This window comes from Phyllobates terribilis, unplaced genomic scaffold (genome assembly GCF_046119375.1).
Source record: "Phyllobates terribilis strain yellow unplaced genomic scaffold, ASM4611937v1 Scaffold_4__5_contigs__length_816908805, whole genome shotgun sequence".
NCBI lineage: Eukaryota > Metazoa > Chordata > Amphibia > Anura > Dendrobatidae > Phyllobates > Phyllobates terribilis.
In genome coordinates, this window is record NW_027362764.1 from 187,741,445 (window position 1) to 187,813,533 (window position 72,089).

The following is a 72,089-nucleotide window of genomic DNA, read 5'->3' on the forward strand; positions in this document are numbered from 1 at the left end:
CAACTAATTGTACCCTGGCATACTTGATGAGAGCGAGACCAGGAAAATTGCCAGTGGACTTTGAAATGGGCTTTGTAGTTCCTGAGGAAGACCCCTCAAGTGCAGATTGGGATACTAGAAGAACAGAACAATACAAGAAAACACAGGAGTGTGTTGAGAAAAGTCTAGCAAAATCCAGAGAAAGACAAGAAACCAATTTCAATAAAACCGCACAAGGAATCCCGTTAACCCCCGGAGAATTGGTTTTGAAAAGGAAAAAGAGACTTCATAAGCTAGATAATCAATGGGAAGAAGAACCATACACTGTATTACCAACCAATTTTGACAACCAGAAAACCTGTCTAATCAGCAAGGATAACGGAAAAACAACAGCAACAGTGTCCCGAGACCACTTAAAGAAGTGTCCTCAAGCCTTGGAGCATACTTAATTCCCATGTTGACATTCCCACAACCAGTAGAAGGATCAAGAGCAGAAGAACCACCTGCTGCAGCCGAGCTAGGGAATCCTGCAATCGGTGTACCTGCCATTCCCACTAGGGGAGTGGGAAGACACTCTGGCATACCTGTGCTACGTAGACCAACACATGAGTCAGTAAGTAGTGTTCGCTCCACACCAGGCTTACGCACCAGTGGGATACCAGTTTTACGGAGGTCATCACGTATTAATTTTGGACACCTACCACTCAGATACAGGGAGTAAACCATAACAAAAGGGAAATGTAAATAGGTTCAAAAATGTAAATATGTAGTTAAAGTCAGTATATAGAAGGGTGACGAGTAGACCAAAACAGGTTACACCAGGTACACAACATAAAAAAAAAAGGGGTGAGTAGAGTTGGCGTAAGAAGCTGTCTAGGGAGAGCAAAATCTTGGCCAATAGCTGACCCCAGGCCAAAGGGCCTACAGTGCTTATGACCGGGAGAGGCCCCTGCAGTACCTAGGACCCTTGCGCCGAGGCACACGTAGTAAATGTTTTGTTGTGTATTGTGAATTATTAAGTCTATTTGAATCTTTAAGCCTAAAGAGACTTTACCTGTTTGGACGTCTGAAACTTTTTGAAAATTTTTAAGAATGGACCGAAGCCACAGGACTGGTGGTGGCAAAAAGACTTTCCCTTTAACAGCTTGCAGCAGATCGACTAGCGTTGTATGGACTGGTTATCCGTTTTTCCCATTTTCCCTGGTTATTGTAAATTTTATTTTTGAGACTCTGTTCAAATTACAAATATAAATGTTAAAGTTATGTTATCTTTGTTAAAAAAAAAAAAATGTTTCAGTCCCGGAGGACTGAAGTTAACTAGGGGGGAATGTGGCACCCCTGCGGGGGATTACCACAGGATCCATAGGTGCAGGGAGAGATTTACACTTGGGTACACACAACACCTTCCACCCCAGGTCTGAGGGGAGGAGTCAGTTTCCAGGGAGACAGCAAAGCGGCAGTTAGTCTGGTGAGGGATGAAGAAGGAGGAGAGACACAGAGAGCTGTTGGCCGGGGACCAGTTAAGCCCTGAACTAGGAAACAGGACTTCGTTGTGAAGCACCCTAGAGAGAGGGACGGAGGCTAGAAGGAGAAAGAAAGAGATAAAACTATTATCCCTTTAGCTCATCCGGACACCGGAGTCCGAGATTGCTATTAATTCAGGAATAGCATAGAAAACCCGGACAGATCAGGAGGATCTACTCCCCCTGAAGAAGAAGGGGAAAGAGTTGTCAAACTTGACCAAGTATAGGACCAGGGGCCCAGAAAGAGAATTGGTAGCCCCAAGGAAAGGTCCTCATTGTCAGTTGTGGAGGAGGACCCCAAAGAAAGTGAAGGTGGCAGGTTCAGCTTAAGACAGGACTGACCCCAAACAACGCACACAGTGTTAGAGGAGGCCTCACAAATCTCCAGAGTGAATATCTGTACCTGCACCGAAAACCTGGTTACCCTCCTGAACTGTACCTGTTACCGGACATCAGTAAAAGAAAGGTACTGAAACAAAGACTTAATGTGTGTGTGTGCCTACGTTGACATTACTGCCTATAGCGTTCGTACAAGCCGTATGCCGATCACCTCAGCAACCATACACAGCGCTGGTAACCGACTTTACCAGTTACCGCAGGAGGCGTCAGGACACAATACTCCCATCATCCTCACCCCCATTCCTTTACTGACGGTCCAGGGCATGGAACCGGGAAACGGCCAACTGTGATCCCCACAGAAGTAATGCATCCATCCCGGTATCCGAGTACCCCTACCCCTGTCGACCGACTCATATTTGCCCCCCTTTATCCCATACAAATCTGACTGTGGTGTATATGATGGGATATTTATGGGCTTTGGAATACATATGGGCCCCCCACTACTTTAGCATATATAGATCTGACTGTGGTGTATATTATGGGATATGTATAGGTGATCAGGATAAATATTTGCCCCCCTTTATCCCATACAAATCTGACTGTGGCGTATATGATGGGATATTTATGGGCTTCGGGATAAATATGTGCCCCCTGCCCCCTTTATCCCATACAGATGTGACTGGTGTATATTCTGGTATTTCCAGCAGACCCCCTTGCAGTTGCCCCCGTGGCTCCCGGCTCCCCCCGCATTGTGCCGGTGTCTCCTCCGCACTGGCCGCCGCTATTAGCACATTGTGGTGTTTGGGGTGGGGGAGGATATTACATCTGGTCGCCCTCCTCCTCCTCCTCCTCGCTGCAGGCTGCTGTGTGTGATCTCGCTATGTCGGATGACGATTCCAGGGCCAGCACCAGCTCCTCTTCCTCCAGCGCCTCCAGCCAGCACATAGACCGGGAGCCGGGCAGACAGCACCACAGCGCCAGGAAGAAGGACAGCAAAGTCAGCATGAGCAAGAACTCCAAACTCCTGTCCACCAGCGCCAAGAGGTAAGGCTGCGGCAGCCTCCGTGCTCAGGCAGGATGGCAGCGGGTGATGGTGCCAGGCCGCACTGGTGAGCCTCCTGTAACAAAGGCACAGCGCTGCCCGGCCACACGGCTGCGGGCTCACAGGGACAATGGCCCGGATCTACTGCTCGCTGTTATCACAGGAGGAAAAAGTGCGGCCCCTTTAAGTCTCGCTTTATCGTCAACAATCCTCGTTAACCCTTTCTCCCCCTCACCGGCAAGGAAGGGGTGGCGAGGCTCATTTCCATTCCAGGGTGCCACCCACGACGCCTCATTTGCATGTTAGCTTTTTGGGGTGACTGTGTAACTCTGAGCGATCCCTTATAGGGGGTCTCCGCACTGGGGGGGTCCCAAAAGCCATGCAGCTTTGGTGGGGTCGGGGCAGGAAAGGAGCGTGTTATCGAGGAGGGGAGGGCAAGAGCTGCGGCGTCCATGATGTGGCCCCCTGGTGGATGAGGGGGGACGTGGGCTGTGCTGTGCTGTGCCCCCTGAGGGGTGACGTGGGCTGTACTGTGCCCCCTGGGGAGTGAGGGGGGACATGGGCTGTGCTGTGCCCCCTGAGGGGTGACGTGGGTTGTACTGTGCCCCCTGGAGGGTGAGGGGGGGACGGGGACGTGGGTTGTACTGTGCCCCCTGGAGGAGGGGGGGGGCGTGGGCTGTACTGTGCCCCCTGGAGGGTGAGGGGGGGGTATGTGGGCTGTACTGTGCCCCCTGGAGGGTGAGGGGGGGACGTGGGCTGTACTGTGCCCCCTGAGCGGTGAGGGGGCGGACGTGGGCTGTGCTGTGCCCCCTGAGGGGTGACGTGGGCTGTACTGTGCCCCCTGAGGGGTGAGGGGGGAACGTGGGCTGTACTGTGCCCCCTGAGGGGTGAGGGGGGAACGTGGGCTGTACTGTGCCCCCTGAGGGGTGAGGGGGGGGACGTGGGCTGTACTGTGCCCCCTGGTGCGCGAGGGGGGACGTGGGCTGTACTGTGCCCCCTGGAGGGCGAGGGGGGACGTGGGCTGTACTGTGCCCCCTGGAGGGCGAGGGGGGACGTGGGCTGTACTGTGCCCCCTGGAGGGCGAGGGGGGACGTGGGCTGTACTGTGCCCCCTGGAGAGCGAGGGGGGACGTGGGCTGTACTGTGCCCCCTGGAGGGCGAGGGGGGACGGGGGCTGTACTGTGCCCCCTGAGGGGCGAGGGGGGACGGGGGCTGTACTGTGCCTCCTGAGGGGCGAGGGGGGATGTGGGCTGTACTGTGCCCCCTGAAGGGCAAGGGGGGACGTGAGCTGTACTGTGCCCCCTGGAGGGCGAGGGGGGACGGGGGCTGTACTGTGCCCCCTGAGGGGCGAGGGGGGGACGAGGGCTGTACTGTGCCCCCTGGACGGCGAGGGGGGACGTGGGCTGTACTGTGCCCCTGGTGGGCGAGGGGGGACGTGGGCTGTACTGTGCCCCCTGAGAGGTGAGGGGGGACGTGGGCTGTGCTGTGCCCCCTGAGAGGTGAGGGGGGACGTGGGCTGTACTGTGCCCCATGTGCCAGGTCCTCTACACCAGTGTGCAGGGGGCTGAGAGGCGGGGGGTCTATTATCCGGGCAGTCAATGCATCTGCCGGCCACATTGGTGGCAATAATCGTCTGTGGGAGGGTGGGAAGTACTGAGGGAATAGTGAAAGGACTGTGATATAATGGGGTGATAATCATGTAATGGTGGGGTAATAATGATGGGTGTAGTAAAGGGCACTCCTGTCTGCCGTCACACCGGGCACACCCAGCGGACAATTATAGCACAGATTTCTATCTGCTGTACCCGGAGATTGGCCACAATCTGTCTTTTGGGCACGTGGTGATTATTGGAGGTGGCAGATGCTTCCATGTAATGGCTCAGTCCTGATTGCAGACTCGGCTCATCTTTTAGGTGCCATGTTGGTAGCGGAGGCCGCTCTTATCATCAGAGACATTTTCCATCATCTTCTATTCCCGGTCTCCCCTCGTATGGATTTGCTAGAGGGGCTCCAGCATTATAACCACACGGGGGATGTAATGTCCTTGTGATCAGCGGTCAGTGACATAACCGCAAACCAAGCAGGGCACGAATGCCCTGAGCTAGCAGACACACTCATGGCTGCTTTACTTTACACTAAGAATCTGACGCACGCCACAAATAAATGTAACACAGTGTGAAGCATTATTCCCATCTTTAGATGTTTCTCCTCCTGTTAGGGGGTAATTGCTGATCGCTGGGGGTCCAAACGCTGGGCCCTGAAGTGCCCCCTCTGAATGGAGTGGTGACCGGACGTGCACACAACTGCTCCAGTCATTGGCTATGAGACTGTCAGAAAAAGCTGAACGCTGCGCTCCGCTATTATATTCCTGTTTTAGGTCAATTAGGATTACCATAATGTTTAATATTTGCCAAATGCCAGAATAATGAGAGAGAGAAAATGTTTTAAGGCATTTTTATTACTTACTGCAAAGTCAAAAGTTTACATACATTTCATTAGTATTTGGTACCATTGTCCTTAAACTGAATGACTTGGGTCAAATATTTGGGATATCCTTCCACAAGCTTCTCACAATAGTTGGTCGGAATTTGGGCCCACTCCTCCTAACAAAACTGGTGTAACTGATCCAGGTTTGTAGGTCGCCTTGCTCGCACCTAACTTTTCAGTTTTGCCCATAAATTTTCAATAGGATTGAGATCAGGGCTTTGTGATGGCCACTCCAAAACATTGACTTTGTTATCCTTAAGCCACTTTGGTACCATTTTGGCAGTATGCTTTGGGTCATTGTCCATTTGGAAGACCCATTTCCACCCAAGCTTTAACTTCGTGGCTGATGTCTTGAGATGTTGCTTCAGTATTGCCACATAATCTTCTTTTCTCATGATGCCATTTATTTTGTGAAGCGCACCAGTCCTTCCTGCAGCAAAACAACCCCACAACATGATGCTGCCACCCCCGTGTTTCACAGTTGGGATGGTGTTCTTAGGCTTCCAAACGTAACGATGGTCATTATGCCCAAAAAGTTCAATTTAAGTTTCATCAGACCACAGGACATGTCTACAAAGATGATGGTCTTTGCTCTTGTGTGCATTTGCAAAATTTAATCTGGCTTTTTTATGTTTCTTTTGGAGTAATGGCTTCTTCCTGGCAGAGTGGCCTCTCAGCCCATGTTGATACAGTACTCGTTTCACTGTGGATATTCACACAATCTTACCAGCTTCCGCCATCATCTCCACAAGGTCTTTTGCTTTTGTCTTTGGGTTGATATGCACATGTCGGACCAAAGCACGTTCATCTCTGGGACACAGAACCCGTCTCCTTCCTGAGCAGTATGATGGCTGGAGATTCCCATCTTGTTTGTACTTGCATATAATTGTTTGTACAGATGAACGAGGCACCTTCAGGTATCTTGAAATTGTACCCAAAGATGAGCCAGACTTGTGCAAGTCCACAATTCTCTTCCTGATATCTTGGCTGATTTCTTTAGACTTTCCCATGATGCTACACAAAGAAGCAGTGTGTTTCAGGTGTGCATTAAAATACATTCACAGGTGTATCTCTAATTAACTCAGATTTTGCGAAAAAAAACTATCCGAAGCTTCCAAACACATGACATCATCATATGGGCAGTCCAGAATTGTTTAAAGGAATAGTAATTGTAGTGTATGTAAACTTTTGACTTTGCAGTAAGTAATAAAAATTCCTTAAAACATTCTATCTCATTATTCTGCCATTTGGGAAATATTAAAAATTATGGTAATTCTAATTGACCTAAAACGGGAAAGGTTTATTCTGATTTCATTTCAGACATTGAGAAAAACATACATATGTGTCTTTTTATATAGTGTATGTAAACTTCGGGTTTCAACTGTATATAATATATATTATACACGTGCAGCTCTGTGTGGACGGGATACTTAGGCTGGTCTAATGACCATGGTTGCTGTCTGCTCTCCCTACATAGACTAATCTAAAGCCCCTCATACACGATAGATCACAGTTGTTATCCAATAGCTATGTCTCCCGAGCCCCCCATTATTAGGCATGCTTTGCTAGCGTGAGTGTTCTGTGTGCTTTATGAGACCACCACTACCAGAACTGTGTGACAGCGGCATATCCCTTGGAGAACAAAAGGATCGACTGTCTGAGATTGGACTTGCTGGACTCTTCTCTCTCCTAACATCATCTGTTGGAGACCCACATACACATTAGGCTGTTGGCCTATCGCACTGATATCTGCAGGTTCACCGCCGTTCATCTAATGTGTATGGGGCCTTAACGATAGGATATGCAATGCTGGATATACAGTATTGTGTGTCCATTCAGACTATGTGGTGTATCCAGCCAGGGTCCATTTCTCATCTCTTTTAGTGATATTGTCCATGTGATCAGGACCGTGAACATCCTACAAGAAGATCCTAAGCCAGGGCCGGACCAGTCTCAGGACGTACTGGCTCACAAATCCATTGCTCCTTTTAGACGTTCTCATTTTCGATCCAATTATAAAATCAAACTGGCTCTAGTAAGAGGCAAACTGGTCCGAGGGTCACTTGTCTGTCTCTGCTCTGTGCACTGAGAGATTTTGCATTATACAGGTGAAGAATCTTTTGATTAAAATAATTGCCGCTGATCCTCCCCTGATTACTCCTGTATGGGGGCTGTGACCTCAGTCTGGAAGTGTGACCCCCACTGTAAGAGGAGCTGAAGACTTTACATAATTGTATATAGAAAATGAGGATAATTCTAGATTAATGAGCTGTAAACAACCACTGAGCGATATTATCATGGAAATGACAAAACAAGGGGAGCTCACCGTGCGCTGTGCAGCCCCTACTGCATCCTTTGTTTTCTAAATAAATCTATGGTACAGAAGAAGGTTAAAACCAGTGCAAATCTTTCATAAATGTGACACCTGTCATTTGCATCATTATTCCAACGTGCATCACTCCACTTTTCTGGCAAAGTTCATTTGATAGATGTGCTCGTTATTAGATTAAAAAATGAAAAGCACTGTTCTCTACAGACACTTCCTTCTTATAGATTGGGGGCACTGTCGCCTAAAGGGGTTGTCCAGGCTTCTGATAAAAGTATACAATCTACACGACTGCAGAAATCTGTATCCTAGCAGTGTGCATTGTGCGCGCTGCCAGGATTCACTGGTATTGCTGGTGAGAGCGGGTGACATGACCGCAAGTAGTCAATTTGCTTATATGAGATCATATGACAACTAGACTTGTTCAGCTTCTCTTATGTCACTTGTACTAAGAGAAGCTGAGCACGTCTAGTCAGAATGTGGCTGTAAGTATGCAAAGTCACTCTAATCAGCCACACCAATGAATCTTGACAGTGTGCACACCACACGCTGTCAGGATTAAAGACTGCAGTTACAAAAGAGTTTAGACTTTTATCAGAAGACCAAACCACCTCTTTAAAGAGAAGGGTCACTTTCTCAAAAAAAAATGAGTTACTGTACATGCCTTGAAAAAATTCCTGAGCTTTCCAGATTCTGCCGCTCTTTTTCATTTTCTGCTGCATCGCTCCATTGCAGAGTCATTCTCATTTGTAGCTTTTGGAAAGCTATATGTGAAGTCTCTGCTTGCAGGCCAATGGGGCTTGTCTTCAGAGCTGACTCTGGGGACAGACACCTTCACACTCGCATTCATAGCTCAGCAGCATCTGGGCGTGCCCTGGACTGCACTAATTACCCTGTGAGCCGCCCCCCCCCTAGAAAAGAAGATAAAATTAGTGCTAGATATAAAAGCCCATATCCCTGCAGCCTTATGGAGGATTGATAAAAAATGCTAAACACTCCGGAGCAGCAGGAATTAAAATGAGAGCAAAAACTGGTCAGTTTTCACTAGATACAGGTCCCTTTTAAAGAGGTTTTCTTGGCTCTCCAGATGTGTGTTTTAGTAAACATACACTGCTCAAAAAAATAAAGGGAACACTTAAACCACAGAATATAACTCCAAGTAAATCAAACTTCTGTGAAATCAAACTGTCCACTTAGGAAGCAACACTGATTGACAATCAATTTCACATGCTGTTGTGCTAATGGAATAGACAATAGATGGAAATTATTGGCAATTATCAAGACCCACTCAATAAAGGAGTGGTTCTGCAGGTGGGGACCACAGTCCACATCTCAGTACCAATGCTTTCTGGCTGATGTTTTGGTCACTTTTGAATGTTGGTTGTGCTTTAACGGACTCTACAACCCACAGAAGTTGCTCAGGTAGTGCAGCTCATTCAGGATGGCATATCAATGCCAGCTGTGGCAAGAAGGTTTGCTGTGCCTGTCAGCGTAGTGTCCAGAGGCTGGAGGCGCTACCAGGAGACAGGCCAGTACACCCGGAGACGTGGAGGGGGCCGTAGGAGGGCAACAGCCCAACAGAAGGACCGCTACCTCCGCCTTTGTGCAAGGAGGAACAGGAGGAGCACTGCCAGAGCCCTGCAAAATGACCTCCAGCAGGCCACAAATGTGCATGTGTCTTTACAAACGGTTAGAAACCGACTCCATGAGGGTGGTATGAGGGCCCGACATCCATAGATGGGGGTTGTGCTCACAGCCCAACACCGTGCAGGACACTTTGAATTTGCCACAGAACACCAGGATTGGCAAAGTCGCCACTGGTTCCCTGTGCTCTTCACAGATGAAAGCAGGTTCACACTGAGCACATGTGACAGACGTGACAGAGTTTGGAGACACTGTGAAGAGCGATCTGCTGCCTGCAACATCCTTCAGCATGACCGGTTTGGCAGTGGGTCAGTAATGTTGTGGGGTGGCATTTCTTTGGAGGGCCTCACAGCCCTCCATGTGCTCGCCAGAGGTAGCCTGACTGCCATTAGGTACCGAGATGAGATCCTCAGACCCCTTCTGAGATCATATGCTGGTGCGGTTGGCCCTGGGTTCCTCCTAATGCAGGACAATGCCAGACCTCATGTGGCTGGAGTGTGTCAGCAGTTCCTGCAAGATGAAGGCATTGAAGCTATGGACTGGCCCGCCCGTTCCCCAGACCTGAATCCGATTGAGCACATCTGGGACATCATGTCTCGCTCCATCCACCAACGTCACGTTGCACCACAGACTGTCCAGGAGTTGGCGGATGCTTTAGTCCAGGTCTGGGAGGAGATCCCACAGGAGACCATCCGCAACCTCATCAGGAGCATGCCCAGGCATTGTAGGGAGGTCATACAGGCACGTGGAGGCCACACACAATACTGAGCCTCATTTTGACTTGTTTTAAGGACATTACGTCAAAGTTGGATCAGCCTGTAGTATGTTTTTCCACTTTAATTTTGGGGGTGACTCCAAATCCAGGCCTACATTGGTTAATAAATTTGATTTCCATTGATGATTTTTGTGTGATTTTGTTGTCTGCACATTCAACTTTGTACAGAACAAAGTATTCAATGAGAATATTTCATTCATTCAGATCTAGGATGTGTTATTTGAGTGTTCCTTTTATTTTTTTGAGCAGTGTATATTCGTTCTAAAGCACAGCAATGCTTCATTCCTCTGTTATTCTTCCTGGAAATGTCTGAATAAATTGACAAACTGGTGTTAGCATTGAGCTGTGAACGGGACGTGTCTCAACAGTCTGACATTTTCAGCACTGATTGGACAATGTCAGACTGCAGGGACTCACAACAATTAGTTAAAGGGACTCTGTCAGCACAGGATGACTGATCACACCATGTGCAGGCGCTAGGTGCATCATGGCGGCCAATCATTTAGTACATCTCCCACCTGCTTGTTTTCCCTCTTATCTCCTCCCTTCTCTGGATCTATGAAGCCAGAGCTGTCAATCAAAGAAGGGGAGAAGATAGAAACAGTCATCAATATATTCACACATTTCCAGTGGGAATAACAGAGGAATGGCACATTTCAGATCTGGGGAAAAAATTATATATATTTTTTATGGGGAATGCAAGTATTTATTTTATTATACCGTACATTAAAACAGACTTGTCACCAGGAGAAAAGTGTGCAGTAGTACGCTGATTTTTCTTTAATACCCGCGAAACGGTTCCACAGATGTGGACGTTTTAATATAGTTAGTTTTTATTGTCTTTTACAAGGGGGTGTGGCTTACAGCTTTCTCTGGCGGCGTGTCCTTAGGCTGCGCTGCATTATTACTCTGTGAGCCTTTCCCCCTTGTAAAGACCAAATTGGCACTAAATAAAAAAGATCTATTTTTCTGGAACTTTATGGCGGATTAAAAAAAACAATAGATTCCTAAGAGGAGCAGTGGGCATAAAATAAGAGCATAAACTGGCCACTCCTGACCTGGTGATAGGTCCTCTTTGTCTGGGCACAACATATTGATTACCTATCCATATGATATCGGTAGGGGTGTAACACCCAGAACCCCCACAAATTCTCCCCCCACACACGCTCCCCAGGCAGCTGATTTGCTATGGTGGCTGCTCCATTCAGTGTGCTGGGTGCTGCAGCTCAGTTCCCATTCTTCGGCCACAACACATTATACGATCTGCGCTTTGCATCTTTATTCTAAGGGCCCGATTCATCATTTGTGATTAATTGAAGTCCTTTTTTCTTTTTTTTTCTTGTTGTGTTCGCTAAGGTTTTTGTGCCAAATCCCTCACACTGGACCGCACAATTTATGAATTTACAGCAAAATAAAAAATGCTCTTTATTTTTGTCGTTAACTGTTTTTTTGTAACTGTTCAGTTCTGAAAGTAAGAAACCTTACTCCAGTGAGGGACCGGAGTGAGATGTTAACAAAAAAAAAAGTTTCATTTGGAGAAAGTCTCTTTTCATAGATCTGTCTAAATTATCTGGATAAGTAAAGTTGTTGAGGGAAAGAAAAACAACATCATCAAAAGTGGCACAAAACAAAAAAATAGAGGATAAGGCGCAAATACTAAAAACTCTGAAAGGAAGGACATTACTCCAGAAAAGTGGCCCTCGGGGCAAATAATAGCTGATTGGCGGTGGGGGTGTTGGACGCTCACTTATCTGATATTGATGACCTTTGCTGTGGATGGATCATCAGAATGTTGTGCCCGGACAATCCCTTTAAGCTCTCACGCAAAGCATATAAAAAGAGCTGTTAAGGAGTCGCTCACATTTTGCAAATATTTGTCAGACTTTTAGGAAATGTAGCCATGTTATTTGGTGATGTTTGGCAGACACTTTGCTGGACTTCATGTCAGTCATCCAAATGAAGAACATTGAAGTCAGTCTTTGACCCTTAAGGCGGTGTCCAAGACTAACCCCTTTTATTTGCATAGGAGTTGATCTGCAGTACCTGGGTGCAGCCACTACACACTGTACATTGCTGTGCTCTTGGACATCCCTTTAAATTAAACCATATATTTTAGATTGTCTGTTGTCTCTGCTCCAGCTCCTCACTCAGCACTGGAGAGAAGGATAAGCGGCTGACAGTCACTTTCCACTTTGAACCCTTTAGCACTCATTAGATTGTCGGGAGTTCTTCTCCAATGATCTGATGTGTATGGCACCACTGGCCCGATCCCAGGAGCTAGGTAGACGATGATCCTAGGGATTGGTTCTGGGCACCTTACTGCCAGCATGGCCCAGTCTAGAGCTCCTTTACTTCCCAGATTTCTCCATATATAATCATTTTTATTTCTATGGCGCAGGCATATTCCTCAGCACTTTACAATACATCTACTTTCTATGCGTCCTTACAACTTTCTCCCCTGAGGATCAATGATTGGAGTAGGTGCCAAATGATTTGTGCCCTGTGTGGATACGTGAGAAGGGACCTTTGGAAACCTCGATAAACCCTCATTACAGTTCATTGCAGTATTTCTTAAACTTTCCCACGACTTGTGTTTAATTTGACGGCATAAACCGGCTCCTGAATCATTTCTAAAGTTTGACCATACAAGCTGCAAAACTAAAACCATTATCTGGCAATTGGCCCAGAATTGTAGCGGAAATATGCTTGATGTGACTCCCACATTAGATAATAGTCCCTTTAACAAGTTACGTTATTGGAAACATTTCAGGCAGCAGCCTTTACTGGGCAGGCATGTGATCCAGAGGAGGAATACTGCTTGTACCGCAGCTCGGGGGGCATGTATGGGATGATGGGGTCCGCTCATTGTCTAATTCCAGTACAAGAGTTAAAAAAAAATCCACAATGAAATCCACAAATGTGGATTTTGCTAGTGATTATGAAGCCTAATTTAGCATATCCGTCCCTGTATAGCAATGAATGAAATCTGCCATTTCCACAACAGACCCTGTGGATTTTAAAATTTATCCTGTCCTTTTATTGTGGAAATTCCAGGTATGTTTTATTTGAACTCATGATAAGGCTGCGTTCTCACTATGAGTATTTGCTGAGTTTTTGATGTTGCAGATTTTCTAAACCAATAAAATGGAACCTGTCGCCAGATTTGTCCCATATGAGGTAAGACCACCACCTTTTAGTCCTCATATACAGCATTCTATAATACTGTATATATGCCCCAACCCGGCCTGCAAGACAAGAAAAAGAGCTTTTATTATACTAACCTGGGCGGCGGTCCGAGAGATGTCGCTCGTCCTGGTCCCTCACCTCCCTTCTTCTTGCGATGCCATCCTCCTTCTTGCTTCGTGTAGATGCCGCGTCCGTATGTCATCCACTCAGACTCCCCAGCAAGGCGCTCCGGCATAGGCATACAGCTTTGCCCTTTTCAGGGCAGAGAAGTTTGCCTGCGCAGGAGCGCCTTGCCGGGGAGACTGTGTGGATGACATACGGACGCGGCATCCACACGAAGCAAGAAGGAGGATAGCATCGCAAGAAGAAGGGAGGTGAGGGACCAGGACGAGCGACATCTCTCGGACCGCCGCCCAGGTTAGTATAATAAAAGCTCTTTTTCTTGTCTTGCAGGGCAGGTTGGGAGCATATATACAGCATTTAAGAATGCTGTATATCAGGGCTGAAAGGTTCTGGCCTGATGACAAAAGATTTTTCTTTTATGTTGATATAATTAATATTCTAAGAACATCGAGGTACATTCAGCAAATGCATATGATTGTGTGACCCCATTGTTTTTTTAATTTGTGTTTTTTTTTTGTATATTATCAGGAGTCCGCCTCTGTTAATCCTTAATGGGATTGTTGAGGACTAACTCCTTTTAATAGGAGTTGATCTGCAGTACCCACGTGTGAATAATAATAATTTTATTTCTATAGCACCAACATATTTCGCAGCACTTTACATTGCAGAGGGGACTTGTACAGACAATGTCAGACATTACAGATTACACATAATTCATCAGATACCGAGAGGAGTGAGGGCCCTGATTGCAAGCTTACAATCTGAGGAAATAGGGGGGACACAAAAGGTAAATAGTAAAAAGTGCTTGTAATATACGGTCTATCCATCAGTATAATAAATGGGGTACTCAAATAATGCTGCATGAACTGGTCACCAGCCAGTATGTGTACAAGTACAGACATGGAGGGTGTAATGCACACGCCCGGGCTGAGCAGCGTGTGATTGTAGTGATTCCACTGTACCGTACCGGAGAGTGCCTGGAGGGGCGTAACTAAGTGTCTGCCCGATCCGACCAAGATCGCACGACGGCATACGACGCCAGTGCACCAGGGAGGAACCGAGCAGAGGTACCAGGGTCTACTCCAGGTCAGACTCCGGAGACGGCTGTTGGCCCACACCGGGGAATACAGGAACTGGAAGGTTTAGGCTGGCACACTGGTATGCAGACGGGGAGGTACTGGCAGATACAACAGGTTGGAGCACAGAGAGGATAGAACCCAGTACAGACTGGGACTTCTGGAACAGGACCGCAGAAGCGGTATACAAACACAGCAGGTTGAGAGCAAGACGAGGCCGCCAGGAGCGGAGCAAAGAGTCAGAGCAGAACGAGACTGCCGGAGCAGTGAGAAAGAAGGAGCAGAGCGAGACTGCCGGAGCAGTGAGAAAGAAGGAGCAGAGCGAGACTGCTGGAGCAGTGAGAAAGAAGGAACAGAGCGAGACTGCTGGAGCAGTGAGAAAGAAGGAGAGAGCAGAACGAGACTGCCGGAGCAGTGAGAAAGAGGGAGCTGAGTGAGACTGCCGGAGCAGTGAGGTAAAGGGAGAGAGCAGAACGAGACTGCCGGAACAGTGAGAAAGAGCAGAGCAGGACGAGACTGCCTGGAGCGGTGAGCAAGAGCAGAGCAGGACGAGACCGCCTGGAGCGGTGAGCAAGAGCAGAGCAGGACGAGACCGCCTGGAGCGGTGAGCAAGAGCAGAGCAGGACGAGACCGCCTGGAGCGGTGAGCAAGAGCAGAGCAGGACGAGACCGCCTGGAGCGGTGAGCAAGAGCAGAGCAGGACGAGACCGCCTGGAGCGGTGAGCAAGAGCAGAGCAGGACGAGACCGCCTGGAGCGGTGAGCAAGAGCAGAGCAGGACGAGGCCGCCTGGAGCGGAGAGCAAGGCAGAGCAGGGGGGACAGGGCTCTGTTCACACGGAACAGACAGGAAGGGAAAGGCAGAGCCAGATACCCACAGGGTACTTGCAGAGAAGTAGCGAGTGGACCACAAACTCACAAACGGGAGTACAGAGACAACAAGCAGGAGTTAGGTACGAGTTCAGACTCTGCAGAAAAAGGAAAGGAACGGACAGAGAAAAAACAGGTAAAAGATAGGAGAGAGTTCAGACTGGAACTGAGTGTACGGAGGAGACCGACGCTGCAGCGGAATACAGGAGCGGGTCTGGGAATGCGGCCCCTAGAAGGCGGGAGGAACAGGCTAGGAGCTTGTTCAGACAGGCCTGGAAATACAGCCTCCAGGATAGGCAGACAAGAGGCAAGGAACGTGTACAGACTGCAGGTTAGGGTACACAGATAGGACACAGTACAGACATGGGACCAGATACTGCAAGACAGGTAACATAGACAGGACCTGGCATGTCAGAGACAAAAGCCAACTGACAGGGCAAGATGCTCAGGCAGGGATTGATTGGAGCAGCTGGGTTAAATACCAGGTGACAGACAGCAATAGGTTGAGGACGCACAAGGGGTGTGACCCACAGCAGGTACAAAAAGCAGGAAGTGATCGGGCGCCGCCCTTAAGCAGCAGAAACAGACACAAACAGACAGCATGGAGGGAAGCCAGAGAGACATTCTCAAGTGCGCGCTCTTGCACAGTGGGAGATGGACCACTATGCAAAGACGCCGCCAGGTATGTTACAGAGGGTGTGTAACCAGATGTTACGAGGGACCAGATACTGAGGAAAATTTAGGAAGGGCAAAATGGGAATAGTTAGGTAAGTGAGGCGATAGGCTTGTCTAAAGAAATACGTTTTTTAGGGAACACTTAAACTTGTGGATACTGGGAATTAATCAAATTGTCTGGGGTAGTGCATTCCAGAGAACTGGCGCAGCATGAGAAGTCTTGGAGACGGGAGTGGGAGGTTGAGCTTATTGTTAGTCTTAGGTCATTAGCAGAACAAGGGTGATAGAGATGAGAGAGGAGATTTAGGGCAGTACAGAACTGTGGAGAGCTTTGCAGGTGAGAGTGATAAGTTTATATTGTATTCTGTAGCGGATGGGCAACCAGTACAATGGCTGGCACAGGGTAGAGGCATTGGTTTAGCAGTTGGACAGGAACATTCAGGACGGATTGGAGAGGAGAGAGTTTAAAAAGAGAGAGACCGATCAGTATAGTTTTACAATAGTCCAGGTGAGAATGAATAAGAATTTTTGCAGAGTCAGAGGTAAGAAAACGTAGAATTCTAGAGATGGCTTTTGAGGTGCTGGTGACATAAGCGCACAAGATATAGGGAATAAAGGAAAGATCCGGGGCCAATACACAGACTACAGAGCTGTGCTGTTGGACTGCCCCTTTAAGTAAGCCATACATTTTAGATTGCCCGTTGAGCTAAGGATTTTAATATAAATCAGTTTAGTATTGCCATGGTGATGGAGGTGGGACTAAGGAGGAAGAAGGTATGGCCCATCCATGTCCCATATGTAGCACTGTGTATGAGAGTGTACTAATCTATGACTTGATAGAGGCCCATATGTGGCCAAAACATTCTGTCTTGTGCCTTGGATATTTCATGCTGGACTTATAGGGAATGCAGGTGATTGTTGGAGTTTCTCCAAGAAAACCCGGATTTGGAAGAACGGGTGCATAGAAACGGTATACAGTGAATGGCTATTTAGTGGAGTGGTTCCTGTGCAGAGATCCATGGCTGCCACCATTAGACGGTGGCTCCCGAGTACACGATGTGGTTCTGTGTGCACTGGTGGCTCCAATCTGTGAGACCTTGTCTGCAGTATGTAAATGACTAGTGCGTCCCCTCACACACAGGCGGATGGCTGTCAGGGCAGCAATTCTAACTGTTGCTTTCTTATTTTTGTTGCAGGATTCAGAAGGAACTGGCAGATATCACCCTGGACCCTCCCCCCAACTGCAGGTTAGTGGCTGTGACCATTCCTCTTCCCCCTCTAAATAACATTGTCCTGGCTGACATTGCTGACTTGCAGAGCTGCTCCTGGTAAGACAAGAGAACACTGCTGCTCCTGAAGGTGATGGATTGTTCCTCTTCCTTCTACCATGAGTGGACTGGGAAGAAATCATTTACACCTGCAGCTGCTCGGGTGCATTCAATTATTGTGACAAGCTATAATAATAGTATTAGTGTGTGTATTTATATATAGCAATATACAGGGTGTGTGTATATCATACGTATGTGTGTGTATATACATATATATATATATATATATATACAGTACAGACCAAAAGTTTGGACACACCTTCTCATTTAAAGATTTTTCTGTATTTTCATGACTATGAAAATTGTACATTCACTCTGAAGGCATCAAAACTATGAATTAACACATGTGCAATTATATACTTAACAAAAAAGTGTGAAACAACTGAAAATATGTCTTATATTCTAGGTTCTTCAAAGTAGCCACCTTTTGCTTTGATGACTGCTTTGCACACTCTTGGCATTCTCTTGATGAGCTTCAAGAGGTTGTCATCGGAAATGGTTTTCACTTCACAGGTGTGCCCTGTCAGGTTTAATAAGTGGGATTTCTTGCCTTATAAATGGGGTTGGGACCATCAGTTGTGTTGTGCAGAAGTCAGGTGGATACACAGGTGATAGTCCTACTGAATAGACTGTTAGAATTTGTATTATGGCAAGAAAAAAGCCTCTAAGTAAAGAAAAACGAGTGGCCATCATTACTTTAAGAAATGAAGGTCAGTCAGTCCGAAAAATTGGGCAAACTTTGAAAGTGTCCCCAAGTGCAGTTGCAAAAACCATCAAGCGCTACAAAGAAACTGGCTCACATGAGGACCGCCCCAGGAAAGGAAGACCAAGAGTCACCTCTGCTTCTGAGGATAAGTTTATCCAAGTCACCAGCCTCAGAAATCGCAGGTTAACAGCAGCTCAGATGAGAGACAAGGTCAATGCCACACAGAGTTCTAGCAGCAGACACATCTCTTCAACAACTGTTAAGAGGAGACTTTGTGCAGCAGGCCTTCATGGGAAAATAGCTGCTAGGAAACCACTGCTAAGGACAGGCAACAAGCAGAAGAGACTTGTTTGGGCTAAAGAACACAAGGAATGGACATTAGACCAGTGGAAATCTGTGCTTTGGTCTGATGAGTCCAAATTTGAGATCTTTGGTTCCAACCACCGTGTCTTTGTGCGACCCAGGAAAGGTGAACAGATGGACTCTACATGCCTGGTTCCCACCGTGAAGCATGGAGGAGGAGGTATGGGGGTGCTTTGCTGGTGACACTGTTAGGGATTTATTCAAAATTGAAGGCATACTGAACCAGCATGGCTACCACAGCATCTTGCAGCGGCATGCTATTCCATCCGGTTTGCGTTTAGTTGGACCATCATTTATTTTTCAACAGGACAATGACTCCAAACACACCTCCAGTCTGTGTAAGGGCTATTTGACCAAGAAGGAGAGTGATGGGGTGCTACGCCAGATGACCTGGCCTCCACAGTCACCAGACCTGAACCCAATCGAGATGGTTTGGGGTGAGCTGGACCGCAGAGTGAAGGCAAAAGGGCCAACAAGTGCAAAGCATCTCTGGGAACTCCTTCAAGATTGTTGGAAGACCATTTCCAGTGACTACCTCTTGAAGCTCATCAAGAGAATGCCAAGAGTGTGCAAAGCAGTCATCAAAGCAAAAGGTGGCTACTTTGAAGAACCTAGAATATAAGACATATTTTCAGTTGTTTCACACTTTTTTGTTAATATATATAACAATATAATTCCACATGTGTTAATTCATAGCTTTGATGCCTTCAGTGTGAATGTACAATTTTCAAAGTCATGAAAATACAGAAAAATCTTTAAATGAGAAGGTGTGTCCAAACTTTTGGTCTGTACTGTAAGCAAGTTGATTTATTCATGACCCATTCTGAAGTTCTGTATATATGTATCTGCAAGTGCATTGGGGTGTGGCGATTCACTTACAGTTCCTCAGCCTTGCCCTGTATTCCCTGCCTAGCGCCACTCTCCCCTGGTGATTGACAGGTGATTGGCTCCTATACACTGCAGGGTAGTGCATCATTGCGACCCAATGCACTTGCAGATACATATACAGAACTTCAGAACGCTATTTCTTGATGCTCGAGCATCGCTTTGGGATCATAAAGGGATAAACTTGCTTGTCTTTTAAAAGACTACACAGTCATATACGGTAAATCGTGACAGGTCTTCAACTTTGCCAGCGCACGCGATTTTGGGCTTCCCTTTGTTTCCAGTGTCGCACGCTGTGTGGGCCGGCACTTTGTTTCCAGTGTCGCACGCTGTGTGGGCCAGCACTTTGTTTCCAGTGTCGCATGCTGTGTGGGCCGGCACTTTGTTTCCAGTGTCGCACGCTGTGTGGGCCAGCACTTTGTTTCCAGTGTTGCATGCTGTGTGGGCCGGCACTTTGTTTCTAGTGTTGCACGCAGTGTGGGCCGGCACTTTGTTTCCAGTGTCGCACGCTGTGTGGGCCAGCACTTTTTTTCCAGTGTCGCACGCTGTGTGGGCCAGCACTTTTTTTCCAGTGTCGCGCGCTGTGTGGGCCAGCACTTTTTTTCCAGTGTCGCACGCTGTGTGGGCCGGTACTTTGTTTCCAGTGTCGCACGCTGTGTGGACCGGTACTTTGTTTCCAGTGTCGCACGCTGTGTGGGCCAGCACTTTGTTTCCAGTGTCGCACGCTGTGTGGGCCGGCACTTTGTTTCCAGTGTCGCACGCTGTGTGGGCCGGCACTTTGTTTCCAGTGTCGCACGCTGTGTGGGCCGGCACTTTGTTTCCAGTGTCGCACGCTGTGTGGGCCGGCACTTTGTTTCCAGTGTCGCACGCTGTGTGGGCCGGCACTTTGTTTCCAGTGTCGCACGCTGTGTGGGCCGGCACTTTGTTTCCAGTGTCGCACGCTGTGTGGGCCGGCACTTTGTTTCCAGTGTCGCACGCTGTGTGGACCTGTACTTTGTTTCCAGTGTCGCACGCTGTGTGGGCCGGCACTTTGTTTCCAGTGTCGCACGCTGTGTGGGCCGGCACTTTGTTTCCAGTGTCGCACGCTGTGTGGGCCGGCACTTTGTTTCCAGTGTCGCACGCTGTGTGGGCCAGCACTTTTTTCCAGTGTAAGTCTATGAGAAACTAAACGACGCTCCGGAGACTTAAGTGATAAAACGACATCAGCTCCACACACAAACCCCTGTGGTAATGCCGCTTGCACTACATCACTTACCTACATAATTAGGAGGATTTAGGGGAAATAATTGCTGAGACTTCTTTAAGGATTCTTATTGAATACAGCAAGCACTTGTGAGGAGTTAAAACATAATGTATATTGCAAAATACTGCAGAACTTTACATGCAGCATGGGTTTTAAATGGATTGCATATTTTCTTTAATGTATAGGGTGAAAACTTTATAACAAAGTCAGCAGGTATGACATGGATTTTGAAGTGCAATCCTTAATGTGTTTTTTTTTGTTTGTTTTTCTGGCTAAATTGCAGTACACATAACCAGTGAAATATAAGCCCATGCAATAAAGTTCAGTCATTACGTTGCCCATACATAAGAGTTGTCAAAAGCTTACGTGCTATTTTAACTGCTTCTGGACTGCCCATAGAGTTTAATCGTTAAGGCGGTCCGCGTTCTTCTCTGCAGTGAGGTTTGAAAACGTCACCTCATAGTAGAGCAGCTGCCTGCAATCATACAGCTGTGAGAGAGAGGGAGCCGGCTGTCGGACACAGCCAAGCTCCTCATAGAGAAGGCAGAGATGGTTTATCACCGTTTCTGCCTTCTCGTTAGCTGTTCACACAGCACTAAACAAGCGCTGGTTACACAGTAATAGAAAGTGCTACCCTCTCTTTCGCCTTCTGACCCAGTGGTCATGTGATCGCTGGGTATAGGGAGGGAGCAGGAGCTGCTGGGTCCTATGAGACACATTCAGCTCTGCTATGCAGTCAGGAGGTTGCATTTACACTGTAACTGGGGATAATATACCAACTACAGTTACAGGGGAAATCAGACAAAAAAAAAAGTATTTAAATGTTGAAATGTCCTCCAATGGTCTTGGTCCAATACAAATCACTGTTACTAGCCCTGCCACCATAGTGAAAAAGTGTCCTATATAAAAATAATTGTTACAGAAATGATTTCAGTGGTCATAATTGAAAAAAAAAATTTGAAAAACAGACCTATATTTCCTTTATTTTCACATGCCTGATATCGGCATAAAAAAGTATGATAAATAATATAGCAATTAAGCCCTATGTATCACCAATAAAAGATGCATATATTATTTGAATATCCGAACAAATTTTTTTTTACAGCTCTTTAAATCACAATTACGAAAAAACAAAAATTTACCTGATTAAAAAATAGCATTAATGTAGATTGGCAGGCTTGGAGGAAAATCTGTCAGCCAACCCTGCTATTAATTGTGATCCCTCCAGGATCGACCATCAGCGTGGGTGGGCTGACTCTTAGCAACCCCACCAATCCGCTAAATGAAGGGATTGCACATCACGCAGCTCATCGGCGGGGCTCTCTGAATATTACAATTTCCTTCAATGATTTTTTTTAACTATGAAAAAAAAAACCTAGTAAATGACACGTACCATAACGTGTCATAAAGGTTAGCACATTTGTAAAGGTGATTAGTGAACATCACAATAAAAACAAGAACTGTTCCATCTTCTTTAAACCATATTTGCTAGTTAGGTCACATAGCGTGCCCCTTCTTCCCAGCCTTGTGATCTTCTGACAATCCATTGTTGGTTTCCTGCTTCTGATGATACAAGCGCACACAAGTGTTTTATTAGTGAGCTCAGCAGTTCATGACCTGTTTGACAATTGTGCGACCTACCTACATAATGTAAGGCTTTCTGTGTGGTTAACTGCTTGCGTTCCACTGATTATGTAGGAAGAAGAATGAGCCTGTAACTAGGACTCTCGTGTTCCTACCCGTTACAACATTACATGGAATTTTATTTGGAAATCCCAAACATCCTAAAATGATCTTCTGACCTGCCATTTATATCTGTCCACCAAACATCGTTGTAGAATTTTATTTTATTCACTTGTATATCACCATTAATTCCACAGAGCTTTACAGGTATTATCATCACTGTCCCCATTGGGGCTCACAATCTAGATTCCCTATCAGTATGTCTTTATAGTGTGGAAGGAAATCTGAGAACCCGGAGGAAACATGGGGAGAACATACAAGCTCCTTTCAGATGTTGTCCTTTGTGGGATTTGATCCCAGGACTCCAGCTCTGCAAGGCTGCTGTGCTAACCACTGAGCCACCGTGCTGCCTGGACTCATACCAACACCAGTTTCCAGAACGAAGGGCACTACTATATGGACCTAAACCCACACTGCCATTCCTCGATCTCCATTAGGTGAAATCTCTGACATTTGTGTCTGGTTTCCAGCAATGAAAATTGAATGAAAGTAGTGCCAAAGGTCTGTGGGTGCAAATCCGTGTGTCCATGTGATATTCTGACTTCTGTGATTTTTTTTTTTCAGGGCACCCAAAAAGTAGAACGTTAAAAACGTAATATTGGTTGGCCTTTTCTAGAATTTCTCATAAATCTTTTTTATAGATGTGTAAGTTTAAATATTTGGGATTAGATGTTCATGTAAGGGGCGCACAAACTTTTATGGTCTGAGGGTCACATTGTCAGACTGAACCAACACCGTGGGCCGCAATGAAACATCAGAACATAAATATCTAATCTGTGCCGATTCCATTTTTGGGACTTCCACCTATCATGAGTATAGAGGTCATCTTCTTTTCCGTTCACAACCCAGAAAAGAAGAGAACATGGATTCGGCTTTTTCCGTTGTAGCGTATACGAGACACTGACACAGCTGAGTGTTTCCCTTCTTCCATATACTACAATGTTTAAGGCAGCCCTGATACATGTCCACTTCTTTACTTCATGTACTCCTTACTTAGATGATGACATGGCCACGCTGTGCACCATTGATAGTTACCCATCCCTATGGTGCTACCTTATACTCCTATGCACTGGCAGGCATGTATGTGACCATATAACTGAGTGCCACACCGACATCTAGAGCCACATGTGGCCCCCAGGGCCGCTGGTTTTTCACCCCTGATGTAATGTATCCAGTGTTCCAATAAGCTATAAAATCCAGAGTGAGTTACAGGAGGACACAGAAGTGGTAATCGTTCCCTTCTGGATTACTCTACGTGGACATGGCTATTGTTACATTTTTGACCAACATCCAAGAACTATTGTAATTCATTACATTTCCCGATCAAGAACAATTGGATTGTTGCCATAGATACAAAGCGTATTGCTCCTTAATTGCTTGTGGCTAGCATAACCCGATGCCTAACCTCCAAGATCCGTGCTGCTTCTTCCCCCTGGCTAGTTGACCTGTTAACAATGGAAAGTTAAAGAGAGCCTGACCTCTGTACCGTATCCCATTATTGGCTGCTGTCCTGTGATAACCGAGCAGCGGGGTCCCAGAGGGTCCCCCAGGCGTTGGAGTGTTGTTCCAGGGGTAGATAGAAAAGGTTAAGAGCATGATGGTTCAGGTGTTAGGTGATTCACTTCTTTATTGATGGCACATTTTGGTTATTATTCAGTTCTATTAGACTGATTTATAGGAACCAGAGAGGCCGGGAACTAAAACAGAAGGTCAAATAAAATGTATGGAGACTTTAAATTTGCTAGATCTTGCAATTTTGGGCCATCTCGCTGTGTTGTTGAGGACTTTTCTTATTGAATGACAATGTTTAGTTCTTTAGTGATAGTCGCCAGCACCATAGTGTTTTGTCGGATACTTTATGCAGACGCTTCAGGACTTCACTGGAGACTTTTCAGGTTTAGCAGGTCTAAATCTGTGCATCGGATCTTGGCTGCACCTTGTCAATTAGATGTACTCTGTAACAACCAGTCTGCCAACTTTGTGTTTGTATTTTTTTGGCCAAGAGTGCACTGAATTGCAGGTAGAGCTATCGATTGTACCCGTACCCCCAATCTCTTCCAGACTGTCATGACTGCTCGTAGAATTTCCAGTGAGCAGACAGCACAAAGCATAGCTCATGTCATAGTGTGCGAGTCTATCCTGAAAGTGACCTGTATTTGTAATGGGGCTTTCCAGGAGTTTTTAAGAAAATTAAAGGGGTTGTGCCACCGTAAGGCTGAGTTCACACGATGCGTTTTTCATGCGTTTCCGCGGCGTTTTTGCAGTTGCGTAAACGCCGCGGAAACGCATGAAAAACGCATGGTAGAAGGGCAGCAATGTTCCCCAATGGAAATCCGCATGTGCTGTGCCCATGATGCGGATTTTTCCGCAGCGTAAACGCTGCGGTCAAAAATCCGCAGCATGTCAATTAATTTTGCGGAAACGCTGCTCTTTTGCCGCCATTGACTTGCATTAGACCGCATGGAATCCGCATCACTGTATATGTTGATGCGCTTTTCATGCGGTCTAATGTGCGGATGGTACCCGGGTGTGGAGGAGAGGACTCTCATCCAGACCCAGGTACCATTAAAAAAAAAATAAAATAAAAAATATATATATTCTCACCTTCTGACGGCCCGCGCTGCGTCCTGCCGGCTTCCCGCGCACTTCGCGGTTGAATGAAGGACCTTCGCTGACGTCAGAGTCATGTGACGGGTCACGTGACGCTGACGTCGGAAGGTCCTACAGTCTTCACTGCCGGCAGCCGGGACCGATGAAGCAGGACACCGGGGGCCATCAGAGGGTAAAGTATAGATTTATTTTTTATTTTTTGACATCACACACTATATAAATCCATGCCGGTTGCATGGATTTATATAGTGTGAAGTTGACAAGCACTTTCCAAGTGATGCTAAAATCGCTTGGGAAGCGCTTGTCAACCCGCATGCGTAAATGAAAGTGAAGACCGCTTCATTTCCGCATGTCCCTGGCAGGAAACCGCATGTACAATCCGCATGCGTTTTTTCCTGCCAGAGAGATGCAGAAACGCTCAGGAAAAAATCCTGAGCATTTCTGCATCGTGTGCACATACCCTTAAGAATACTTTTTAACCAAGCAGAAAATGTAATTTACATTTATTAAAAATGATACTGTATTCAATAAATGCCAAGCGTTTATCTCCTGAAGTATGCGCCCTAGCGCCCCTTGCATCATTCCATTACGTCCTCGTAGTAGGCGATCAGCTGGTCGAGTTTGCGCAGCTCAAGTCATCATAAGAGGCCCCCCAACTCGCCACCCCCAGTGTGCACAACATAATCTCCCTCATACAAGTCTGACAGCGCAGAGAACAGATTGCTATGGAAGCATGTCAGTGAGTCTCTCAACCTCCCTCTGGGTGAGATCGTTCTGCTTCACAGACCTATGAGCGTGATAGTAGAGAGTCATTATCTCAGTAAATTAGAATACTTTATAACACCAGCTTGAAAAATTATTTTAAAATCCGAAATGTTGGCCTATTGAAATGTATGTTCAGTAAATGCACTCAATACTTGGTCAGTGCTTCTTTTGCATCAATTACTGCATCAATGCGACGTGGCATGGAGGCGAATAGCCTGTGGCACTACTGAGGTGTTATAGAAGCCCAGGTTGCTTTGATAGCAGCCTTCAGCTTGTCAGCATTGTTGGGTCTGGTGTCTCTCTTCTTCCTCTTGACAATACGCCATAGATTCTCTATGAGGTTAAGGTCAGGCGAGTTTGCTGCCAATCAAGCACAGTGACACTGTTGATTTTAAACCAGATATTGGTACTTTTGGCAGTGTGGACAGGTGCCAAGTCCTGCTGGAGAATGAAATTTCCATCTCCAGAAAGCTTGTCGGCAGAGGGAAGCATGAAGTGCTCTAAAATTTCCTGGTAGACGGCTGCGCTGACTTTGGTCTTGATAAAACACAGTGGACCTACACCAGCAGATGACATGGCTCCCCAAACCATCATTGATTGTGGAAACTTCACACTAGACCTCCAGCAGCTTGGATTGTGGCCTCTCCACTCTTCCTCCAGACTCTGGGACCTTGATTTCCAAATGAAATGCAAAATTTACATTAATCTGAAAACATCACCTTGGACGACTGAGCAACAGTCCAGGTCTTTTTCTCCTTGGCTCTTTGGCATTGTTTATTGGTCATGAGTGGCTTGACACAAGGAATGTGACACTTGTAGCCCATGTCCTGGATACGTCTGTGTGTGGTGGCTCTTGAAGCAATGACCACTCCTTGTGAATCTCCTTCAAATTTTTGAATGGCCTTTTCTTAACAATCCTTTCAAGGCTGCGGTTATCCCGGTTGCTTGTGCACCTTTTTCTACCACACTTTTTCCTTCCATTCAACTTTCCATTAATATGCTTAGATACAGCACTGTGTGAACAGCCAGCTTCTTTAGCATTGTGTAAAAGACTACCGCACTCTTGGTGGGGTTGGTGGTCAAGTAGGGGCCAAACACAAAATCATAGATATATAAACTTAGCAATCGTATGACTCAATAAATTTTTTTATATATATTCTTTAATGAAAAAAGTACAAAAAACAGACGTTTCGGTCACTATGGACCTTCATATCCCGGAGGTGCGGTAGCCAGTACTTTCTGGCATCCACAAAGAACAAGCGGTGGATACCGCGTTCATAACGCCAGATATCTGATCTACTCACCTCTGTTCTTAAGCTACCGCACCACTGGGATATTTTTCCCTCTTACATCTGGTAGCAATATACTGTACACCAATGAAGGCACATAGTGACCGAAACATCTGTTTTTTTTGTACTTTTTTTCATTAACCCCTTTACCCCCGAGGATGGTTTGCATGTTAAAGACCAGGCCAATTTTTACAATTCTGACCACTGTCACTTTATGAGGTAATTACTCTGGAACGCTTCAAAGGATCCCCCTGATTCTGAGATTGTTTTTTCGTGACATATTGTACTTCATGATTGTGGTAAAATCTCTTTGATATTACTTGCGTTTATTTGTGAAAAAAAAAACAGAAATTTGGCGAACATTTTGAAAATTTAAATTTTTATGCCCTTAAATCAGAGCGATATGTCACACAAAAAAGTTAATAAATAACATTTCCCACATGTCTACTTTATATCAGCACAATTTTGGAACCAAAATTTTTTTTTATTAAGGAGCTATAAGGGTTAAAAGTTGACCAGCGATTTCTAATTTTTCCAACAAAATTTACAAAACCATTTTTTTAGGGACCACATCATATTTGAAGTGACTTTGAGGGGTCTTTATGACAGAAAATACCCAAAAGTGACACCATTCTACAAATTGCACCCCTCAAGGTGCTCGAAGCCACATTCAAGAAGTTTATTAACCCTTCAGGTGCTTCACAGGAATTTTTGGAATGTGGAAGAAAAAAAATGAACTTTTAACTTTTTTCACAAAAATGTTACTTTAGACCCAATTTTTTTTTATTTTCGCAGGGGTAACAGGAAAAAATGGACCCCAAAATTTGTTGTGCAATTTCCCCTGAGCACGCAGATACCCCATGTGTGGGGAATAAACACTGTTTGGGCACACGGCATGGCTCGGAAGAGAAGGAGCGCCATTTGACTTTTTGAATGTAAAATTTGCTTGAATAATTAGCGGACGCCATGTTGCGTTTGGAGAGCCCCTGATGTGCCTAAACATTGGAAATCCCCCACAAGTGACACCATTTTGGAAACTAGACCCCTCAGGGAACTTATCTAGATGTGTGGTGAGCACCTTGAACCCCCAGGTGCTTCACAGAAGTTTATAACATTGAGCCGTAAAAATAAATGTTCACATTTTTCTCACAAAAATGTTTTTCAGCCCCCAATTTTGCATTCTCATAAGGCTTTGTGCCCACGATGCGTTTTTTAAGCGTTTCCGCAGCTGCAAAAATGCTGCAGAAACGCTTAAAAAACGCTTGGTAGAAGGCCTGCCATGTTCCCCAATGATAATCCGCATGTGCTGTGCACATGCTGCGGAAATTTCTGCTGCGGATTATCATTGCGGAAAAAAAACGCAGCACTAGCAAATATTTTGAGGAAGTGCTGTGTTTTCGCCGCCATTGACTTGCATTAGAACGCATGGATTACGCATCACTGCATAAGTAGATGCGCATTCCATGCGTTCTAATGTGCGGATGTACCCAGACTCTCCTCCGGACCTGGGTACCATTGAAAACTGTAAAAAAAAAAAAGAATAAAATAAAAAATAAATATATACTTACCTTCTGGCGGCCCGCGGTGCGCTCCTCCTTGCTTGGCAGCAGTTCGCGATGGAATGAAGGACCTGCGCTGATGTCAGAGTCATGTGACGGGTCACGCGAGCTGACGTTAGCAGGTCCTTCACTCTACCGCTGCCGGCAGCCGGGACGGAGGAAATCAAGACTGCGGGGGCCATCGGAGTATACGTTTATTTTTTTATTTTTTGACATTCTCTCGGGTCACAGTATATAAATCCATGCCGTTTGCATGAATTTATATAGTGTGACCAAGTTGACAAGCACTTTCCAAGTGATGCTAAAATCGCTTGGAAAGCGCTTGTCAACCCGCATGCGGAAATGCATGTGAAGAACGCTTCACATCCGCATGTCCCTGGCAGGAAAACGCATGCGTTTTTTTCTGCCAGGGAGATGCAGAAACGTTCAGGAAAAAATCCTGAGCATTTGTGCATCGTGGGCACATAGCCTAAGGCTAACAGGAGAAATTGCACCATGCTGTTTGTTGTGCAATTTCTCCTGAGTAAGCAGATGCCCCATATGTAGAGGAAAACCATTGTTTGGGCGCACGGCAGGGTTCGGAAGGGAAGGAGCGCCATTTGACTTTTTGATTGTAAAATTTGCTTGAATAATTAGCGGATATGCCCCTGATGTGCCTAAACAGTGGAAACCCCCCACAAGTGACATCATTTTGTGAGAATCACCTGTATTTGATATTGTCATGTCCTTATTGGCTGTAGTGGTGGCCAATCAGTGAGCTCAGCGGCTATGAGCGGCTTGTGCCGTCTACATCGGCAGAGCTGCTGTGCTTAGTTATCTGCAGGGGTGGAGACTCGCCACTGGACCTGGGCAGGGAAAATAAACAGGGTTTTTTTAAATACTAATGGAGCTTATTGGAAAAATCCTCTTTAAACTCTAGCAGTAGGAAATGTGATAAATGGAATCTTTTCTCACTCGGCAACCCCCTGCCTCTCTGGTGGCCTCTGCTGGTCTTTGTTTACTTTTTTGCAGCGTCTCATGGTGCTCATCCATGTGACTGCTGCAGCCAATCGCTGTACCCATAGGTCTTGTGCCATACATGCTAGTATCATCATTGCATCTAGCAGCTTACAGTGGATACCCCCTCAGTCTGCGATGTCCATAAGGTATACTGTGTCATGTAAAAGATTGGGCACCCCTGGTCAAAATTACTGTTATTGTGAACAATTAAGCAAGTTGAAGATGAAATTATTTCTAAAAGGCCTAAAGTTAAAGATGACACATTTCCTTTGTATTTTAATACAAAAAAAAGTCATTTTTTTACATTTTAAAAATTACAAAAAGGAAAAACGGGCCGATGCAAAAGTTTGGGCACCCTTGGAGATGTTTATGCTCAGATAACTTTAACCAAGGTTTCAGACCTTAATCCGCCTGTTAGGGTTATGGCTTGTTCACTATCATCATTAGGAAAGGCCAGGTGATACAAATTTCCCAGCTTTATAAAAACCCAGCCTCCTCTAACCTTGTGCCTAAAAACAGCAGCCATGGGTTCTTCTAAGCAGCTGCCTCGCACTCTGAAAGTGAAAATGGTGGAGGCCCACAAGGCAGGAGAAGGCTATAAGAAGATAGCAAAGCATTTTCAAGTTGCCCTTTCCTCAGTTCGAAATGTAATTAAATCAGAACCTCCACTTGACTGCAAAAGACCTTCAGAAAGATTTAGTAGACTCTGCAGTGGTGGTACATTATTCTACTGTTGAGAGACACCTGCACATATTTCCACCTCTTCCATGGCCTTCATGGAAGAGTCATCAGAAGAAAACCTCTCCTGCATCCTCACCCTAAAATTCAGCGTTAGAAGTATGCAAAAGAACATTTAAACAAGCCTAATGAATTTTGGAAACAAGTCCAACACCAATGAAGTTAGACTTGAACTTTTTGGCCACAATGATCAAAGGTATGTGTGGTTGTGTTGCAGCCAATGGCACGGGGAAGAATGGATTCAATGAAATTTCAACAAATTCTTGATGCAAACATAACACCATCAGTAAAAAAAAAGTTGAAGTTGAAAAGAGGATGGCTTCTACAAATGGATAATGATCCTAAACACGCATCAAAAGGAGCAAGCTGAAGGTTTTACAATGGCCCTCACCGTCCCCTGATCTGAACATCATTGAAAACCTGTGGCTAGACCTCAAAAAAGCAGTGCATGCAAGACTACTCAGGAATCTCACAGAACTGGAAGAATTTTCCAAGGAAGAATGGATGGAAATCCCTCGAACAAGAAATGAGACTCTTGGCTGGCTACCAAAAGAGTTTACAAGCGGTGATACTTGCAAAAGGGGATGCTACTAAGTACTAACCATGCAGGGTGCCCAAACTTTTGCATTAGGCCATTTTCCTTTTTGTAAGTTTTCAAATGAAAAAAATGACAATATATTTTTTTTTGCCTAAAATACAAAGTAAATGTGTGATCTTTAACTTTAGGCCTTTTAGAGATCATTTCATATTCAGTTTGCTTAACTGTTCACAATAACAGAATTTTTGACCAGGGATGCCCAAACTTTTACATACCACTGTAGCTAGACAAGGGATTTACAGATGACCTGCAGTCCAGATGTATAGTGACCTCCTATTGCAGGAAGGATTGAAGGAGTTTGCAACATTAATATTCCTTGGCAATGAAAAATGTGTATTTTGTGTTGTGCTTTGCCTGTGGTGTGTGTATGTTTCTCATCATTACCCTGGAATTTTATGTTACATAAATGGATTTGCTTAAAGAGCGTCTCCCACTGACACTGATCACTCATTGGTGGTCTGCACTAATCATAGAGTATTAGTGTTTTTATCCTGGAAAGATGAGAATAGATATGGTCTGAAGGGAACAAGAACTTTGAGAAGATAAAATGCCACTGTTGCATCTTGTATCATGTAATGAATTTATATTTTTCCGTGCATTGCTTACAACCATGTACAGCTCAGCCGGGGCTCATTGTGGCTGGCCATAGACATTAGATGGCATTTGGCCAAGAGCTATTTCTTACACATATATAGCCATCCAAGAGTTTGTATATGTTCTGTAAGGCGGCGACAGCTTATCTCCAGCGAGTGCAAAAGGATTAGGAGTTTAAATGCAAAAATGCCCATACTTTCTCATCAAATGGGCGCTGGTCTTACCGAAATTGATGTGTTTGCCCAATATTCATCAAGGTTGGCTGATACTCTCTCTTGTTGTACCTACAATAGAAATTCCATTATTAGGTTATCTTACTCTACATGGCCCTGATCAGACTGCGTTTCTGCAATGCATTCAGGGGTTCCACCTCTGGAATTCTCCTAAAAACAAGATTCCGACAAACCCCTGACGTGGCTACAGACTGCAATGATATGAACTAAATTCAAATGAACTCCATTTATGGTTTTTGAAATATACAACTCAGATGACATCTAATGTGCGGACTGTTTTTTTCTTTCACGGACCCATTCACTTATGCAAATCAGAACAAACCATTTAAAGAGTAACCGTCATTTTAATTTTTATTGCATAAATTAATAGTACACTTAAAAATAAGCTACTTTTGTGTTTTGTCTTATCAGAAAAATTTGCTACTGGATTGATCTTTTATTTTCAATTCATGGGTAAAATTACTAAAATGTTTATTCAATTAAGTCAATAGATTGGAGATGACAGTTAGTGCTCTTAGAATTCTATGGAGGAGGGAGGAGCTAGAGGCCGACACAGACATTCTGTGCAAGTTCTCCTGAAATAACATTTACTATTCTCCATAGAACTTTATGAGCACCGACTGTCATCTCCTATCTCAGTAATAGGAAAATCAGTATTCACTGAAAACGGATGTTACACTTGAAGTCAGAATTTTTAGAATGAAGGAGAAAGAAGTGGATTTCTCATATTGCAAAGATTTTTTTTATTTCCATGTGCACTATTGATTTCTGAAAAAAAATATAAAACAACGGTAACTCTTTAAGGTTATTTTCTGGGGGTCAGGCTTCAGCATTTGTCTTTTATTTTCTCATGTACTGCAAAAAAATCCAAAAAGTGAGTGTGTATGTCCCCTGCTCGGCGCGTGTATGTCCCCTGCTCGGCGCGTGTATGTCCCCTGCTCGGCGCGTGTATGTCCCCGGCTCGGCGCGTGTATGTCCCCGGCTCGGCGCGTGTATGTCCCCGGCTCGGCGCGTGTATGTCCCCGGCTCGGCGCGTGTATGTCCCCGGCTCGGCGCGTGTATGTCCCCGGCTCGGCGCGTGTATGTCCCCTGCTCGGCGCGTGTATGTCCCCGGCTCGGCGCGTGTATGTCCCCGGCTCAGCCTGTGCTCCTGCATGTGGCTCTGCTTGTTCCCTGAGGTTCGGTGTGGAATTCCGCTGTTACTTGAATGTATCCCTGTGTTAATGCCTTGTGTTCCCGGCCTTTGCCCCAGGGACTCCTGCTGTAGTGTCATTGCTAGATTTACTTTCATTGTTATTGCCAGGTTGAGTGCCAGACTGAAGGCACAAAAGGCAATTGTGTGAAGATCAACAGCAAATTAACAGCCATGTATATCCTTGAAATGTGACATGTAATGAAATCTAAGGGGACACTAGAAAGAGCAGTCGCCATCTTCTCTCGCCTCAACACCGTTCTAAAAATAATTACCAAGCCATGTCCATTATTTGAGAAGAGGACATTTTACCAGCTCTTAATCAACATGCCTAATGTGATCACATTTACATTTGGTTATGGCAACAGATATTGATGGTGTGTGCAGAGCGCTGCCATCCACAGCTTGTACCCGCTCCTAGGTAATAATTTCACCCTTCACTTCCCAGGATAGGTTGATTTTGCTGTTTTCTGATTCAGAATGAATTCATTTTAGATTTTCAATAGGTAGAGGACCATTGTGATTCCAGCTGGGTGTGATATGGATTCTACAATAGCTTCTTTAAAGGGAACCTTTTATGTTAAAAATGGTATCTGATCTGCAGGCAGGATGTTATGGCACAGGAGTAGCTGATCAGACTGATAGACATTATGTGGGAAAAGATTCAGTAGTACTTGCATTTTATTAATTGAAATCCCTGGTGCTTATATGCATATGAGTTATACGGGCAGCATGGTGGCTCAGTGGTTAGCACTGTTTCTTTGCAGCGCTGGGGTCCTGGGTTCAAATCCCACCAACGACAACATCTGCAACGATGTTTGCGTAGGTTTCCTCTGGGTGCTCAGGTTTCCTCCCACACTCCAAAGACATAGAGAATTTAGATCCCGTGCCCCATTGGGGACAGCGATGATATGTATGTAAAGTGCTGCGGAATATAATAGCGCTATGCCTAATAAACAAGTCCAGTCGGCGGTCCAACTCAGTGATTGACCGTCTTCCCTGTATAACTGTGAATGCAGAGATGGCTGTTAATCCCTATCAGGCCCGCCCAGTGGACTCATGCATACAAACACTGCCAGGAACTCGCAAGTCTTCTCAGCGTCCTCCTACTCACTGCGTTAACCGTTCTGCTCTTCCATGTGTCAGGCCGTCTCGCTGAGTTGTGTCTTGCAGCCCTCCCAGCACTGCTGCATCTTCCTGCTGTCTCCCCCTGCTTTAGGGAGGCACAGCCAAACTCTGGATCAATTTAACCCTGCTTTGAAGAGTTTTGCTTCCCTGGCCTATGGATATATTAGGCTGCTCCTCCCTCCACACCTTGCATGAACTTAGGTTCTAGTTTGCAGTCCACCTCTAGTTCGCTGTCAAGGTGTTTTCCTGTTTAGCCTCTCCTGTTATTGACCCAGCTTGTTTAATCGTTTTTTCTGACCTCTCCGCTCCTGACCCTGGTTTTGTATTCTGATCCTGTACTGCCTGCCCCAATTCCGGACTGTCTGACCACGTTTCTGTCTTTGCCTTCTGTACCTCTGTTTCTGCCTCTGACCCGTCAGTCAGCTGTTGCATGTCTGGGGACTGCCCTGGAGTGGTACCTGGTGGCTACCCTAACTGCCAAGCCTATCCTCACCACCAGAGGCTCCACTGAAAACTAGGTAGACACTTAGTCACACCCCACCAGTGTAAGCCCGGCACTTGGCTCAGTGGGTCCACACCCACTCCCGTCACACAGGGATTTAAATGAATAAAATACAACTTATATATAATAATTGCTTCTTATTCTCTATTCCATGGTGTCCGCAGATCGGACTGCGTGTTCAATGTGATGAGTTCTAATTAAATATGTACAGTAGAGTACATTAAGGCACGGCATAATTTGTGCTATTAATTCCTAAAGATTAGCTTTTTTAAAGATTATTTCAGTATTTGAGTCCAACAGTGGCAATTGCATGGGTTTTCAGTACCCAGGGGCAAGACAAGTATTGAGCCCCCTAACCCTGTATTAATACCTGAGTGCTTTCGTAACACAAATAATCCTCCCCTGAGGGCCCCATTTAGAAAATATTATTGACTTGTTAAAGAGAACCTGACAGCAGATACATGCTGCCCCTTCCATGGACATATATGTTTAACTAGGAAACGCTGCGGCATTTCAGAGAAAAACATAGTTTAATAGCCGCCGGGGACAGAGCCAGTGACTAGTTGCAGAGGCGGATCCCTGGTGACTTCTCTCCGTCCGTTGCCCTGAAGTTTCAGATATCTCCGTATACATACACACAAGGAGAGCCAGGAACCAACCTAGTCACCGGTGCGGCTCTGTCCCCGGCGGCTATTAAACTATGTTTTTCTCTATGGATTGGGCAGCATATATCAGCTGAAAGGTTCTCTTTAAAAAAATAGAATGAATCTCCCTTTAGAAGTAATACTGCCTCCCTGGTGCCACTACTGCAAAAAAGTTTTAAAAAGTTTATACGCGCCTAAACCAAGTGACCAAGTCCTTTTGTCCACAGCATACAAAGTGCTAGTCCAGGCAGCACAATACAGTAATGTCATTGTGACTTACAGCAGGACGCTGATGGTCTTGTAGGTCTACAGGACGGAGTGGTACTCTCTCGGAGATCCAAAGCACCTGGCCACAGCATGTTTAGTGCCCTGATCCTTGGCTTTATCGATGATGACACTTCTTAGGGTTGAAAATTCCATAAGAAGAAAACCTTTTTTTTCCTTTTCTTTTTGAAAGTTTTTAATATATAATATATATTACATAAGAATATAAAGCAGTTCTGTTACCAGATTTTACAGTATAAACTGCATACATTGTGAAATAGATCTTAGACCACAAGGTAGGTGGGAAGGTGCACTGAACTGTGTGGCCATGCCAAGGGTGCACTGAGCACCTGTGCTTTGTTTGAACAGTCATTTGGTACTGCCATATTCCCATATCTGGAAGAGAAGGATCAAACAGTGTGAATGTTTTTGTTTGAGGGAATTGGGAGATAAAGCTGTTGGTAAAACATGTGGAATTGACCATCTGATTGGATTGGATACCTGTGGATTGTAATTTTAGGCCATGCCACTCACTGCCAAGGTTGTGTACACGACATACCTGGGGGCTGTTGTTAGGCCCCTAACTGTCATAACAACCCATCATCACCACATTGCATCAAAGGGCTCTGCTGATGGGGCGACAGCCTACAGGAATTCCATACTTTTTGCGGCATACTGATACAGCACCATGCGGTAAGAGTTAATTTCGTAATATAGCTTTATTGCATTTGAAGCCTTATTTTTTTCAGATGCAGATTTCTGAATCCCCTGCATAGACAAATATTAACGGCAAATTCACTCAATGCAAACAAATCACATTTTTGCAGTTTTGACCCAAAATCTGCATGATTTCTTACATGATTTGACTACTATGTGAGAACTTGCCTTAGAGGATTATTCACAAAATCAGAATGTGGTCTAATACACATGCTTATTCATTTGTGCCAATATAACTCATCAGCCCCCAAAAGATGCCCCCCACAGGCTATTTGACGCTCCTGTTGTATTCCTGTTCTCTTGTTGGAGCGTGCGAAGTGCAGCCTCTCTCAGCCGGCTTCCAGCATAGAGGCCCCGATTTATCAAACTGTTTACTCTTGAATTCTGGTTTAAAACACTTTAAAAAGGCACAAAAATTTTGCACAACGAAAACTTTTGGCCTTTTCACAACACTTTTCACCAGCTCTGCCAAAGTGGGTGGGACATGTCAAATGCCATCCCAACAAATTCATCAAAAGTGGCGGCGTACCTTACACCGAACATGTTACTTCAGTTTCTGATTGGAGTAACATTTCTAGCGAGACGCACGCTACTGATGTGATGCGCCAAATTCACTAAGTGGCACGTGCCTTTTACTGAATTCGGTGCATATTATTTCTGCATGTCCATCAAGACTGCATACAAAATGCCAGTGCTAATAAAGCAGAGCACAGAGTGTATTCTGTGCTTAGAGTATACACATTTCCTGCAGAGATCAGTTATCCTACACTCCGCTCAGCTCTGCCTGCACAATGGAGCATCGCAGAACTAACTCAACCAGGGCTGATCTGTGTTTGATGTCTGATTTTGACAGATCAGTGATGTGAAACTGCAAATTCAGCTCTGTTGATGCATATGGCAGAAGATAACCCTCTGCCCACATTTCTCTGCTATCAATTGATAACCGATGCAACGCTCACCAATTTTACTAGTGGATCTAGTGGATCTTTGGCACATGCCTGACTGCAAGCGTGATTCAGTGAAGCGGTTCTCACTGACTGCAAGGAAGCGTGAAGACACTGCAGAACTGAGCTCCTCTTTGCATGTGTTGGCCCTGAGCTGAAGAAAGGGAAAACCACACCTGTGATTTATCTGCTAATGAGAGACAGTGAGTGAATTAGAAAAGATGGGACTGGGACTGCACATGTTCAGCCACCAAAGAACTACTGGAGGACGTGACTAGTAAGTAAGGTAAACCGAGAGTGAGGAAGGGAATGAGAAGGAGTGAGAAATGAGGACTGATACTTTTTTTTGGAACATACTGGTAAGTGTATTTGCAAAGTGTATGATTTTAGCTTTGGAACTGAGAGTCAACAATGTAATTTAGGAATATCTCTTAAAGTACAGATAATGAATGTTTCCTTTGCTTGTACTCATAAGTAGCACTTTCTATGGGTCATTGGTTTCCTGTTGGATTTTTCTTGCGTGTTCTCTATTCATTCTCCTATATCTCTACTGAAACTGCAGCATTGCCTGAGTTGTGTCTTTACTGCCGGGCTTAGGTTTCAGGTTTGTGGGAGACTTGTGATTTTTTTTGGCATACTTAACCCCTTAAGGACCCTGGCTGGGATTTTCCGTTTTTGCATTTTTGTTTTTTGTTCCCCTTGTTCCCAGAGCCATAGCGTTTTTATTTTTTGACCAATATGTCCGTGTGAGGGCTTAATTTTTGCAGGACGAGTTGTACTTTTGAACGACATTACTGGTTTTACCATATCGTGTTTTGATCGCCCGTTATTCCATTTTATTGCAATGTTGCGGCGACCAAAAAACGTAATTCTGGCGTTTAGAATTTTTTTCTCGTTACGCCGTTTACCAATCGGATTAATTATTTTTTTATATTGATAGATCAGGTGATTCTGAACACGGCGATACCAAATATGTGTATGTGGTTTTTTTTAAATTTTATTTTGATTGGGGCGAAAGGGGGGTGATTTAAACTTTGTATATTTTTTTAAAAACATTTTTTTTCATTTTGCATGCTTCTATAGTCTTCATAGGAGACTAGAAGCAGCAACTGTCCGATCGCCTCTGCTACATAGAGGTGATGCTGCAGACCCAGGGTTGTCATGCCCACGCATCGGTGACCCGCGATCACGTGATGGGGTCACCGATGGGCAGGGTAAGTGACGCGCTTCCTGCGCAGCGATGTTAAATGCCACTGTCAGAGATTGACAGCGGCGTTTAACATGTTAACAGCCGCGTGTGGATCGTGATTCCACCCGCAGCTGTTGCGGGCACATGTCAGCTGTAATAATCAGCTGACATGTGCCCGGTTCAATGTGGGCTCACCGCCGGAGCCCGCGCTGAACAGGGGGTGACAGCATGGGGTGTACTATTACGGGGTTTTCCCACGAATGAAAGTTCATTTTAATCAATAGATCTTGGAATAATAATAATTTCCACAATTGGATGTGTGTAAATAAAATGTTCCTGTGCTGAGATAATCTTATAAATGTGCCCCTGCTGTGTACTGTGTAATGACTGTGTCTGACCATACAGGAACATGGTCTGATCATACCACAGCTCCGGGGCAGGGGAGGAAGCAAAAGAGTATACAGACAGGACAGCAGGGGATTACAGCTGAATCTTTCTGTGAGGTAAAACATTTCCCTGCCTGTTTTTAAACAATAAACAAACACCGAGATAGGGCAAGAAGATCATATTGAGGGAGTGAAAGTGGAAACAGTGCTCCGAGAAAACCTTCAGAATTACTCCATATGCACATATAAGAACCATGGAGAATACTGGAGTCTTAAACTAATTCAAAGTTAAGACAAATTTTTATTCAATACAAATGTTAAAAAAACATTTATCAAAATTAAGAGACAATACCATAAAATGTGACGAACACAGAAATCAGGCTGGGAACAACCAATGGTGTCACAGTATAGCATGAGGTAGTCACAGCTGGGACAAAGCGGGGTAAACCAGCTTCACTTAAATGGGGCAGAGACGATAACAAAGAGCGCAGTGCTAGTTTTTGTGAGCACAAAAGGACATAGGAATAGTAATGCTAACAAGATCGAACACAATTTGTAGTTCAGTGTAAAGTAGATACCCGTGTATTTTTTGTGTAGATGGATGGATCACCATCCTGTCACAGATACCCAGCACATACCAAAAGTAGAAACAGACACCAATGGGGTAGCCAGCACAGAGAGGAAGGTCCTCACAGATATCTACGCGCGTTTCGCTGTCATCCTAACCGCTTCATCAGGGGATGTGTAGGAAGTACCTTCCAGGACCTTAAATCTCCCCGGTTAACTGGTCACGTGGTTTGTCCATCGGCCAATGGGCGGTGGGGTCGATGGCGCATGTGCACCCCTTTCACTTTCTCAATAGGAGTCCTTACATGAACTCCCACCAAAGACAACATTTTAATGATGTTTGTATGTTCTCCCCGTGTTTGTGTGGGTTTCCTCCAGGATCTCCGGTTTCCTCCCACACTCCACAGGCATACTGATAGGGAATCTAGATTGTGAGCCCCAATGGGGACAGCGATGATAATGTCTGTAAAGCACTGTGGAATTAATGGCGCTATATAAGTGAGTTAAAGAAAAAATAGACATTGCTGAAAATACTATATCATTTATCAAATGGCAACATGGATCTTTTCTGTGCCTTCTTGTGCTTCCATATGTCTCTTAACTTGAAGATTTATTATCTAGTTATGTATTTGGACTGCGGGTGATTATGGTGACCACAGCCTGTGTACAATGTGGCAGAGTTAACCAGGGCTTACTTAAAGAGGTTTTCCAGTGAAAAGACTTATCAGGATAGGTGATAACTTGCTGATCAGCAGGTATCTGGTCCTCCTGAAACTTCACCGATTGGTAGACCGGTGAATTTTTTTCCCCATGTAAAAATGGAGCAGTAGGTTGGATGCCCGACTGTCACGCCATTCATTCTTTATGGTGCTGCTGGGAACAAGCCTAGCGCAGCGCTCAGCAGCCCTATAGAGAATGAATGGAGCGCGAGTTGCACATGCCCACCGCATCTTCATCTAAAAGCGAAGTCAGAAGGCCGTATAACACTGACAACGATCGCATCGCAGTGCAAGGACTGGCCGTCGGCTGCCCTGACCCAAGTGTGACAGCTTCTTAGAAATACATGCCGTCATGCTTGGGCCAGGAGTGTCGACGGCCAGTCTGAGCATTGTGATGCGATCGTCGTCAGTGTTATACCGCCATCTCACTGTGCCCTAATAGAGTTAAAAGTGCCCTATTCTGACAATCGGTACATGTCCCAATGGTCAGAACCCCACTGATCAGTAAGTTGTCACCTATCTTGTGCATAACTGATGGCTTACATTCAACTACATGATTTCAGCATGTTCATTCATAGAGGATGCGCGGATTATATAATACAACATAGTAATACAGTATGCTTTCTAATTATTTTTCCTCTTAGTGACCTAACAAGGGCAGTGCATTACATTGTAGGAATGGAACAAAGGGCATGGTGAGAGAAGATCTCTGCTGCCTGCAGATTGTGTATAAACTTCTAGATGACAATGGACCAGACACAAATACCAGCTGATTCACAATCATGTAGATTGTACCTAGAAGCTTTAATTAATGAAAATTAATCTACCAGATTATATCGATCCTAATATTTACATATATTATTCTTTTTTCCCCATCAGTGCTGGTCCAAAAGGAGACAATATCTATGAATGGAGATCTACTATCCTGGGTCCTCCCGGCTCGGTCTATGAAGGGGGTGTATTTTTCCTTGACATCACATTTACTCCTGAATACCCTTTTAAACCTCCAAAGGTAGGTGACTTATGGCCAGATATACAGTATAGTGTCTGCGAAACCTCTAGTCCTACACTGGCATCCTAAGTGTGAGTAGGGGAAATCAGGTTGTTGGTTTGTCTGTTTGTCCATAGACATTAGAGATGTCGAAAACATTAGAAGAGGCTCAAACCTTTCCATCATGCGTTTCTCTTTCTGTTCCACTCCTGGTTTTTGGATTGTAAATATTGATGCAAAATACTGATCAAAGCATTCCCTTGTGAGGTGGCCTCCGGCAGTGGTGCACACTATTAGGGTATGTGCACACGTTCAGTATTTTGTGCGCAGAAATTTCTGCATCTCTTGGCAGGAAAACACAGCCTCAACGACATTTTTACTGTGTTTTTTTGCCTGCGTTTTTTCAGTGCATTCAATTGGAGAAAACAGAGAGAATTGACGTGCTGATGATTATTTTCTGCACCAAATCTGCAAGTCAAAAATACTCAACGTTTGCATGACACTTCAGCTTACTCCATTCACTTTGCTGACATCAGGTTTTGCTAGCAAATCTGCAAGGCAAAATCTGCAACGTGTACACACAGCCTTAGGTTATGTTCACACTGGGCAGATATGCTGCATGATTTATTGGGTGGAAAAACTGCAGAATATGACAGTAGCATCAAACCTTCTTCATTTGGAAAAAAAAAATGCAAACTTATTTAGTGTATTTTTTTTCCCAATTGTGTTCAACAAGTCAGGTAAAAGCTTGGTTGTGGTATCTCATGTGACCACCCCAGCTAATCACTGCCTGCAGTGCTCACATGGGACGAGACCTCACTGCAGGAGGCCGGGTGGAACAGACTCCGTCAGAAAATCAGGCAATGCCAGTTTTTTACCCAATCCAAAGATTCAAATCATCAGAAAGATCTACACACGGATCCACAGCGCTTCCAACTGCAAATCCGGGTCAGAAATACAAGGGTCAGCTGGGGCTTTATGGCACAGATTTTCTTGCAAATCCACATCAGATTTTCTTACACAATAAATCTTTGTGTGAACGTAGCCTTAATGGTAAAATCATTGTCAAAAGCTATTGAATTGCTTCCGTAATCCCTAATCGGCCAATCCATTTTTTAACACAGTCAATGAGTTCAAGTAAACTTCCACCCTGAGACTAATAAGTGACTATACGCTCCTCATATATAGTAACCCTACCCAGTGCTGCCCCCTCCGCTTGGATCGGCATATTCTTCACCGTTCTACCAAGATGAGATCAGCAGTGGAAAGTCTATACCAGACCTCCCTGCGTTTCCTATGCTGTGGAGACATGGGTCCAACTTGTCATTGCACGTTCCTTACCACTATAGTGACCATCATGAAAACCTAAGGAAAGCAGAGAGCAGTGGGAGGCAAACGTAGGGCACCGCATAGGGCGACTACACATGTGAAATATGTAGTCTCATCAGTCCAAAGTTGAAGAATGCATTTAAGTGATAACATTTTGGCTAGTTGTAGCCGCCCATAGTGAGCGCACACTGCATAGGTATTGATGCAGCGTCCATTATTCATAGGGAGTCATAAATATGTTTTTAATTAAATTTGATGACTTTTACTGAATGGCGAGGGAAGGTGCAATTGCAGGTACAGGAGGTCGCCTAAAATTTCAAGTTTCATGTAAAATGTTACATTTCCTAACTTATAAAGCTTCTAATGAGATCCACGGGGGGAAATAAAAGGTGTGGAATAATGCAAAGCCTCTGTGCCATATTACGTGGGGCTGAGCTGTCGGTGATCTACCAGTCTGTAGAGGCGGATATCACACCTAGGACACATCAGTAGTACAAGGAGTTCACTTCTAGGGCATGAATATACAAATCTGTCTAAGTAAGGGGTTAACTCCGTATTCTTCGTGTGCTGGAGTAGTGATTGGGTGATATTGGTGCATTCTGGGATGCCCGTACTACATGTCAGGAGATGAGGGGCTGTTTTCTTTTGTTAAATTACCTGAATAGTAGCAAATTGCATCTAAGTGCGGGTTCATTATCCACATAATACACTGTAATATGAAACAATCCCGTCCTTCCCACCGCAGAAAGCGATCTCCTTGTATAAATATACTGACTAGTGAAGCGTTTCACAGCACATTTACAAGTTTATTGCATTTTTGCTGCAAGCTAAAAACTAGCTTCCATCTCTGACACTGCATATTCCCGTTTACTCAGATTTATTTCTATTTTTTTTTTCTTTTAATGAGGGAAAAAAAAGTTGCAGCTGAATTAAGAGGATATTTTTAGTACTTAGTAGAGCACCTTTGGCTGTTGTGACCTGCTGCACCTGTGGTACATTGACAGATACCAGCTTCTGAGGAATCTTTGACTATTCTTCAAGGGCCATGACCTCCAGTTCACTAATATTCTTGAGTGGTCTAAAAAGTTAGGAGAAGAGATCATTGCCTTGCACAAAAAAAAAATAAAAGGATACAAAAAGATAGCAAAGGCATTGAATTTTCCCAGATATTCAGTTGGTAGCAGAGATCACAAGTTCAAAAATAAAGGAACATTGGCTACACTACATGGACGCGGAAGAAAGAGGAAAATATCACCAGCTCCTATCAGATTTGTGAGGAGGCAGGTGGTCAAAAAGCATTGACTGACTACAAAAGACTTGCAGCAAGATTTGATGCCAACAGACACTTAGTATTCAGATGGCAGTAAGGTGTGTTCTGAACACTAATGGTCTCCAAGACATATTCTTTTGACCCAATATCACATGAAAAGCCGGCTACAATATGCTCAAAACCATATAAATAAGCCACAGGAGTTTTGAGTTTCTGCTCTGTGGAGGGATTAAACTGTCTGGGACTTGTTAGGCCTATGGATGAGCAGGAAGTCTGGAAGCATATTCTACATCCTACATACAGTGAAGCATGACGGTGTCTCACTGATGCTCGGTGGCTGCTTTGCCTCCATTGACACTGGAAACTTGCAGTGTGTAGAAGACAAGATTGATTCAATCAACTATCAGAAAGCCCTAGGAGAAATTGGCATGCCTTCTGTGAGAAATCTGATGCTTAGGTGACATTGGACCTTTCAATAAGAAATGATCCCAAGCTTATCTCAAAGTCAACCAAGGCTTGGTTTCAGTTTCAGAAAAATTCCTGGAAGATTCTCGACTGACCATCTCAGGTGCTTCACTTGAAATCCATAGAAAATATTTGGTGAAATTTTTAGAAGGTGATTGCAGAACACAAACTCAAGACTTTTCAGGACTATTCCTGCCCATGAGGAATGCACTAAGATTCCCTAAAATGTGCCAGAAGCTAGTGCCTGGTCATGCATCACATTTGTCACAGGTCATAACAGCCAGCGGTGCACTGATAAGTTCTAAAGATGCTTGTCATTAAAGGCAATCTGTCAGCAGGATTCCCCCCCAACTATTTATATGTGCATGTTACTCTTTCAAAGACAAGTCTAGAAATACCTTTGCATGGTCGGTGTGTTGCTCAGTTACTGAGAAATCAGGGTTTAAATTGGTATGTAAATGAGGATGTTGTAAATTGCTTGAGCCACAGCCTAGAGTTGATATTTAAAGAACAGCTCCTATTCGACTAGTCCGGCGCCTCCCCCCGGTTGACTTCTCTTGGTGCTGCTAGATGTGATTGACAGGTCAGTCCCATAGCAAGAGACCTGTCAATCACCTGCAGTGGTGCCAGGCTAATCTCTCCTCTGTCTATCGTCCCCAGCCACATCTTTAAAGTATATTTACTCTGAAGCAGACAAAGCATTTCAGGGAAAAATATACTCCAGCTACAATTGTGCAACCAGGCTGTATTCATTCCTGCAGTTTGGGCAGCATGAATTGGGTGACAGGTTCCTTTAAGATGGGGTTGTCAAGTAGAGGACAACCCGTTAAAGCTCCTTCTCAGCTGGTCACTTGCCGAAAAAAAGAATGTCAGCAGGAAATGAACACTTGCATATTCTGCAGGATTTCCTGCATGGCCCAAAAATAAAGCCTTTATTCCCTGTATACTTTGAGCGTACTTTCTAGTAGTCTCGCTCACATTACTACTTTTTCTGTTTGGTGCCCATGCCATCAGTGTGATCTTTCTATTTTGTCCTATACTGTAGATATACAATTGTAATATCCATTCTGCATATTTGCAAATAAAGGGGCTCAAGAAAAGGCAAATGTTTCAACTATTTCATGCTGAGCAATCTGTGTATTCAGTTAGAGGGGTGTTTTTAGTTTTCATTCTGATTCTTGTTTTATGAAAGTTATAACATTTCCTGTTGAACTTTCTGTATTAATTCCTATTGGTTATCAAGGTCTCTGCTAGCTGTTATTCAGTTGGAACTTTTAGGGTTTCCTGATCATGTAATAAAAACTAATTTAATTGAATAACTGCAAACCGAGAAAACTACATAGAAGTTAATTCGGGAAATACATTAGAAAATTGTGTAACTTTTCAGTTACACAATGCCTGAAATCAGTGGCCATATCTGCAGCAAAATCATATTTCAGATGTTAACAATGGTTCCATAGCACATTTCACAGCATATTAGTACAAGGCTATTTTCACACGTTGCATTTTTGCTGCATACAGAACTAGCAAAAGGTATGAGATTTCACATATCTCAAGTACACATTGTTTTTTTTTTTCCTAACTGAATTGGAAAACTGCTGTGTTTTTGAAAACTGCAGCATGTCACTTCTTTCAGCGTTTTTGCAGCATTTTTTTCACCCATAGAAAGCAATGAGTAAGTGCAAAAAACATTGCCATAAGTTTTTGCTGCATTTTTAGTGAAAAAAAGCAGATACAGCAGGATGTGAAACCCATTTATTTTTGTGATTTTCTCAAGTTTACACCAAAATGTCTTGGTATAGTCACCTGAGATGGCAGATAGGATTAGTACAGTTTAAATTAGTGATATGTGTAAAATGAACAATGCCCGACCAACAAAATGCTCTGCCATTGTGTTAGGTAAACTACTCCTGACCAATTCAACTCTCCCTGCTGTTTTTACATTTGCAATTCTATATATTTTGGAAATATTAAAAATAACTTATGGGTCTTAGAATGTGGTGACAAAAAAAATTAATACTTTTTTGCATTACTGTAATTGTACTTAACCACAGAATATGGGTAATGTCATTTTTCTGCACAGTGAACACCTTAAAAATAAAAACCTGACAAAATTGCAGTTTTAATTGCTAAGGTGAACCTACTCTACAAAGATCCCTAAACTATGAAATTATTAAAAAAAAAAAACTTTTTAAAAAATCTTATACATAATAAATTTACATTTTAGACTGTGTTTTTTTTCATATTTAAACAATTGTCTGCTGGATTTTGAAATTTAATTCTTACATCTAAAATGGCAAAAAGTAAAGCTAATGCCTGCAATTATTATGCTTTACCACAAGAGGTCACTAGATTAAAGCAAAAGCGGCTTTTATCCCCTCGAAGGCTGAGTAATCCCACCTATACTGTGTTGTGATTTGAAATTTATCTTGGGAACGTGTATATTTTTCCTAAAATCATTTTTGTATTCCTACGAAGTCTATTTCAATTTTAATTTTTTTTTTTCTAGGTGACATTTCGGACAAGAATCTACCACTGCAACATTAACAGCCAAGGTGTCATCTGTCTTGATATCTTGAAAGACAACTGGAGCCCAGCACTAACCATTTCTAAAGTTCTCCTCTCCATCTGCTCTCTGCTCACAGACTGCAATCCTGGTGAGTATCCTCGGAGTAGAGATCTGGGCTACACAAAGAATTCTCGTATAGACCAGATTATGTTTTAGGGCTCTTTCAGATGTCCGTGTTAATCTGTCCGATGTCAGATCGCAACGCATGGCCTGGTCACACATCTACTGACCTGTGCGTGACCGCTTCATATATTTCTATGTCACGCTGGGGTCAGGAAATGTGCGGCCAGTCCGTGCATTGCGATCAGACATCTAAAAGGGCCCTTACTTTTTCACAGCGTTGCTTTTGTTTAGACACTATGGACCTGATTCAGCAGTTTTCACTCCAGAATTCTGGTGTAAAAGCTTTGAAAATTTTGCGGCTTTTGGCATTTTACGCCAGTGTCCCCCAGCTCTTGTGGCATTCTCTATACCAGAAATCTGACTCCAGTTCCTGACTGGAGTAAGAGTTCTGGCGTGGCTCACGAAGGTGCACGCCACTTGTCAGACACTCCTGTTTCAACAAGAATCGGAGCGCTACCTCATCAAGACTAGCATGAACAATGCCAGTCTTGTTGGATCGGCCCCTATAAGTTCATCATGATACAGTTTTATTGCTACCGCTGATTGCTCCAGTATTACAGGGGCCTGTGGTAATATGATAATGGGCAATGGCGTACCGCTCAGTCTAAGATCAGAACCCGCTTAATATTGCACATATTTTGGGATTATAAACTGAACTGCAGGACGTCTGGTTGTTCTGCTCTCATGTAATTACATGTCTCCTTAAAGGAACACTCCAGTCCAAACTGTAAACTGTCCGTGTATAGCAATCCTATGTAGTGTCCATCTTCTGCTGCTGACCCTTCATTCTGCTTCTGCTCCCTGGTTCAAAGTGTTGCAACATGGCCTTCGTTAGCATCAGATGCCCCTTCCACTGCCCTCTTGTAGGACCAGTGCCAATCTTAGAATGCTTTACATAGAGGAGCCATGGACCGTGGCCGACTTCTTTTGAAGATGCAAGCAGAGCTTCAGAACCGTGAACAGGCACAGATCATTTAAGAGAATGGGACCAGCTAGGTTTACTACATATTTGATTTTTTTTTTATTTATTACACTGGATGATCACTTTGGGACCCAGCCACTGTCATATGACAAATGTCCTAGCAGTCATGTGATAAACAAGATGGATACAGGCAGTTATACTGGAGCTGCTGTGTTGTACATGGCGCTTAATGAAGAAAGAACGTTCCTAATGTATCCAGTATCCCATCGAGGCTGCACAATACTCCGCTCAGTTATTTCTTAAGCCCCATTCACATGCCTGTTTTGCAGAGAAGCCCAATTTTGACCCAATTTACTATCCATGCGGTTTCCATTTTTCACTCTTTAATGACTAGGAGAATCTCGGAAGTTTAAATCAAATGCCATAAGAAACCACACACATCGCGCAGTCTTTAAAGGGTTAATTTCTAGATCATCTAGCCCAGGCTTGGACTGGCCCACAGGAGATCAGGAGAATCCTCCGGTGGGCCGCCACCCTCTTATATACTTGGCACTATATACTTGAATCATTATGTACAGACAAAGTCAGCATCTTATTCATGTAACAATCTACCCAGATCACTGTGATATAAATTTGTGATTGAGGATAATGTCACATTTGCATGTAGCTGAATAGTGGGGCCCTGGAGTTGGTTATTGGGGGGCTTTTGGCACCACAGTCCGACACACATGCAGTCACATTTTGTAGTAATTTTAGGTGGGGCATCCTGCATCTGTAATGTATGTACACTCCTCTTTTGCAGCTGATCCTCTCGTTGGAAGTATCGCCACTCAGTACATGACCAACAGAGCCGAGCATGACCGAATGGCCAGACAGTGGACCAAGAGATACGCTACATAGACGCCCCGTTATGGCCGTGATGGCGAGAGCTGCTTGTTCAATGGGCAATGGAGGGTGGGAGTCTGCAAAGAATAGGTTATTTCTATAACAGATTTTATTCAGTCTTTTATTTCCAGAAAATGTTGTTATTGTAACTTAAGGTATGTTTCTGCAGTAATCGACTGTAGCGCGTCACAACACAAGTACAAGATGTTACCTTGTGAGGATTACCAACAATGGAAAGTTGTTTCCCCCCTGTTTTTGTTCTGCGTTCATGTAAGCGATCGAAGCAATTTAATTTTGTACAGTTCCCCTGCTTATCCGGTAAATGTCTGCGTTACGTTCTGCTGAGGGATTGAATGAGTAATTTGTGTATGAGAGATGAGCTGCAGCGAGTGTGTAACATAACCACGTCTCCACCGCCAGGAAACACTTTACACTTTATATCATTTTCTTCCTTTTTGTATATCGGTAAACTCAGCCGAGAGAGACTTGAACGGAATCTGTAGTGAAATACCTTAAGCTGTTTAAATGTAAAAGTGCATAAGAATTACTCTGTGGATTGGTTATATGTCGTAGGCTGAAGAAGTCTGCATTTGTTACTGTGCTAATAAAAGTGGAAAAATAACGAGAACGGTGTATGTTCATTCACAAAGATCCGCTAAACCGATCTTGGGAGTAACGCAGAATCAGATGTACTATTTATGTTGCTTTTTTCACCACTTTGGTCTTTCTGGAGCAGAATTCAGAGGTAGCAGATCCACACAGGTCGCCTGAGCCTGACTCTGATATTGCCATTATTTATCTGCTATAAGGCTGGGGCTACACGGCCACGTGTCACGCAACCCAGAAATCGTAGTGTTGCATTGCGACATTGCATCTAATATTTCCTATGGTTCTGCGCTGCGTCCTGTGACACTTGTGTTTCCAAATGTGTTGGATTTTCTGTTGCTGCACACGACTCACTTACCATAAACATCAATGCAATACACATGCGACTTACCTGTGGTTTGGCAATTTTTTAATTGCAAAATCCTGGCTTTAGTTCAGATCTTTTTTGGGCATGGACCTTACTAAGAGCTGTTGTCACCCGACACGTGTTGCCCCACCAGTCTCTACGTCTCATGCGTGGATCTTCTACATTGACAGGACTCCGGGGTATGTTCATAGTGGATTTTGTTGATGATAATTTTGTTTTTTTTCAAGGAGAAACTGTTTCAGCAAACTCTCCTTATTTGTGGAGTTTTTTTTAAAAGCTTTTCTTTTCCCAAAGCTGTTTTGGAAGCGTTCTTTGCATACTTTTGAAGACAGTACCTAGTTTAGAGAGGTTTCCTTCAGGATCCACCTCAAAGAAGAAGTGAGATGCACTTTTTTTTCCCACCATGCACTTTTCAGAACCTTTTTTTCAAGAAGGAAAAAAAAAACCTACTCAAAAGTATGTCCACACGCCATCTTTTAGACACCAATGTACTCGCCGAGTTTTCCAAAGTGGGATAGTTCAGGAAAACGCCTGCGGTGAGGCGTCTTCGTTATCGCTTCTTCTGTCTTCTTTGTAGCTCTTTGTAATTTAAAAATAAAACCTGAAAGTTGCCAAAAGAATAGACATGCTGCTTTTTTAACCACTTCAGTTTAGAAAGCCTAAAGCGGTTAAAAGAAGTGACAGAAGATTGAACATATGCACAGCAAGTCGTTTTAACATTGCTGTTCAATCTTTGTAATGTGAAAAAGCATTGCAATAAATGAACATCATGCACGGACGGCATTGTACAAATGACATCGCTGCTCACATGTTCAGTCTTTTGTTACTACTTTTAAGTGCTTCCAGGGGTCGGAATCCAAGACTGTGAAAAGTAGCATGTTCTTCATTTCGGCAGCTTCTGCTAGAAAGCCGCTCGCTAGTTATAGTTCAAATCGTATTGAAAAAAATATAAAGCCGTCGGCAGCAGAGGCGCTGCAAAAACAACGGCAAAGCCACTTTAGAAACATGAATGAAAACCTCAGTGGGTGCACCGGAGTCTTAATGACAGTGTGCACATACCCTAAATGAGTTTTGGAGGAGGATTTAAGACAAGATCTACTCAAATGAGTCCTGAAAAAAAAACTCAGTATGAACATACCCTCTGCATATACAGTACAGACCAAAAGTTTGGACACACCTTCTCATTTAAAGATTTTTCTGTATTTTCATGACTATGAAAATTGTACATTCACACTGAAGGCATCAAAACTATGAATTAACACATGTGGAATTATATACTTAACAAAAAAGTGTGGAACAACTGAAAATATGTCTTATATTCTAGGTTCTTTCAAGTAGCCACCTTTTGCTTTGATGACTGCTTTGCACACTCTTGGCATTCTCTTGATGAGCTTCAAGAGGTAGTCACCGGAAATAGTCTTCCAACAATCTTGAAGGAGTTCCCAGAGATGCTTAGCACTTGTTGGCCCTTTTGCCTTCACTCTGCGGTCCAGCTCACCCCAAATCATCTCGATTGGGTACAGGCCTGGTGACTGCGGAGGCCAGGTTATCTGGCGTAGCACCCCATCACTCTCCTTCTTGGTCAAATAGCCCTTACACAGCCTGGAGGTGTGTTTGGGGTCATTGTCCTGTTGAAAAATAAATGATGGTCCAACTAAACGCAAACCGGATGGAATAGCATGCCGCTGCAAGATGCTGTGGTAGCCATGCTGGTTCAGTATGCCTTCAATTTTGAATAAATCCCCAACAGTGTCACCAACAAAGCACCCCCACACCATCACACCTCCTCCTCCATGCTTCACGGTGGGAACCAGGCATGTAGAGTCCATCCGTTCACCTTTCCACTGGTCTAATGTCCATTCCTTGTGTTCTTTAGCCCAAACAAGTCTCTTCTGCTTGTTGCCTGTCCTTAGCAGTGGTTTCCTAGCAGCTATTTTACCATGAAGGCCTGCTGTACAAAGTCTCCTCTTAACAGTTGTTGTAGAGATGTGTCTGCTGCTAGAACTCTGTATGGCATTGACCTGGTCTCTAATCTGAGCTGCTGTTAACCTGAGATTTCTGAGGCTGGTGACTCAGATAAACTTATCCTCAGAAGCAGAGGTGACTCTTGGTCTTCCTTTCCTGGGGCGGTCCTCATGTGAGCCAGTTTCTTTGTAGCGCTTGATGGTTATTGCAACTGCACTTGGGGACACTTTCAAAGTTTTCCCAATTTTTCGCACTGACTGACCTTCATTTCTTAAAGTAATGATGGTCACTCGTTTTTCTTTACTTAGCTGCTTTTTTCTTGCCATAATACAAATTCTTACAGTCTATTCAGTAGGACTATCAGCTGTGTCTCCACCTGACTTCTGCACAACACAACTGATGGTCCCAACCCCATTTACAAGGCAAGAAATCCCACTTATTAAACCTGACAGGGGACATCTGTGAAGTGAAAACCATTTCCAGTGACTACCTCTTGAAGCTCATCAAGAGAGTGCCAAGAGTGTGCAAAGCAGTCATCAAAGCAAAAGGTGGCTACTTTGAAGAACCTAGAATATAAGACATATTTTCAGCTGTTTCACACTTTTTTGTTAAGTATATAATTCCACATGTGTTAATTCATAGTTTTGATGTCTTCAGTGTGAATGTACAATTTTCATCGTCATGAAAATACAGTAAAATCTTTAAATGAGAAGGTGTGTCCAAACTTTTGGTCTGTACTGTATACACATAAACAAAGGCCTGTGAATCTAGTGGAGCATGGGTGGGGAGAAGCCAGGGGACACACACCCTGGTGTTCAGACCACCGTATTTTCAAATTACTATATAACCTACAAAATTGGCAGCACACCAGTAAAGTGACAAAGTGGTGGTCATAAACCACATATGAGTACAGAACCTGCAGGTATGACCGCACATTAAAAATAATAATTTTTATTTAATCAAAATATAAAACATACATAAAAGGATAAAAATGCAGTGATAACATTACATAAAAAATGAAGTATAACAAGGCACCTTACGTCCAACGAGTACCTGCGGAAACTGACTAAGGTACCACCATCACAGAATATATATCAAATATAATCAGAGTGCAAGGTAAACTGAAATAGAAGTAAGAATATCCCAAATGAGTGAAGCATGCATAGTGCTAATTAGTAGGGACAAGCATTAAAATACCTCTGACTTATAAGACATAAAGCCTTGAGTTAGTCATATCCGTGCACATTTGTCATGGATCCATCATGTATACACTCCCTGACAGAAGTTATGTCGCTTATCCATGTTATGTAAATGAAAGCTTATAACCTGACGTTAAATTTATCCATTGGTTTTATAAATTACTCTTTTGAAAGCTGAAACCCTCCCAAATTTAGTTTGGGCTAAGAAAATAAATTGGCATTAATGCTGAAATATTGATCATTTCATGAACACAGAATGGTCAGATTTTGGCAAGACAAAAGTTTTGTCGCCACAGAAAGTAATGTGATATTCAAACAAATAATTATCTTAAAATACAAATATATGTTGCATAACATTGGTGAATGAAGTTGTGGTGCTATTAGAGTCATATTTAATATTTTGTGTGACTTCTAAGAGCTTGAAGGACTGCATCCATGCGGTTCAACAATGATTCATACAATTTATTAATGAAGTCATCAGGAATAGCAAAGAATGCAGTCTTACATGCCTCCTAGAGTTCATCTAGATTCTTTGGTTTTGTCTTCCAAGCTTCCTCTTTCATCCTACCCCAAACATGCTCAATAATGTTCATGTCTGGTGACTGGGCTGGCCAGTCCTTGAGCACCTTGATCTTTTTTGCCTGGAGGAACTTTGTTGTAGAGATGGATGTATGAGATGGAGCACCATCCTGCTGCAGAATTTGACCCCTTTTATGATTTGGAATGTAAGAGGTAGCTAATACTTCTTTATATTTTAGGCTATTGATATTGCCTTCCACTTTGCAAATGTTTCGCACACCCCATACTGAATGTAACCCCAGACCATGATCTTTCCACCACCAAATGTAACTGTTTTCTGGGTGTATTTTGGATCAATACGGGCTCCAGTAGGTCTCCTGCAGTATTTGCAGCGGCTGTGGTGTAATTCTACTGAAGATTCATCAGAGAAATTCACCTTCTGCCACTTTTCCAGCGTCCATCTGTTTAGCAGGCTGTGGGACTTTGCAAATGCCATACGCTTTTTATTTGCCTTTTGTTTAGTGTTGGCTTCTGGGCACTGATTCGACCATGAAGGCCATTTCGAGACAGAATCCTACAAACTGTTCTAGTTGACACAAGGACTTGAGGTGACCAGGCCTGTTGGAGCTCTGCTGCAGTGGAAGAGGGGCTTGCTTTGGATTTTCTAACCAACAGACGTTCCTCCTGAGCAGTTGTCTTGCCGGGTCTGCTGGACCTGGGCTTGTCAAACACATCTCCAGTCTCTTCAAATCTTTTTTTAATTCTTTGTACTTGGTGCTGAGACACATTAAAGGTGCCAGCCACCTCTGCAGTGGATCTGGTCTTCAGCCTCTTGATAATCAAGGCTTTGGTCGCAGGGTGGATTTTTTGCATGTTGTCAGAGCTCAAGTTGCAGTTCAAGTGAAGGTCTGGGGTGCTGGGTTTCTTTTTATACACACCCACTAATTAACCAATCATTTACTGAGCACTGGTGAGGATGTAAACTAGGAATTGGGTGCATTATATCACCAGGCGACAAAACTTTTGTCTTGCCAAAATCTGACCAATCTGTGTTCATGAAATGATCAATATTTCAGCATTGATGCCAAATTATTTTCTTAACCCAAACCAAATTTGGGAGGGTTTCCGCTTTCAAAAGAGTAATTTATAAAACCAATGGATAAATTTAACGTCAGGTTATAAGCTTTTATTTACATAACATGGATAAGCGACATAACTTCTGTCAGGGACTGTATGGTGCAGATATGTATTACCTTGTAGTGCCTGACGTGTGTTTCGCCGTGGCTTCTTCTAAGGTCAGTATGAAGTGAGGACGTAGCAGGAGTTTATATTGTACTTGATAGAGGTATAATGATAATTGATAATCATGACTGACCAGGAAGTAATAAGTCAGAGCAGCCTCATTGGTTAGGGTAGACTATAGACGGATCTGTCCACCTATGAAAACAAGACGTAGGCTCAAATACTAAATGGTCACTGGGTTGGCCATTCTTAATAGGTGCAACAGGTGGTGCAAATAAAAAATGCCATCACCAAGTATTAGAGGCCATATAGCTGAAAAATCAGTGTAGTGTTCCACTTGACCGAAAGATGGCCGCGGCTAGAGAATAGTAGAACACATAATGCGTTCCATCAGACCGGAAGTGACACAAACGGATGCTGTAGTGGAACATAACATGTGTTCCAACAAATACAAAAGTGATAGCGAGGCCACAGAAGACATGGGGACTTTTATTGTGGAACGCACTGCGCAGTTATATGTGGTAAATAGAGACCATGCCATATTAAAGTTAGAAACAAGATGGAGGAGATTAAAGTTTTTATATTAATTACATCATACACACCAGACAGAGGATATAATCATATAACTTGTATGCGTATGGAATACATAGTTATTATTACAATCGGGAATCAAAAAGATTCCAAAGATAAGTGATAGCATACATAAAACAAAGTGGACAGACAGTGAACAAAAAGAAGGTGAAATCAGTGCCACATAGTGGAGTGAAAAACATGCACATGTGTATAAACGAAAAAGAGGAACCTGAAGAGAAATAAAACAATCCAAATACTGGATAAGACAATGTGGAATAGTGAAAACTAGAAACTTATGTTTAGCCATGTTATGGTAGTGCAAATATATAATACAATATTCTGTATAAGGCTGATCATACATTGTAATATGGCTCTTCATTAACAGCTATTAGAGATGAGTGATCGATCTGCGGAGAATAAAGTTTGTTGACTTTCCTGAAACTTGCAGTTTCATGCGAATTTGAGCATTTTGAGATACGATTCAGTTAAAAAAAAATTAAAAAACTTAATCACCAATTGCCACACTGCTGAAGCATCAGAGCGCAGGCTGTAATCTGTGTGTGGCTGTACTGACTTCCCCATAATGCCCTGCAGCTATGACATCTTGTGGATTATTATACCTTGTACAGTGGTGGTCAGTAACTGGGCCACCATATAAACTGTGCTCTGCTGATCTATGGCGGTTGTTTCCCATCTCCAAAATCACTGAATAAGTCTCCTCTGTAGAGTGTAAGCTCTTATGGTCATCAGGATCCTCTCTCTCCCCAATGTGTATTCTACAAGCTTTTCAGTCTACCTTTTTGGAAAGTGCAGCAACGGTGGCAAATTCAAGTTTTAACCCCTTTACAACCCAAGGTGGTTTGCACGTTCATGACCGGGCCAATTTTTACAATTCTGACCACTGTCACTTTATGAGGTAATTACTCTGGAACGCTTCAACGGATCCCCCTGATTCTGAGATTGTTTTTTATCGTGACATATTGTACTTCATGATTGTGGTAAAATTTCTTCGATATCACTTGCGTTTATTTGTGAATAAAAATGGAAATTTGGCAAACATTTTGAAAATTTTGCAATTTTCCAAATTAGAATTTTCATGCCCTTAAATCAGAGAGATATATCACACAAAAAAGTTAATAAATAACATTTCCCACATGTCTACTTTACATCAGCACAATTTTGGAACCAAATTTTTGTTTTGTTAGGGAGCTATAAGGGTTAAAAGTTGACCAGCGATTTCTAATTTTTCCAACAAAATTTACAAAACTATTTTTTTAGGGACCACATCACATTTGAAGTGACTTTGAGGGGTCTTTATGACAGAAAATACCCAAAAGTGACACCATTCTAAAAACTGCACCCCTCAAGGTGCTCAAAACCACATTCAAGAAGTTTATTAACCCTTCAGGTGCTTCACAGGAATTTTTGGAATGTGGAAGAAAAAAATGAACATTTAACTTTTTCCACAAAAATGTTACTTTAGACCCAATTTTTTTTATTTTCGCAGGGGTAACAGGAAGAAAAGGACCCCGAAATTTGTTGTGCAATTTCCCCATAGCACGCAGATACCCCGTATGTGGGGAAAAAACACTGGGCGCACGGCAGAGTTCGGAAGGGAAGGAGCGCCATTTGACTTTTTGATTGTAAAATTTGCTTGAATAATTAGCGGACGTCATGTTGCGTTTGGAGAGCCCCTGATGTGCCTAAACAGTGGAAACCCCCCACAAGTGACACCATTTTGGAAACTAGACCCCTCAGGGAACTTATCTAGATGTGTGGTGAGCACTCTGAACCCCCAAGTGTTTTTACAGAAGTTTATAACATGGAGCCGTGAAAATAAAAAAATCTAACTTTTTCCACAAAAATTGTTTTAGCCCCTATTTATTTATTTTCACAAGGGTAAGAGGAGAAAATGGACCCCAAAAACTTTTGTGCAATTTCTCCTGAGTACGCCAATACCCCATATGTGGGGAAAATACAGTGTTTGAGCGCACGGCAGTTCAGAAGGGAAGGAGCAGTGTGTGACTTTTTGAACGCAAAATTGGCTGAAATCGAGAGCGGACGCCATGTCACGTATGGAGAGCCCCTGATGCACCTAAATAGTGGAAACCCCCCACAAGTGACCCCATTTTGGAAACTACACCCCTCAAGGATTTTATCAAGGGGTATAGTGAACATTTTGAACCCAGAGGTACGACACAGAGTTTGATAACATTAGGTCATCATATTGAATAAGTTGTCATTAGTCTTGAGCGCAAGTGCTCGCTACTTGAGTTTGCATCGGGTACTCAGGTATGCAACATGTATCGTGGGTGCTCGGGTGACATGCTCAAGTCCCCGCCCGCATGTTTCATGATTATTAGACACCCAAAAAAAAAAACATGCTGGGATCGCTCGTGCATGGCAGGCAATCCCTGCAAGGTTTTTTTTGGCCGCGAAGCATATGGGGCGGAGAGTCGAGCATGTCACTCGAGCACCCTCGATACTCAGTGCATACCCGCGCACCTGGTGCAAACTCAAATAGCGAGCACTTGTGCTCAACACTAGTCGCCATATCATCATCTTTTTTTTTTTCACTTTTGAAAGAAATCCCAACTCTAACCCTAGCCTAACCTAAGCCCAACCCTAACCCTAGCCCAACCCTAACCCGAGAGTTTATTTTTTACGCCGTTCCTCGTGCAGTATAAGTAATTAGACGACTTTATTCTTCGGGTCGGTGCGATTACAGCGATACCAGAATCATATCGGGTTTTTATGATTGACAGCTGTCACACACTAAAAGACGCATTTTTTTGTAAAATGTAGTTTTTGCATCGCCATATTTTGTGAACTATAATTTTTCCATAATTTGGCCGACAGAGTCATGTGACGGCTTGTTTTTTGCGGGATGAGTTGACGTTTTTATTGGTGCCATTTTCAGGCATGTGACATTTTTTGATCGCTTTCTATTCTGATTTTTGGGAGGCAGAATAAACAAAAACCAGCAATTCAGGAATTGTTTTTTTTTAAATTTCTTTATGCTGTTCCGCGTGTGGTAAAATTGATAAGGTAGCTTTATTCTTCGGGTCAGTAAGTTTACACCAGTACCACATTTATATAGTTTTTCTATGTTCTGGCGCTTTTACACAATAAAAGCTTTTTTATAGAAAAAAATATTTTTTTGCATCGCTTTATTCTGAGAGCTGTAACTTTTTTATTTTTCGGGTGATGGAGCTGTATGTCGGCTTGTTTTTTGAAGGACAAGATGACGTTTTCAGCGGTACCATCTTTATTTATATTTGTCTTTTTGATCGCGTGTTATTCCATTTTTTGTTTGGCGGTATGGTGATAAAGCATTGTTTTTTGCTTCGGTTTTTTTTTTTTTTTTTTACCGTGTTCACTAAATAGGTTAACTAGTGGGACAGTTTTATAGGTCAGGTCGTTACGGACGCGGCAATACCAAATATGTGTACTTTTATTGTTTTGTTTTTTTCATAATAATATTTATTTATTGGTACATTATATTTTTATTTTTGGTGGATTTTTTTATATATATATATATATATATATATATATATATATATATTTTAACAAAAAAAATTATTTTTTTTTCACTTTGACACTTTTTTTGCTTTTATTGTTTGTCAAACTATGGGACTTTCACTTTTTTTATTCTGATCGCCTGTATAGCACAGGAATGCAGCACGATCCCTGTGCTATACAGGCTGTCAGTGCTGCAGATGCAGAAGATATTTTGGTCATGCACTGTGCATGACCAAAATATCTTCCTGCTGTCTGGTGACCCGGATGTTGTCATGACGACATCGGGTCGTCATGGCAACATCCGGGAAGCCGCGGCAGACAGCGCTGGATGCCGGCAGGAGAGGTGAGTATCCCGATCACCTCCCCTTGCCACCGCAATGCTGCGATCGAATTCGATTGCAGCATTCCGGGGGTTAATGTGCCGGGAGCGGTGCGGGACCGCTCCCAGCACATAGCACCTGGTGTCAGCTGTGACATTCAGCTGACACCAGGTGGCGACCGCGCCCACACAGCCTGTGTGCGGGCGCGATCGCAAAGACATATTAATACGTATCAGGCTCTTAAAGCCCAGGGCACAGACGCGTATTAATACGTCTTGGGCTTTAAAGGGGTTAAAAGCCTCGGATGAATCCCATATTTTTACTGAAGGAAGGAGAAAGTCTGATAACATGGATTCAATATATTTTTGGAATCTTGAAAACTTCAAAATTCTTTGATTTTTCTTCATGCAATGTCCAGTGTGAAAGTCAGCCCAAGACCCTGATTCATCATTTGTAGGGGTTTTTTTTTGTCTTACAGTATTCGTTTTTTTTGCATCTTATTCTTCAAAAATCACACACGCAGTTCATACGTTTCAAAAATCAAAGAAAAAAAAAGTCATCTATACTCCTGTTAACATGTGACTTTTAGAGCAAAATGTCACCATAAATAAATAACTCTGGGGAGACGGGAGTAATTTGTTCAAAAATTGCAAATAAAAAAATCACACACACAAAGAAAAATAATGTGAATGAAACATGCAAATAAAAGCAGCCAAACAATACGAGATTAGACAAAAAAAGTAGAGAAGCAATGATTAACCCCTTTCCTACATGCACTGTATATATATGGCGTAGAAGAGCGGTGTTCCCGCAAAGCACCATATATATACAGCTCAGTCAGCGGAAAAATAAAAAAGTTTCAGCTCTTTTTTATATAAAATAGTTTTTGTGAAAAAACTGCAAAACATAAAAAAAAACTATATAAATGTAGTATCGCTGCAATCGTACTGACCCGAAGAATAATGCTGCCTTATCAATTTTACCACACAAGGAACTTCATAACAAAAAAACCCAAATACAATTCCTGAATTGCTGGTTTTTGTTCACAGTTTTGTGCACTTCTGAAAAGAAGGACACCGCTTAACAGAGGCCAGACGGAGTCCAGAGTAATTCTGCTGCCTCATTATAGTGAATGGATCCCTCGAGGGTTCATCTGAATCATATCACTCGGAGATTTAGATGGAAACTTCGATATAAGTGCTCAGCGTAGAGCGCAGGATAAATGTGATCCCAAATATAATGTAAAATGTTCCTATTAAAAGTTTCAACTCCATTAACAAAAAAAGCAACTCCCCACTCAGGTCCGTCATCTGTTAACGGAAATAGTCTTTAGTTACTTACCGGTAACGGAATTTTTCAGAGAACATGACAGCACCACGAGAGAGGGGATCCGCCCACCAAGGACAGGAAACCTACAGGCTTAAAAGGGGCGGCCCTCTCTCCCACCTCAGTTTAGATTACAGAGTATTGAGAGGACCGCCAGGTTAATAAACACCGCAAACAATCACAACAAATTAAACCACACGACACCTATTAAGCGTGAAATTATAATTAATAAACAGGGAGTGCTCCCACAACGTGAAGGGAGGGAATATAAGGGTGCTGTCATGGTCTCCGAAAAATCCCGTTACCGTTAAGTAACTAAAGACTTTATCGGTTGACCATCACAGCACCACGAGAGAATTACAGAGATGAGGTAATGTAGGGAGAGACCACAGCCTGGAGCACTCTTCTCCCAAAGGTGAGGTCAGCCGAAACACTCATATCTAGTCTATAGAAAGTAGAAGGAGAGGACCAGGTGGCAGCCTTACATATGTCTTCTATCGAGACACCTGTTTTTTCCGCCCAGGAGGTCGCCACAGCCCGGGTGGAGTGAGCCTTCAACCCTTCTGGCACTTCCTCACCGCTAGACGTATAAGCTAGAGAAATAGCCTCCCTAATCCATCTAGCTATGGTGGACTTTGTGACTTTAAATCCTTTCCTAGCCCCTTGGTAGGATATAAATTATGAGCTATCTTTTCTAAAGTCTTTGGTAACCAAAAGGTAACTAACCACACATCTCATGTCTAATGTATGTAACTCTGCTACTTTCTGGTTACTCTGATTAGGACAGGAGGGTAGGACTACTTCCTGAATTCTGTGGAAATGAGTAGATACCTTAGGGAGATAGGCTAGATCAGGTCTAAAAATCACTATCATCCAGGATTTGAGTAACTGACAGGGCCTGAATGTCACTAATCCTCCTGGCCGAGGTTAAAGCTATTAGCAGCGCTGTCTTAAGGGAGAGGGGTTTAAGGGTTGCTGATTCTATTGGCTCAAAAGGCGAGCTAGTCAAGGCCTTAAGAACCAAATTTAGATCCCAGGGAACTAAGGTGTTTCAAACGATGGGTCTAGATCTAAATGCTGCCTTAATGAACCGAGAAACCCAATAGTTACCCGCCAGATCACAGCTATATAGGGCGCCGAAGGCAGAAACCTGAACTTTTAGGGTGCTGGTGGATAACCCTAGTTCAAGACCCTTTTGTAAAAACTCCAAAATCTTTTCTATTGGCGCCCCCTCATCAACTCTAGATCCAGAAAAAAAAAAAAAACTTCTTCCAAGTTCTGGCATGAATTCGAGTCATAACAGGTTTTCTGCTATGCATTAGGGTAGCTACTAGACCTTGAGAAAACCCTTTTTGACTTAGCAGTGACCTTTCAAGTTCCATACCGTCAAGTGAAGGCCAGTTGTTAGAACCCTCCTGTTTGTTTTTTCCATCTTGTGTTTTGCGGTCACGTGACCATCTGCCATTATATTCCAGCTCCGCGCTTCTGGCTGTGCTGGACTTCAGTGTTTGACTGTTTCTCTAGCCTGGTGCTTTGGTGCCTTTCTCTGTCAAGTTCGCTTGGTCCTCTGGGACCTCTAGTACATTTTTGTCAGTTTGTCTTTTTGTTTTCTGCAACAACTTCTGTTTAGGACGCTACATCGTGGGGATTCAGCTTAGTCTTACTGTAGGGACAGCTTTCCCCTATCTTTCCTTAGTACATGTTGCAGATCATAACAGCCCAAAAAACTAAAAAGAAAGAAATTCGGGGATCAGTATGGTTTCCATCCAGGATTTGGCTCAACGCCTGCAGGGATTGTCTCTGGAGGTGGCCGAGCTTCAGCAACACATGAGTAGCTGTTCTGGAGTGCATTTTATCGAGCCCAAGATAGGACTGCCTGATGTTTTTTATGGTAAACAGCAAGATTTTTTTCCCAAGGTCCTCTGGGAATGAATCACAGCGCATTGGTTTTATTATGTCATTTTTGCGCAATGAACCACAGGGGTGGGCCTTTTCTCTCCAACCTAATGATCCGTGTTTAAGGTCTGTTGAAGAATTTTTTTCTGCTATGGGGCTATTATATGACGATCCTGATCGAATCTAATCTGCTGAATCAAAACTCAGGCGTTTGAATCAGGGGTCAGATAATGTTGAAAATTATTGCACACACTTCAGGAGATGGGCTTCAGAAGTTAAGTGGAATGATCCTGCGCTGAGATGTTTATTTCTTGCTGGTCTGAGTGAAAGGGTTAAGGATTTGCTAATTACATTCCCTGCACCTGAGACTCTGCAGGATGCTATGCAGTTAGCTGTTCGTATAGACAGGAGACTGAGGTGCAGGCTCAATGAGGTAAAGACTCCTGTAATGTCAGGTCCTAGTCCCCAGAAAATCTACTCTGACGGCGGAGAACCGATGGAGGTTGGGGCGATGTCACTCCGCTCTCAGGAAAGAGACCGGAGGTTCGCCGAGCGTTTGTCTTTATTGTGGTAAAGCTGACCATTTGATTAAGTATTGTGAGCGTCATTTAAGTAAATAAAAAAAAAAGGTCAGTTACGCCCGTATAGCTTGTTTACACTCTGCAGGAGTATTTCTTTCTGGGAGTACTACTCTGCAGGGAGATTTGATTAAATTTCAGGTATTTGTGGATTGTGGTTCAACACTTAATGTGATTGATGAAGGGTTTTTGGAAAACCTTAAATTGAAATCCAAACCTTTGTCATCACCTATTTCTGTGATTGCAATTGATAACACTCCTTTGAAATGTATTACTCACGAGACTGCTGCATTTCCCCTCACTATCAATGGAGTTCACCAAGAAATTTTGGACTTGGTTGTTTTAGATAATTTACCCTCTCCAGTTATTCTAGGATTGCCTTGGTTAAAACTGCACAATCCTTTATTGGACTGGTCTACTAATGTGATTAAGTCTTGGAGTCCGAAGTGCTATGATAAATGTTGTAATGGTCGCATTGCGGCTGTGGAAAAGGGGAATTACCAGTACCTATTCAAGATTTTTGGAGGGTTTTTTCTGAGGAGGAGTCACAAGTTTTACCTCCTCATAGGGATTATGATTGCGCCATTGAGTTTGTTCAGGGAGCTACTCTTCCCAAGAGTCGCTTGTTTAATCTGACTATCTCTGAAAGAAAGGCCTTGGAGGAGTACATACAGACTAGCCTGACTGCTGGTCACATTAGACCTTCTAAGTCGCCTGTGGCAGTTGGATTTTTCTTTGTTAAAAAAAAGGACGGCGGTTTACATCCATGTCTGGATTTTTGTGAAATTAATAAATTTACACAATTCCTACCCATTGCCGTTAATTCCTGACTTGTTTAACCAGTTAGTGGGGGCTAAGTGGTTCTCCAAAATTGATCTCCGGGGGGCATACAATTTGTTACGAGTGAAGGAGGGTGATGAATGGAAAACTGCTTTTAACACTCTGGTAGGTCATTTTGAGAATCTGGTGATGCCTTTTGCTCTTACCAATGCACCTGCATTTTTTCAGGACCTTATTAATGACATCCTGAGACCATTGATTGGTAAGAATGTGGTTGTGTATTTGGATGACATTTTGATTTATTCACCAGATCTAGAGTCCCATTGGCAGAGTGTACGTGAAGTTTTGCAGTTATTGAGTGATAATTCACTCTTTTCTAAGCTTGAGAAATGTGAGTTCGCTGTGCAGAAAATTAGTTTTTTGGGCTACATTGCCTCCAGCGAGTGCTTTGAGATGGACCCTGTGAAGGTTCAGGCTGTGCAGGAATGGCCAAGGCCTATTGGTTTGAAATCTATACAGAGATTTTTAGGTTTTGCCAATTATTACAGGAAATTCATTAAGAATTTTTCTGTAATTGTTAAACCTCTAACCGATCTCACCAGGAAAGGTGCGAATACGGCCCAGTGGACTACTGAGGCCATTGAAGCGTTTGAGTATCTCAAAGAGAGGTTCATTTCTGCCCCTATCCTTATGCAGCCTGATGAGACCAAGCCTTTTTTGGTCGATGCTTCATCGGTGGGGGTCGGAGCAGTTTTGTCTCAGGAGAACAAGGGTGGAGTACATCCTTGTGCCTTCTTTTCGAAAAAAAATTCGGAAACCGAACTGAATTATGATGTTGGAAATCAGGAGTTGCTGGCTATTAAACTTGCGTTTGAACATTGGCGTCATTTTTTGGAAGGCGCTAGATTTCTTATTCAGGTTTTCACAGATCATAAGAATTTGATCTATCTGGATGCTGCCAAGCGCTTGAATGCCCGTCAAGCTAGGTGGGCACTTTTTTTCTCTCGGTTTCATTTTTCTGTTACTTATAACCCTGGTACTAAGAATGTTAAAGCCGATACTTTATCTCGCAGCTTCTCTCCTACGGTCGGTGCCGAGGAGGAGGAGAGCATTTTACAGAAAGGAGTTGTGGTGGCGGCATTAGACTCCTTTTTAGAGAATGGGATTCTGAAAGCTCAAGATGATGCTCCATCTAAAGCCCCCATCTCACATAGCGAGATCGCTAGCGAGATCGCTGCTGTGTCACGGTTTTGGTGACGCAACAGCGACCTCACCAGCGATGTCGCTATGTGTGACACTTTGCAACGATCAGGCCCCTGTTGTGAGGTCGCTGATCGCTGCAAAGTGTCCTGGACCATTTTTTGGTCGTTGCTCTCCCGCTGGTCAGCACACATCGCTGTGTGTGACCAGCGGGAGCAGCGATCAGGCTGGTAACTATGGTAAACATCGGGTTACTAGGGGCACACGCGAACCTAGTAACCCGTTGTTTATCATGGTTACGAGCCTGCTAAAGTGAGCGGTAACCTCCCGCTCACTGTAGCAGAGTGGTAACCATGATAAACAACGGGTTACTAGGAGCGCGTGTGCCCCTAGTAACCCGATGTTTACCATAGTTACCAGCCTGCTCCTGCTTCAGCAGGGTCGTAACCAGGAGCAGGACATCGTGGAATCTTTTCCACGATGTCGCTGCTCCCCTGATCGTTGGTGAGCCTGCCTGTTTGACAGCTCACCAGCGACCACATAGCGATGCAGCAACGATCCCTGACAGGTCGTATCGTTGTCGGGATCGTTGCAGCGTTGCTAAGTGTGACGGGGCCTTAACACTCCCCATGGGAGGTTGTTCGTGCCTAGAGCCCTTAGGAGAGATTTGTTTGTGGAGTGTCATGAGTCTCAGTTGGCAGGTCATCCAGGAATTTCGGAGACTAAGAGACTTATCAGTCGCAGTTTTTGGTGGCCTGGATGGCAGAAGGAAGTCATCAAGTGGGTGCGTCAGTGTACTGTGTGTGCTAGGTCAAAGGCTTCACATACTCCTGCTGCGGGGTTGCTTTGCCCTCTGGAGGTTCCTAGTGCGCCTTGGACGCATCTCACAATGGATTTTATTGCTGATCTTCCTGTGTCCGAGGGTTTTACTGTCATCTGCATGGTCGTGAACCGTTTTAGTAAGATGTGTCATTTGATTACATTCATTAAGTTGCCCTGTGCCAAGACACTCGCTAAGGCGTTTGTTAAGGAGATTGTCAAGCTCCATGGCGTTCCCACGGATATTGTTTCTGATAGAGGACCTCAGTTTGTGGCTCGCTTTTGGCGTGCTTTTTGTGACAGGTTGGAGTCCATTGTGAGTCCATTTGTCATTTTCATCAGGTTATCATCCTGAGTCTAATGGACAGACTGAAAGAAAGAACCAGGATGTTGAACAGTTTTTGCGTTGTTTTGTGGCGGACAATCAAGAGGTGTGGTCTGAGTTTCTGCCTCTCGCACAATTTGCTCTTACCAATCATACATCCTCCTCTGCTGGGTGTTCTCCTTTTTTTTGTTGTGTTGGGAGACATCCGTCTTTTGGTTCGTTCTCCAAATTGGGGTCGGCGGTGCCGGAGGAGGAGAATTTTTCCGGTGATTTGGAGAGAGTTTGGACTAATGTACGTTGCAACCTTCAAGAGGATAACAAGAAGTCCAAGAAGTATTTTGACAGGAAACGTAAGGAGGTTTTGTTTACTGTGGGTGACATGGTTTGGTTGTCCTCGAAGAACCTGCGGTTGAGGCTTCCCTCTAAAAAAAACTGGGTCCTAAGTTTGTGGGTCCATTTAAAGTGCTTCAAGTTGTTAACCCGTCTGCTGTTAGGTTGGATGTCCCTACTTCCTGGAAGATTAATCCTGTATTTCATGTTTCCTTGTTGAAAAAGGCTGATGTATCTGATAGGGACGGCACTGTCACAGTTTCTCCTGTTGTGGAAGACGGCGAATATGAAATTTCTCGTATCTTGAATTCTAGATGGCATAGAGGGAGATTATAGTATCTTGTCTCCTGGAAGGGTTTCGGTCCCGAAGACAACTCCTGGGTGAGTACGGATGATGTCTCTGCTCCTAGGCTTGTTAAAGCTTTCCGGATAGGCCTGGGCCTGGAGGATCCTCATAAAAGAGGGGGTACTGTTAGAACCTTCCTGTTTGTTTTTTCCAATTTAGTCTTGTGGCAAACAGTTCTACCACCGGAGGCCCCCATCTTCGGACTATTTGGGAGAAAACTTCTTGTTTTAGTTCCCATTTTCCCTACCTCAGAGGATAGCGGCTTAAATAGTCTGCTCTTGCATTTTCTTTTCCCCTTATATGGAGGGCCGTCAAGGAAAGATGACTTTCTGTGATCTGAAAGAGATGATCCGTCACTCTCATCAGCGACCTTGACCGTGTACCCCCCTGGTGCTTTACGTATGCTACCGCAACTCTATTATCTTAAAGGCTCTTCACATTCTGACCCTGGAGGAAAACTAAGAAATTATTAACCGCCTTGCCTACCGCCAGCAATTCTTTTGCGTTGGAGGAGAGACCCTTTTCGTTATACAGACTATCTTAGAGGTGGGAATTATCAAGAACTTATTAAGGGCTTTTAAGTTAATGATACATCTGAAGGAGCCGTCCAGTTTAGGAACCAGGAAGAGAGGTGAGTAGAACCCCAACCCTCTTTCGGACACTGAGACTTCCATCAGGACCGCCTTATGCACTAAGTCCAGCACCTCATTTTGTAGGGCTAGTTGCTCTGACACTGAGGAACGGACCGGGGTCAAGATGAATCTCCCACGAGGAATCGCCTGGAACTCGAACCTCACACCCAAACCTATCAGATCAAGGATCCAATTACTGGCTGAAATTTTTGTCCAGGCAGGCAAGAAGCCCAACAGCCTCCCCCCTACCTGGACTATGAGTCATTGACTCGGCTTCCGGGGCCCCCCGAGTAGAAGATGAATCAAACAGAAGCCCTCTACCTTTCGGCCTGCGGTCCTGATCTCTCTTCTTTTACTAAATTAACGTTTATAAGCAGGCATGGATAAGCTAGGGAACCCTTTTTTCGTGTCGCTTGCCTTAACAAGATTTCATCAAGAACCGGACCAAAGAGATGTTCCCCCTCACATGGTATAGAGCACAGTCTCGTTATGGCCTGGATATCTTGCAGCCAACACTGAAAACCTAACCGAGCCCGCGGAGTCATCCGCTAGAAAACTGCTGCTCCCTACATGAGTGGAACGTTGGACAAGATCTCTTTTCTGGATGTCTTATTTTTTAGGTGGGACTCAAGCTGTTCCAGTCATATCATCAAGGACCTGGCCGTACAAGTTGCAGCAACTGCCAGCTTTAAAGCCCCAGCAGTTGTTTTCCAGGTCTCTTTGAGAAAGGTATCAGCTTTCCTGTCTAAAGGGTCCTTAAGGGCCCCCATATCATCAAAGGGGAGAGATGACCTTCTAGATGCCTTTGTTATAGCTACATCTAGCCTTGGGGCTTTCTCCCAGGAGGAAGAGGCTGAGTCCTCAAAGGGGTATTTCCTCTTAAAGGAAGGGGGAAGAGAGCCCTTTCTCTACGGCCTTTCCCATTCTCTCTGTATCAGATCCTGAAGTTTATCATTAACCGGAAAACACCTTCTTTTCCTTTGTCCCAGTCCCTTGAACATAACATCCTGGACCGATTTCTCTGGTCTGGTATCCGTAATGCCCATAGTTGAGCGGACCGATTTAACCAGACCGTCAATTTCATTTAGCGGGAAACAATGTTGCCCTGCACCACTGTTTGAGGACGAAGAGGAGGAAGTCGAGGAATCATCAGAGTCCACCTCATAGGCCGATGAGAGGGAGACATCAGAGGCTGCGGAGACCTCACAATCTCTATCCTACTTTCTCTTTACTTTTTTAGAGAGGACCTTGCTGATCTCTGATTTGACTAGGGTTTTGGTGGTACACTTCTTCCCCTAGTAAGAATAGAAAAGAAGAAGGGACATTCTATTACTAAGTGAACTTTCTTGAAGATCACTTACCCAGACGGCTCAAAGGGTTGGTACCGGTTTGGAGGAAGGACCTTTCTCAGCCGGGGGTTCATCCCTGGAGGATGCAGATTCGTCCATCCTGCTGCAGCTACGATGGCTGGACCTGGTCACAGATCCTTGTCTTCCTGAGGTCCGGGTGTTACCGGTAACTCAAGGGTGTTGTGTCTTCTATGGCTCCCCAAGCAGCCGCTGAGATGGTGAAGGTGGCGGCTGCTGCTGCTGCTCACTTTTTGTCTCCATTTTATGACAGGGACAGAAGTAGCTGGGAAGCCTGGAGCAACGGTGCATAAATGCTAATATAGCAGCACCTGCTCCACTTTTTTTTAAAATAACTTCTGGGTGAGAAAGTGCGTTTTTTACACCTTTCTTTAATGCCAGGTGCGACTGCCCTCTGGGCGCACCACCTGCTGGCCATACGGTTTAGAGTCAGCATTCCCCCGGCGTCTGAACTTCCTGGTCTGGTACGTGACAACCAGGGGCGCACGGCGGCATCATCATGCCCTGCCCCCGGCTACATACAGAGTCCGGAAGCGCGGGGCCACACTACAGGAGGGCCTGGAAGCTGTCACATCATGCGGCGCTGAAGCCGCAATCCCATGCAGGGGCGTCGCTCCCACCCATCATCCGGCGCTGTCCCAAGCGCTGCTGGGGCTGCCAACCCCAGGCAGGGACGCCGCTCCACAGCTGCACCTCCTTAGATGTGCCAAGCGATGCTAGAGCTGCCGACCACAGGCAGGGGCACCGCTCGACAGCTCGCATTCCCTGGCTCAATCCAGTCGACGTCTTCACAGGTAAGCCTGTCAGAGGTTCCTCCATCAAGGACAGTAAACCAAACTGAGGTGGGAGAGAGGGCCGCCCCTTTTAAGCCTGTAGGTTTCCTGTCCTTGGTGGGTGGATCCCCTCTCTCGTGGTGCTCTCATGGTCGACTGATAAATAGGGGATCCATGTTACTAGTAGTACAAAGGCTCTGGAAAAGTGCTGTTGTTCCTCATCATCGAAAAGAAATCCAGCAAATTCTGGGCTCCAAATCCAAATGCGCCCCTCTCTTCTGAGCCCCACAGTGTGCCTAAACCACATTCAGTGTCCACGTTTGGCATTTCTGTAGCGTTAAGATCCTGCCTAATTTACGGGTGCATGTATCCAGAACCACGAGCTGGGCATAACGTACTGGTCACTACATCGGCAGTTCGCAATCTTCACTCAGCAACATCCACTGCTGCTTGTTTCTGGAAAACACCCATGGAGTCAAAATAGTCATTACATCTGTAGATAAATTAACAAAAGGATATAATTTCCAAAGTGGGGTTACTTGAAGGGGGATTCTGCTCTTCTAGCATGTAGGGACTCTGTATATGCAGTCCGCAAACTATTCTAGGAAAATCTGCTCTCCAGGAGGCAAAAAGCGGTCCATCCCTCCCGAGTCTCGCTGTGTGGCAAAGCAGTACTGTACATCCACATATGGCATATTTCTACATTCAGCAGAAATTGTGGGACAAATTTTGGTGTTAATTGTACCCATTTCCCAGTGTGAAAATGTAAAATCTGAGGCTAAAAAAATTTTTGGTGGTAAAAATGGAATTATTTTTTCTTCACTGCCCAAAAGGTATAAAATGCTGTGACACGCCTGTGGTGTCAATATTATCACTGCACCCCTAAATGAATTCATTGAGAGGTGTAGTTTGTAAAATGAGGTCACTTATTAGGGAGGGGTTCGGCTGATCAGGCACCTCAGGGGCTCTACCAATGTGACATGGCACCCTCAAACCAGTCTTGCTGGAAAAATTTGTTTTTTTTTATTTTTACGGCTCAAAGTTCTGAACTTCTGTGAAGCACCTGGGGGTTCAAGGTGTTCACCACACATCTAAATAAGTTCCCTGAGGGGGTCTAGTTTCCAGAATGATGTCACTTGTGGGAGGTTTCTACTGTTTAGGCACATCAGGGGCTCTTCAAACACAACATGGCGTCCGCTAATTATTCAAGCAAATTTTACATTCAAAAAGTCAAATGGCGCTCCTTCCCTTCGGTGTGCTCAGGAGAAATTGCACAACACATTTTGGGGTCCATTTTCTCCTGTTACCCTTGTGAAAATAAAATAAAAAATTGGGTCTAAAGTAACATTTTTGTGAAAAAAAGTTAAAATGTTTATTTTTTCCTTCCAGATTCCATTAATTCCTGTGAAGCATCTGAAGGGTTAATAAACTTCTTGAATGTAGCTTTGAGTACCTTGAGGGGTGCAGTTTTTATAATGCTGTCACTTTTGGGGATTTTCTGTCATATAGACCCCTCAAAGTCACTTCAAATGTGATGCGGTCCATGAAAAAAAAAAAAAAGGTTTTGTAAATTGTCGGAAAAATGAGAAATCGCTGGTCAACTTTTAACCCTTCTAACTTCCTAACAGAAAAAAAAATTACATATACACATTACATGTATTTTGGAGTCACCCCCAAAATTAAAGTGGAAAAACACACCATAGGCTGATCCAACTTTGATGTAATGTCCTTAAAACAAGTCAAAATAAGGCTCAGTATTGTGTGTGGCCTCCACGTGCCTGTATGACCTCCCTACAACGCCTGGGCATGCTCCTGATGAGGTTGCGTATGGTCTCTTGTGGGATCTCCTCCTAGACCTGGACTAAAGCATCCGCCAACTCCTGGACAGTCTATGGTGCAACGTGACTTTGGTGGATGGAGCAAGACATGATGTCCCAGATGTGTTCAATCGGATTCAGGTCTGGGGAACGGGCGGGCCAGGCCATAGCTTCAATGCCTTCATCTTGCAGGAACTGCTGACACACTCCAGCCACATGAGGTCTGGCATTGTCTTGCATTAGGAGGAACCCAGGGCCAACCGCACGAGCATATGGTCTCACAAGGGGTCTGAGGATCTCATCTCGGTACCTAATGGCAGTCAGGCTACCTCTGGCGAGCTGTGCGACCCTCCAAAGAAATGCCACCCCACACCATTACTGACCGACTGCCAAACCGGTCATGCTGAAGGATGTTGCAGGCAGCAGATCGCTCTCCACGGCGTCTCCAGACTCTGTCACATGTGCTCAGTGTGAACCTGCTTTCATCTGTGAAGAGCACAGGGCGCCAGTGGCGACTTTGCCAATCCTGGGGTTCTGTGGCAACAACATCCTGCACGGTGTTGGGCTGTGAGCACAACCCCCATCTGTGGACGTCAGGCCCACATACCACCCTCATGCAGTCTGTTTCTAACAGTTTGTGCAGACATGCACATTTGTGGCCTGCTGGAGGTCAATTTGCAGGGCTCTGGCAGTGCTCCTCCTGTTCCTCCTTGCACAAAGGGGGAGGTAGCGGTCCTGCTGCTGGGTTGTTGCCCTCCTACGGCCCCCTCCACGTCTCCTGGTGTACTGGCCTGTCTCCTGGTAGCGCCTCCAGCCTCTGGACACTACGCTGACAGACACAGCAAACCTTCTTGCCACAGCTTGCATTGATGTGCCATCCTGGATGAGCTGCACTACCTGAGCAACTTCTGTGGGTTGTAGAGTCCGTCTCATGCTACCACAAGTGTGAAAGCACAACCAACATTCAAAAGTGACCAAAACATCATCCAGAAAGCATTGGTACTGAGATGTGATCTGTGGTCCTCACCTGCAGAACCACTCCTTTGAGTGTGTCTTGATAATTGCCAATAATTTCCATCTATTGTCTA

General features: G+C 44.1%; 1 protein-coding gene across 1 annotated transcript; it reads left to right on the plus strand.

Moving 5' to 3' along the window:
* Positions 1-2,578: 2,578 nt before the first annotated feature.
* LOC141265199 (ubiquitin-conjugating enzyme E2 E1) lies at positions 2,579-49,121 on the plus strand. Its single transcript, XM_073677972.1, has 5 exons — positions 2,579-2,885; positions 17,237-17,287; positions 40,825-40,957; positions 46,510-46,657; positions 48,417-49,121. Exons 1-5 carry the CDS (start codon positions 2,722-2,724, stop codon positions 48,512-48,514), a joined length of 594 nt encoding a protein of 197 aa, XP_073534073.1. The 5' UTR covers positions 2,579-2,721; the 3' UTR covers positions 48,515-49,121.
* The last annotated feature ends 22,968 nt before the right edge of the window (positions 49,122-72,089 follow it).

Excerpts from the sequence above, each read along its gene's own strand:
- LOC141265199 (XM_073677972.1), top strand. The coding sequence starts at position 2,722 with ATGTCGGATGACGATTCCAGGGCCAGCACCAGCTCCTCTTCCTCCAGC. Across the intron at positions 2,886-17,236 it reads CTGTCCACCAGCGCCAAGAG|GATTCAGAAGGAACTGGCAG; the intron begins GTAAGGCTGCGG and ends TTTTTGTTGCAG. Across the intron at positions 46,658-48,416 it reads GCTCACAGACTGCAATCCTG|CTGATCCTCTCGTTGGAAGT; the intron begins GTGAGTATCCTC and ends CCTCTTTTGCAG.